At 37.4% G+C, this 54,134-nt stretch overlaps 2 protein-coding genes across 3 annotated transcripts; one reads left to right on the top strand and one right to left on the bottom strand.

Annotated features, from left to right (window-relative positions):
* Positions 1 to 12,766: 12,766 nt before the first annotated feature.
* tbx21 (T-box transcription factor 21) lies at positions 12,767 to 32,776 on the top strand. Its single transcript, XM_065262520.2, has 6 exons — positions 12,767 to 13,578; positions 27,681 to 27,835; positions 29,003 to 29,124; positions 29,438 to 29,596; positions 30,546 to 30,607; positions 30,829 to 32,776. Exons 1-6 carry the CDS (start codon positions 13,052 to 13,054, stop codon positions 31,622 to 31,624), a joined length of 1,821 nt encoding a protein of 606 aa, XP_065118592.1. The 5' UTR covers positions 12,767 to 13,051; the 3' UTR covers positions 31,625 to 32,776.
* A 133-nt stretch (positions 32,777 to 32,909) lies between these two features.
* On the bottom strand, positions 32,910 to 52,676 carry osbpl7 (oxysterol binding protein-like 7). Of its 2 annotated transcripts, none has more exons than XM_073815390.1 (22): positions 52,500 to 52,676; positions 50,336 to 50,564; positions 49,883 to 50,026; positions 49,581 to 49,634; positions 49,381 to 49,494; positions 48,853 to 48,995; positions 48,584 to 48,705; positions 48,375 to 48,493; positions 48,213 to 48,299; positions 45,216 to 45,360; positions 44,734 to 44,864; positions 44,459 to 44,551; positions 44,106 to 44,268; positions 43,629 to 43,915; positions 41,953 to 42,090; positions 41,816 to 41,879; positions 41,644 to 41,722; positions 41,417 to 41,561; positions 40,630 to 40,780; positions 40,394 to 40,520; positions 36,338 to 36,460; positions 32,910 to 36,256 (listed from the first exon to the last, which is right to left on the bottom strand). In XM_073815390.1, the coding sequence occupies exons 2-22, from the start codon at positions 50,465 to 50,467 to the stop codon at positions 36,148 to 36,150; spliced, it is 2,670 nt and encodes an 889-aa protein (XP_073671491.1). In that variant the 5' UTR covers positions 50,468 to 50,564; positions 52,500 to 52,676; the 3' UTR covers positions 32,910 to 36,147. The 2 variants fall into 2 exon arrangements, with proteins under 2 accessions (XP_073671491.1, XP_065118587.2); XM_065262515.2 differs by having other exon boundaries at positions 48,584 to 48,704; positions 48,843 to 48,995; positions 52,500 to 52,674.
* Between the last annotated feature and the right edge of the window lie 1,458 nt (positions 52,677 to 54,134).

Below are 54,134 nucleotides of genomic sequence, written 5' to 3'. Positions count from 1 at the left end.
TTTTTGTCTTACAAATGAACTAATATATAAAATAATATAGGTTTGAAACAATAAGAGGCTATTTCTATAGCTCAGAAGCATAATATTACAATTGCCAGGTTGAGGGTTGCATTTCCAGGAAACAGACATGCAAAATTTATCATTTACATGCATTGTGGGTCACTCTGGATTAAAACATTTGCAAAACTGTGATCCTGTAGCTCAACTGGTAGAGCATTGCATTAGCAGTGCAAAAGATCATAGGTTCGATCCCCAAAGATCATACATACTGATGTTTACCTTGTAATGCACTGGATGAAAGCGTCTGCTAAATGCATAAATGTAAAACATACAATACAAACATGAATATTCTTGACTCTCATAACAAATTGATTTGAATAAAAGCGACAATAAATTTATAAATTATTTAAGTAAATATTTTCATGCATTTTGTGTGCAATGCTTTAACGTTTTCTGTAATACACAAATTAGTATGTTATTTACAGAGAATATCAAACAATAAGACTTCCATGGAAAATTAGACATTACATTAGCACTACGACAACCCTAATTGAGCGTACAAGACGTGAAAGGAAAATGTGTGTGTGGGGGGGTATGTTGTAAAGGGAAAACAGGCAGGGAAACTGAAAGGAAACACCGTTGTGTTGATCTTTAGGAATGTAGCATGCCAGAGACCCGGCTTGGCTGGCACCAAACCCGAATACCTTGCCCACCCATCTTCCTGTGGCCGTTCCCTTTATTCCTTGTCTCTGCTACACCCCTGCGCTTAAATCCTTGTACCCCCACCCCCTGTGAAATGGGAGAGCCCTCGTCTCCACTTCCTCTGACAAGATCAGCAAGCACCCACCCCCAACAGAATTCTTGCCCTGGCATTGCTGTTGCTGGCCGGCTGTCACAACTGGCCTGCCAGAATAGCGCAGTGACGTCTGCTGAGTTACTAGAAAATTGAACTCTCCCAAGAACCAAGGGGACAAAGATACGCAAACGGACAAAATCTATCCGTGTGATCGTCAATGACACAGATAGAGCCGCCCAGGTGCAGTAGGGTTAAAATACACGTGGGGAGGCGTGCACAAATGCACTGTGTTAATTGATGGATTAGGGGAGATTCTAGTCCAGTTGTGCTTTTAGGGGGCAATGTGTCATTTTTGGAATATGATTGCTAAACCTGAGTAAAGAAATGTGACCCAGTCTGTGATCTAAAGTCATTTTTTGTAGTTGAAATCATAATTAGATTTCACAGATAGGGTCACATATACTGTACAAGTAGGCCAGACATGCACACCCACAGAAAAAAAACACACCAATCTGGGTGGTTCTCGCAAAATTAGACTTATTAGGTGTCATGAAACATTTTGATAAAAAAAGTAAATGCAAAGTAAGAGTATCAAAATAATAAGCATACAGTTATGAAAATTTCTTCATGTACTATTTTGCACATTATTTCAAATGACATCATACAAAACAATTTTGTTGTTTTTTTCACATTTAAGGGGAAAATGTTCATTACCGCAACGTGTCCATGATTGGATTTGGGTTCTTTTACATAGAAATATTTATAATAAAAAAATCAAAAATATAAAAAGCTTAAGTGCATGTTATACTATAAACATTTACAGTAAAGAAACATGTGGTGTTTAGTGATCATTGGTAAATGTACAGACAATAATAAAGAATATAAATGTGTCCAAGACAAATTTTCTCATCCTCCGCAACAATTTTCAATCATTGTTTAAGCCCTAAAGGAACTAATATTTAAAAAAAAAATTGTTGAAAGGGACATAATTGACTGTGACACTCAAGATGGCTACCAGGTAAGCAGTTCTTATTTTTTCTTTCCAGATAAAAGTTGAAATTTTGTTTGTCATGGTACATAGACAACTTTTTAGTTCTCATTAACGAAACATGAGTTTGTAAATGCATATATTTAATGTAATATCATGTTGCGGTAATGATAATTTTATAAATGATAATCTAAAAAATTTAAATATGTTTTAAATACTCTAAAAATAATGGTTATAGTAAGTTCAGACCTTAATCATATATATGCAAAAAAAAAAAAAAACATCTGATCTGGACACCTTCTAAGTCTGGATTTCGGGGGAATCACCCATCTAAGCTTATCTACATCTTAAATGTGTGCACCAACAGACATCTGCAATAAATACAATTGCCATCTTTATTTGAATATCACAGTTAAAGCACAGGGCCCTATGACCTAATGTCTGACTAGACAGTTTAATGTAGAATCGTGCTGCTTCCACAAACACCTTAACCATCAGATCTGTCTGATAAATGCATATTTTCACAGGTTCTTTGAAAGGAAAGTCTGACACAGAGAATCCAAAAGACGCTCTGACCTCAGAGCGCTTCACATAAACATCCTCACAACAAAAGTGAAACGCTTCCAAGATCGTGACACGGCGACTCGGCTCTGAGGAAATGATGCGTGTTGACTGTAGCCCTGCGTTTGTCAGACGAGGTGTCTGCCGAAAACTCGCCAGAGACAGCAGATTGACGCTCATTAGCAGGCCGCTGTTAGCCACAGCCTGGGGAAATGGCGCAGAGAGACCACATCCCACTAAAAATAAATGATTCAACTGATTGGTACTGATGAAAGCGGATAAATTAGAAATAGAGCTCAGGCAAGACCTCTGGTTGGCAGGCCGTTGTCACATGGAAGGCCGCTTAAAGCCTCCATGACACCCACCACCCCCAGCCTCTAAGCGTTGGTGTGTTGGTTACCCTAAAGCTGAGACCACTCTTTCCCCGCTCCTACACACAAATACAGTAAATGATGCAAACCCACACATCAATGTCTGCTTCATGCCACGGATTAAAAGCCTGAGTGACCAAGGCCAAATCCTACAGGGTGAATTGAGTAACGCACACCCACACATTTGCCGTCACACTCCAAGCGTTCGCCATCATGAAGGTCCTGCCCTGGTCTCCATGCCTAAGTCATTTGCACTTCATATGGCTTCGCGGGCAGAAAGGGCACCTGTCTATCACTGGGTTTGTTTTACCGTCCCTAAATTAAGTCATTTATCATTATGCATGACTTGGTCTGTCAATCATTCAATCAATTGAACATTTATTACAGTAATTTAAAAATCAGGCCCTCCAGCACACAAAACAAAGTGAAACAGGATGGAAGAAACTTTTAAACTTTGAAAGTAGGTAAGAAGTACCATTTTTCAGAAAAACTTAATTTTAAAAGATAATGTTATAGACAGAGATATATTTTTGCTGTGGTCAATTACTCACAAGTGTGGTTTATCAATACCAGGTGGAATTTTGTAAAAATGTAAAACGACTTCAGTATTATTTCACTTTAAACATAGTGAATTGTTACTTTCGACCTCACTGGCAGGGATGAAAGTAACAACAAAACAAGATAGATTTTTGTGTTACACGTGTTTTTATTAAATATACATGACTATGACCTCGTTAATATGTAACTGCAAACATATTTTGTAATTTATTTTTGTAAAAAATAATGAAATTACATTTTCATTTTAAATTTCAGTTTTATCGAATGTTTTAAAAGCAACCAACGGTACAAACTTAAATTGTTGAGAATAAAACATTTTTCAACAGTTTGAAAATGTAATTAAATCAAATTAGAATAATATAAATTTTCAACATATACAACAGTATTAGCAGCGGCACAAAAGAAACAAGTGTTACTTTCGACCCGACAGGATCTCCTCACATTTAAACCCGAGTTATTTTTATTTTGAAAAACTCAGAGAGGTCAAACTTCAGGATGTGTTGCAGCACTAAATAACCTGTAGATTGATCAGTATTGTAACACATGAAACCAGAAACACAACGAGTTATAAGAACAAAATGACCGCTTTAGGAATTTATTTTTCATGGTTGAAAACACCTTTCTGAAAACGCGGAAAACGGTGAGTAAATAATGCGATATTTGTCATCTCTGTAAAGGGTTTGTGTGCTAAAGATGCTGTAATAGTCTGTAATAGAACCCCATTCACACAGACCTTCCGTCCCAGAAAATACCCGTAAAATTGCCAGACAAGCGTCTGTGTGAACACAAACTCCCGTTAATCTTCTGGGATCATTTCCGGAAAGAGGACCTAGTCAGTTATACGGTGTGAACAAGAAACCGAAAAAATGCCGTAATGGGCGTGTCGTAGTGAGGACGCGCGCGTCATCACAACAAAAGTTATGGTTCAGCTCCTTAAATCAACACCAAAGTGTTTTTGCTCTTTGCTCCCCCTACAGGTTAGAAGCGTAATTGTCCATTACCACTGTCGTAAATACTGCAGCATAGCTGGCTCTGATTGGATTGTAGGTCTGCCGTAAAGCAAGTTTTTGTAGTTTTCACTCGAACTACAGGACCGCTACCCGACGGTTGGAAACTTCTTTAGTGCGGTTTTGGCCGATAGAGGGCTGCAAAGCGAAAGTGAAAGTGCCGTTCACCCTGTTTCGAGTGGATGAACGACTGAAACTTTTTTGGAAACGTTATTTTAAGGTAAAAAAAACTCTTTGGTGTTGCTTTAAAATGAGAGATAACATGCATATAAACATTCACCACGAGAAATGTTGCAAACTAGATTGAAGCAGTTAATCAGGAAATTATAAATGAGATGTATAAACAATGACGCATGTGCCGTAGTGAGGAAGCGCGTGTCATGGCAACATGAAGTTGGTTCAACTCTTAAAAATGAGGGATTTACAACATTCACGATGAGAAATGTCAGCAAACTGGACTGAAGCAGATATCAGGCAAGTTAGCTTGTCACTTATTGCGTTGAAACGGAGATCATTCAGCAGCATAAAAGAATATCGCGTCACATGCTCATTTGAGCTATAATAAACGAAAATACCCGTGTGTCATCCCAACAAGATATATTGTTCAGCTCCTTAAAATGCGGGTTTTAAATGCATATAAACAATCACGAGGAGAAATGTCTGAAAACTGGATTAAAGCAGAGATCAGGGAGCTCGTCAAATATACATTCTGAACCGGAGATCATTCACCAGCATAGAACTGTGCGTTCACGCGCTCCTTTATAGTCTTATCATAAACAAAAATCCATGCGAGTGGTTTCTGGAGAGAGAAATCATAAATAATTTGCAAACTTCATATGCTGCGTAGAAGAGAGGGCGGGACTTTCAACAGGTCACATGTCTTTCCGGGACCATCAGATGCCGGGTAATCATGGCAGTGTGAATGAACAAAAAATCTAACGATTCCGGAAAAATCCAGGATGCCTTTCCCGTGTATTTTACGGAATGTCTGTGTGAAAAGGGCTTAAATGTTATCAGGGCTCATAGAAAATCGCTTTGTTACTTTCGTCCCATGTTACTTTTGACCCAGTTCTCCACTACAACACAATTTTGTGGCTATGGTTCCATAAAGAACCTTTAACAGCCGAAGAACCTTTCTGTTTCACTTAACGTTTTTTGTATTGGTTTAGACTGATATTTATGTTTACCTGTATAAAAAGCAGAATAACCTCATAATATCATTATTAATATATTTAATGTGATAACAACATATGTGTCACTGCTATGCAACATAGCCCAAGAAAAAGCAGGTCAAGACTCAAGTTTTATTACCAGATCATCTCCCTCTAAATTCATCACTGTGCTCCCTGCAGATCCATTTTCCCACAATGATCTTTCCTGGACAGGGACTTATATCCAACACCCAACCAGCCAGTCTACCTAGCCCAAATGTAGCAGACTTCAAACCTGTGCCAAGTGTGTCACCAGGCAGGACCGAAGGGCCCATAATACTGAGCTACACTGAAAACAAAATCCAGGGACAGGAAAACATCAACCTGATCCTCAATGCTGTTCTCAAAATCTCAAATGATGTTAAACTTGAGAAATGTAAATAATTTATCCAAAGTGAGTCCCAGTGCATTCATTGTATACATTTATACTCACTGGTAGTCGAACCAATGACCTTGGCATTGCCTGTGCTTTGCGAGTTGAGCTACAGTAGCTATTTGTTGGCCTTATTCGAATATTTAAATTCTGACATGCAAAATGCAACAATATGGGGTAAACGGTATAGCAAAGTAAACAATGTAATATGTATGTGCCAGCTGATAGTAGTGAACAGTTTATATAGGTCAAACCACTCCTGAGAATGCTGTACCCAGTATTTCCAATACTGTGCATGACTGCTATAAACCTGTCAAAGCAGCGAGAGTAAGATGTTATTTACTGCGGCTTAGCATCTGCGCTAGCAGTGTAAACATTTCTATAATATTTACAATATGATGCAATGCAATATGATGCAATACAATACAATACAATGCATTATAATATACACCTTAAAAATGTAAAATCAGAGCTTTCCTTAACTTTTTTTATACTCCATATGCTTCTGACTACAGGAAATTCTACATCATTGCTTAGGAGCTTTGGTGTCCAATAATATTTGATAAATTCCCCTTCTTTAACCGTAAAGTGTGTTCAGTTTTATCCTTGCCAGTATTTCCTTAAGACATTACCCACAATCGTTTCTGAATTATATCCACTATTGTCTTTTTCTACACCTCACACATGTATTAAGATACAAAAAGCTCCTGCTCGTATTGCCCTACTATAGCCTATATTCAACAGTGGATTTAATAGGCTTTTGCAGTGATTTATGACTGTGACGCCTAACCAACGCAAATGAGACTTGACACTGGCCCACATACTTTTTCCAGGCTACCAGCCAAAAGATACAGACTGAGCTACACTTTTGCTCATTCATGATTTCAGTCACTGCAGATGTGGTGCGGCACATCAGATCCTCATTCAGTTTTTTAAGATCTTTTTGAATCAGCTTTCTCCATGCAGCACTGCTCCCAAGTCTGCTGATGTAACGTTACATGTGCTGACCCTTCTGTGACAGCAGTGATGATTTCTTAATGTTCGTAAAGCGGGGGACAGCGGGGGGCCCAAAGTGATTGAGGAGAAAAGGGATTGTACGATCCTTCACCCAAAAAGAGGAAAACCGTGCTATGGGGGTCGGATTGTTGGAGCATGCAGATCAAGCCGGAGGAATCCAAGTGAGCACAGCTGTCTTCTTGTGTCAAACGCAGACCAGGGACAGTCTGAAGAAAATCAGGCTTACCGTTTCGTATACCGGACCCCTACTCACCCTCCCACCCCAGACAGAGCACATGCTGCATGTCTACATCTTCGGAGTTTGATGATCATTTCCCATCATTCACTGGAGCAGTAATTTAGGTCACGTTTACATTAAAACATTTTCATCTGAATGCAAGAAACTTTCATGCATTTTGACCACCCTTTGACACGGCAGGAGTGTTTTCGGGTCCTAAAATGCTAACTTTTGAAAACGTTTTGAAAATGACACGGTTATTGTTTCTGTGTAAACAGCATAAACTGTAATTCGTGAAAACGGAACGGTGATACAATGGCATATATGCATTTACTCTACAGACATGCATGAATACATGGCACCCTGACTGTGTTTGTGCTACTCAAGTTATTAAGTTTATTTACACTTCTCCAACAAGTTTACAAAATTTTGCTGCTTTATAGTCCAGGGTCACTCACTTATAATAATAGACCAACCTCATCATCTATCCAAACAATCCAAATCGTTCAATGCTTTCGCCATAATAGTTGTTTTTATTTATCGATTTGTAGAAGAATGCGTATGTGTGCAGAAGCGTAGTGTTTCTTTACGGAGTAACATCGCCAACTACTGGCCTGGCATGCATAATACAGCGTCTTTAGACATTTTTGCTTTTAGAAAATTTACGCCCAAATATTTAAAAAACACAAAGGAAATCTTTTCAGTTTTAGTACAATTATTGTTGTGTAAACGTACACTTATAGGTTTACTAATTGAAACATTTTGTGGACATCTAAAATTACGTTTTTTGGTGCCATGTAAAAAAAGTATCAAGTTTATATGTAAGTCTTTAAGTCATTACGTTAAGTTTTGACTTCTGCTAAGTTGACATAACTTAGAAAAACAAGTTGAACATTTTGAACTTAATTTTAAACAAGTTAAAGTAATATAAAAGTATATGTTGAAATGATTCATCCTTTTACGAAAAGGGGTCATTTTTTACAGTCTTGAAAATGCAAAAGATGGAATAGTGGCTGGCTAGTAAAAGAGAAGAAATAAATTTGGTCTGCATGTCATAGCATACTTTTTAGGTTACCTCACTAAACACACTGTGAACGTTCATCTTTAGTATCTGTATCAGCATCAGATGAGGTTAAAAATGTCTCCCAAGTTCTGGAAATACACTTTCACAGACGCACAACCATCTACAAAAAGAAACACACACATGTTGTGTTAAGTCCACAGTCTCCAAGAACCTTTGCCGTAAAGGTCTAAATTGTTGGATACATTTTTGGAAGACCAACCTTGCACCTTAAGCTTGCACAGTTATTGCATTTAACAAGAGGATACAGGCTTCAGTTGCTGGTTGCAGAATGCAAAGCTCCCAGTGACTCACAGCAATGAACAACAGCAAATGCACAAAAAAAAAAAATTAATCTGCGTGTCAATGTGGAAAATCCCTCTTGAAAGATGTGACTGTCTTCATTGGTATCTTTTAAAAGTAGGTGTTAACACCCATGGTTAGCTGAATGATTTGTCAATTGGTGTCACAGTGTAGGGTAATACTTAGGGACATAAATCCCAAAATTGCTGATTGAAAGATCTCATGGACATAGACAGGTCTTCTCCTCTTTCCAAGATACTCGGCATCGTTTACCAGCTAATTATAAACTACGGAAGTGGCAGCTTGTTTGTATCTACAGTTGCAGTGGAATACATTTGCACATCTCCAGAGATCATGTGATGTTGGGTGAGAGATCCTTAGAGCTCAATGTGATACCTTCTCCACTCTCTTCTCCTGCTTTGTCTTCGTTTCACTTCCATAATATTCGCTCTCTCTCTCTACACCTTTTAATTCTACTGCGTTTCCTCGCCGTTCCAACAACCCCCCTCCCCGCCCCAATCCATGTTCACAGCCCCTGTAGGTGGTGCCTCCCAAAAGCCTTTTTTCACACCCAAAGCAGGGATTTAAATAAACATATGTGGCGTTAATTAGATCCCCGTGCCTGACAGGAAGACCTGGTGTAAGAGCCGAGTTGTGGAAACATATGCCGCTAAGTCTCTCTAATCAGAGCTATTCACACTGATTAATAGGCATGTTCTCCTCATGTCCTCTAATATCACCTTAACCACCATGTTCACCTGCATTGCCAAAAATACTCAAACATATACCACACAAAATGTATTATCTTTGTTCTGCTTCTGTTTTAATCATGTTCATTTTATGTGACGACACAGTAGCAGTGTACAGTATAATCCTAGAACATTGAAAATAGTTATAGGCTACTTTAAAAAATGACATCATCATTTGTATGTTACTTTTACTAAACAAATTAAGTTCAACAATTTACACTTGTTTTTACGTCAACATCACAAGTTTAAAGTTAAAATAGTAGGTTGAATTGACTTAGACAGGCTGCTTTTTTACAGTGCAGTTTATAAAAATAAAATTTAGATTTTAAGCTAAAATAACTACAAATTTGTGGGAAAGTTTTTTACAATGTGAATTTTTTTCATATAGTCTCTAATTTAATATGAACTGCATGCACAGTTATTGTAATACAACTTAAAAAAAAACATTGTTTAAAGTAATATTACAGTTTAGTTTGTCGCTTTTATTCAAGGTGACTTAAAGTGCATTTAATCAACATTTCTTATGTGTTTCCTAGTCTCAAAGCCATGACCTTTGCAATGCATTATTCATTACGCTAGCAAATACAAAAATGAGTAAAGCTTATTTCATGCTTACTATTACTGAAAACTTGCATTTCTATTATGTTAATATAAAAATGTAAAATGTTTCACATAAATGTAACACATGTAATTAATATTGGACATTTATTTTGAATTGCGGATTATCATTTTCAAAAAGATGTATAAGTCAGTCCACAATCCTATGTGGTACTCTAAAAAATGCTAGGTTATTTTTTACCCAGGTACATATATATATATATATATATATATATATATATATATATATATATATATATATATATATATATATATATATATATATATATATATAATTTTTTTTTTTACCCACATGTTTTGGAAAAATGTATGATCAGACAATTTATTTTACTTGCTATTTTTTTTACCTATTTCAACTACTTTCATTATGCCTTTTATTGGTTAGGTATTTTAGAATTACATTTTATTTTTTATCTTAAATCTAAAAACAAATTCAATAGGGAAGGAAGTGAGACTTGACATTTTGCAAGTGGTGATTTGACAACATGAGTACTGAATGCATAACTGTTAACATGACTGAATGGAGTGCAAGCATGATCTGATTCCACCAGAATATTAACTACACTCACGTTTCAATGGGGCCTATACCATTACACCCTTAAAAATAAAGGTGCTTTAAAGGTTCCTCACAGCAATGCTATAAGAGAACCAACATTGAAGAATGTTTTTACCACAAAGTACCTTTTGTGAAACAGAAAGTTTTTTGGATGTAAAGGTTCTTTATGGAACCACTCTTTTATGGCATCATAAAGCACCTTTATTTTAAAGAGTGTAGCCATTATGTCCGCAGATAAGAGCCACAGATTGTTGTAAAAAGAGAGTATTTATATTAAAATATGGCAAATACACACATAGCCATATAGATTTAGAGTTAGTAGTGATGGAAAATCTCAGGTGTAGAGAAACACCATGCAGAATGAGTCAGAGCATTTCACTTCACTACCCCACCACATGAAAACTGTCAACCCCGGATCTGCAGGAAGAAGTGTGATAAAGAAATCTAGCAATCTTTCAGATCATTCTATGACTGAAGTTTAACTGAAAAACCATGATTTTTTTTAACAAGCTACAAAATCAAAAAAACAAAGCGAAGATATCTCATAGATAGCATATCTTTATTACTTCCCTCTAAAAGAACTCCGATGCTGGTTCACAGATTCACTGACTACAGATATCAATGTGACATCTCATACAAATCTGTTATGTATGATAAAGACTAAAGTAATGCAGACATCCTAAAGAATGTGAATAATTAACAAAAATCTAAAAACAACGCCTAGGTTTTTGTGCTCACAACAAAGATGATTTACACTGATGAAATATTCACCAAAGAGCTAAATAATATGTCACATCCTGTCACGCTATTTTCTAAACTAATTTTTTACATATGACTAAATATATATAAATATGCACACGCACTTCATATTTAACTTCTCCATAAAGAAGAGTTCTCGCAACTCACATGCAACGAACAGAGAATTGCTGTAAACCTGACAACAAATGACCAAATGAGGCACTTAAAATGCAAATTTGAGTGGTTAAAGTGTAATATACTGTATATAATTGCCAATGCAGTTTATAAATGATGTGCGTATTATTTTTTTGTTGTGTAGCATTGTGACAAACTTGGCCTGCAGGAAAGCAGCTTAAGTAAATTCTTTCCAAAAACGAGCTGGTCACCAACTACAGCGCAGGTGTGGGGCTTGCCTTGCTGGCCTGCTAAAAGTGTCACTGGGGACAATACACTATCATCCAGGGTGTCAACATCAATGAGTTCAGCTGGCGACCTTGTGAGTTCACCTTGCTTGGAGAGACACAGAAAGAGGAATTAGAGAGAGTGCGGAGAGGCAACTGTGTCATACCTGTACTGGGGGGACATTGCCGCGAGTATGTGTGTGAAAGTAATGCTTGTTTGAGTACGTTGGTGGATTTTTTGTTATAATTCACACATATTCTACTTTTTAAAGTCACAGAATGTTGCAAACCTTAAGATATAATTATATATGTTTATCTGGTTTTTGCTTTTGAAATAATGATTTAGTTTTAAACATAACCTGATCATACTCTCTGAAAATCACCTTTAAAGGCTTAATTTATTACAATGTGACCAAGTTTGTGAAAACCCAGCTAAAGTGATGTTTTTTGTAAATCATCTTTAATAAACAAAAATGGGCCTAACTTAGATATCTTTAATATTTACTTAGGTCATTTTAAAAAATAATAATACAGTAAAATCAATGATTGTAATCAAACTTTGATGCTTTTAAACTCATATTTACATTATGACACTTTAGTCTGGATTTCACAGACAGGGAAACAAAATATTGGCTAGTTCAAGTATTATCCTAAGGTGATTTCTAATGTTGAATGCAGAGTTTCCACAAAACACAATTGAAAGGTTATATTTTTAATCTATATTAAAAATGTATTTTTTCATGATTTATTTACAAAAATAAAATAAGGATAGATACATTTTAATACAATAGCAAAAGAATGGAGTTGATAAATATTTACTCTCTGACATGTGTTCATGTACAATAGGTCTTTCCTTATATTATTCATTGACCGCATACAAACCCATCTTTGTGTAACATTCATTAAAATTCGATTAAAGTGAGTTTTTTGTTGTAATATTAAGATTCCTCATTTCCTAAATGACAGTGGGCTAAGTCTTATTATTATTAGTCAAAAAAAAAATGTTAACAATGTATTTATTCATTTTTGTATTAAAGTTTATGCTTTCTATATTATAGTGAATTAAAACGAAAACGATGATTTTGACTGACATTAATATAATGTAAATGTTGATCGGTTTTATTAAGGCAGAAGTAAAGTCCCTGTATCAGGGGAAGGCCCGTCCTCACGCAATAAACCTATCACGCCCAGTTTAAGTTTTAAAGCCCACCTCCGGACCAATAACGACTCGAGATATGGATATATCACACAGCCTTATCATGTGTTTGAATCTGTGATTCCTTTTCAAAACACATAGCAATAGCAATGTCTTCAACAAATTAAGATACATCAAAAGAGGAAAATAGCCATTAAAACGCGTATTGCAGACATGATCGAAAAGTCAAGCAGTTTATGAGGAAAAAGGCGCATACGTTTCCAAAGACCTAACTTCATTGAAGTCTTATAAAGTATCTTTTGATTTTAAATGTTATAAAATACGGACGGCAAACCTATGAAAGCGCTAGTAAACTCGGACCGGTGCTGCAGATGGGCGGCATAGGCAGGACTTTTTATCTCAATATGTTGAATGGAACCGACGCGCAAAGTTTCGCTAAAGACACAGATTTAAACAGCCACCTGCACCGCAACCGGGACCTACCGGACTTTAAAATGGGCATTCAAGACACGAGGTTTTATTATCAGGACTCGATTCAAAACGGGCAGGACAGTTTGTCTTTGCCCTTCCACGCCGAGCACCACCAAAGCGTCTCCGGCGGATTCGGGGCGCAGCCGGGGAGGTTTTACGCACCGGCTGCACTCAGCAGCTGTCACTTCAACACCCGCAGCGGCACGGGACACGTAGCGGATGCATATTCAACTAACGGCAAAGACGTTTTTCCAAGCAGCGCAGACGCGTACCCAGCTCCTTTTCAGCACGGATACCCGCGAACACCGATGTACTCCTTACCTGGTCTACAGGTGTCGGGGAAGACCCAAGTGCTTCTCAACAACTATCCACTATGGGCAAAGTTTCACAAATATCAGACAGAGATGATCATAACAAAGCAGGGACGGTAAGAAGTTTTAATTATTTGCCACACTCTTTAAAACACTGTAGGGATAAATTGAAACATGTCATTGAAAAGATCAAATGAGAAAGCTTACTGCACATGTTTATTTTACGCGCGGTGACAACAGTGGATCATAACTAGCCTTTATGCGATTTATATGCTATATGCACGTCGATTCTTCATACTCAGGATTAGTTCACGATGTGATTAGTATTTTTTATGTATTGTTTTAACTTCAAATGTAATTGAAGTGATGCACAGATGCACAAAGTACTGGCTGCAGCGCAGTGCCAGCCAAGGCAGGTGGGCATGCAATCCAACACTTGGCATGTATATTAAATTTAGAAGCTCAATTAAAGAGAGTTGTAAATATGGAAAGGGCTGCATTTGATCTGAAATCATTTATTTTTCCCTACAAACCGCGACCTGGTTTCAGTTATTGTCAAAAGGTAAACAAACACTTTGGCAATTATGTGAAATTCTCTCATTGTAGTCACCAGTCTGCACTTTGACACAAATCTGTCAAACTTCTATTTCTCATTGACTGGGACATATTGGATATTGGTTTAAAAGAACTACTGCTATTATTTCAGATATTTGAGGATTCTTCCAAAAATTTATGACAGTTTTTATTTAAAAAAAAAATTCTTGGAGGAACTTGGCCAGAATTAATAGTTAAGATTTGAGGAATTGAGGAAAACACTCAACTGGAAACAATTTCACTATAAAATGCTCGTGGTCCCTAGAGACCTCAGACAAAGACACTTGTGGGGATGTTTGATAACCCACCATTATAATATATCCTCATATGTGCTTAAGGTACAAATAAGCAACGCTTACACTACAGAGCTTGAGTCATACATTTTATACAGTCATTGCATGATGAAAACTTTAAATGGTAGATAATAAAACAAAATAGTTGTTTCTTGTCAAATTATATCTAAGCCGACCACATCACCAAAATAATTTTTTTTTAAATAAATGAGAATTAAGTTTTCATAACATTGTAAAAGCCCTTTAAACAATTCAAAATATATTCAGCATTGACCTTTGAGACGGTCAAGGAATTTAAGTCTACTAATATAAATATTTTAAGAAGTAGGACGTTTTAAACGTGTCTAGCTTATTAGTCTCTATTTTCACAATAAAGGTAAATGAAAGCAAGTCTGACCTTTAGAAATTGGGAAGATGCCAAAACACGTTTCTACAGCCTAAAATAAGATACTGCGTTAAAAACTTTGTTTCATTGTTGTTTTGTGTCCAACCAAATTAATTAGTAATTTTGTACACAATTAAATACACACAAAACTCCAGTATGGACTATATGCACAAAATAAATTGTAATATTTATTCGTTTTTGAATTCACGTTCTTGCTCCTTATACGCATGAAAACATGCATGTGTGTATCGTGAGTGTGTTGGCATGAAGGGCACACTGTTTAATGTAAACAGTGTCTTGAAACATTTTGTAAAGTTATTTTGGCGTAGATCAATGCAAAATTAATATATTCTGCAGACATTCACATAAACATCTGCACTCTTTGCATTGAACATTTCGGTTAAAAAATGGAATTCAGCATGAAATGCAAATAAAATAGAGAAAGATAATGGATAAAGAAATTGTCAGTTTATTGGTTATATGTGCAAATACCTTTAAAGTTATACTACATTTAAAATGTGTAAATTAATATACCAAAGACTTAATAAAGACTTGCTTGTACTGTTATTACTTATATTTGACCTTGTGTGTGAAAGTAACCAAGGAGCTATTTTGGGTTTGTCGCTTATAGATGTACTGAGACTATTATATTAGGTTCATATTGTTCTGCTTTGTCTAATATATTTTTTATGCTTTAAAGCAAAAAACTTTGCTTCTTTTGATTCAGCATTTTTTTTTTTTTTTTGCACCTCCATGCCTACCGCCAATGATTAATTGTTGCATCTGAATCTTTATTTCCTGTTTATATTTGATCCAGTGAAGTCATCTGTTTCGCATAGTTTATTTCAGAACAAACACAGGCTTATGTTATTAAAATGCTTTTTCAGTTTGCAATTTGATGCAAATTATTATTTCATGTCTTTGTATACAATGAATCACAACATTAGTTTTTTATTGGTTATTTGAGATTTCAAGGTGGTGGATCACTTTGCCAATAAGCTGCTCAGGTAATTCTGCCCAAGACAGGAAGTGGAAAAGTAAGGAGGAGGGGGGTGGTGTGCTTGGGGGTAAAGTTGGTTGAGCACCACTGAGACTGTGATGGCCAAACACATCAGTGGAGGTAGCTTTGATGTGCAGGAAATGAAGGAAGGCACTTTCTTCCTCTCTCTCGCTCTCTATTTCTCGCTTTTTCTTTGCTCTCTCTCTCTCTCTCTCTCTCTCTCTCTCTCTCTCTCTCTCTCTCTCTCTCTCTCTCTCTCTCTCTCTCTCTCTCTCTCTCTCCTCTGGTCTGGTACCCTGCGAGTGCAGTGAAGCACATTTCCTCAGAAGTTGAGGTGCAGTCCGAGTTATAGCTTTGAAATGCACTGTAAGGCCTACAACCTGAGAGGAGAGCAGAGGTCTTCGGCCCTTTTCAAGTCTAACTCCAAAACTGCCCCCTAAGCTTACCCCTGCACCGGTTTTCACAAACTTAAACATACATGGGGCCACCACATCTATACATAGACTGGCGTAGGTGTACGTTGTTTTGCTTTATCAGGGTAGTATCAGATCCAAATAAGGCAACGAGGTGAGCCAAAGAGACTAATAACTATACCAGAAAACATATATATTACCTCATAGAACATTTGTGGGAGGGAAATGAAACTACAGATGTTGTCTAACATCCATTGCACTATTCCACTGCCAGTGGTTCAGTGGTTTACTAGAGTGAAATAAAAATGTCAAACTGTAAAGGACTTTCTAAAGTCAAATGCATCATATAGGCCTGTAAAAAAGGGGAACTACTTTTCTCCCCATGTGACAAATGTCTTCAAGTGCTATTGGGGGGGGGGGTGATATTCTTTGTCAATTTTTGATAAAATAGCTTAGAAAGTATATATTGTTTGGCCTACAAAGTATTTGGGTGCTTGTTTGGAAGATATGACTCAATAGGTTGTTCGTAGGTTTATCGTAGGTGCATTTTTTGGTGAACGCCACGCTCAGAGGAGTCATGGGTCCCTGCTTTGGGTCTAAATAGATCTTGCTTACTGCTTGAGTGGATACATGTCTCATATAAAATGCCACAAAGAGGCTTACAACTTTCTAAGCATTTGTTTATGGCATTGAAGTTGACAACTGAATTGCAATGAACTTTAATATGACTTTTAAAATTTGGTAGACACTGTACGCACTCATTCAAGGTATTAAAGCATTTACTACACAGTAACTACAAACTACACTGTAAATAAAAAATGCTTGCTGCACTTACATTTTTAAGTTAACTTTTTTTAAGAATTAACAAGCAATTTTAACTTTCTTGACTAGTGGGTAGTTGATATAAATAAAATAATAAAGTTGAAAGCTCTTACAACTTAATTTTTATAATAGCAACTTCTAACTAATCAAAACAGTTGAAATTATTTATGAATTTTAATTATTTAAACTTAAACATTTAAGTGCAGCAAATTTTACAGTGTATTTATGGTGCAGCACAGCAAAAAAAGCATTGTGCCCTTCATTTTCCATCCCTTAAATTTTGGGGCCTAAGGTAAAACAATACAAATGACAGTTTCAAATGCATACGTTTGGATACGCATAGGATACAAAAAAATCCAAGCAAATACATCACCATCTGCAAACAAAAGGTGCAAGACACACAGGTGCCCTAGCAGGGTAACCACAGGTATAGATCATCACATCATCAACCATGGGAATGTTTCACTAAGTTTTAAAACCACAAAGTGTCTACAAACATTTTTTTTTTTTTTATTAAATTTTAGAATTTATTTTTTTATTTAAACCCACTTACACTTTAAAAGTAAAAGTTGGATAAAAAAAAATACTTTAATCGCTAACACCTAAACACATTGAAATAATGTACATTTTGTAGTGAAGTAATTATTAGTAAGTATTTTTTTAGTTGATCCAGCTTTTCACCTTTTACAGTGTAACATATATTTGTATAATGCTGTTGGAGCTGAAAATGTAAAGTTTGTTTGGAAAACTGTGCATGCTTCCTTCTTTAAAATAGATGACATTTATAGTAGCCTTTATTTAGTTATATAATGCAAAAGCAGTTTTAATTCAACAAACACTCAGTATCAGTGGCGGCTTGTGACTGCTCATCCGAGGGGCGCTACTACAAAATAAGTGTTTTGAGTGTCTCGTGTGTTGCTTGTATTTTAAAATATGAAAATGTTGTTGCGTCATGTAAACCATGTGCATCACTGTTTTATCACAATAAGTGCCTGCTTCACACTCGTCAAAACCATTTAAATGATAAAAGAGACGCTCACGTTCACAAAATAGTTTTTTTTTTTAGACTTATTATGGTAGGTTTTTGATATGTGTAAGCAGAGTAATATTCAAGTATAACAAATAATTTTGTGCAATCATCACTTGTTTTTTTATTTTGTGTATTCTTTGTGAACAGCTCAGTGTGTTTGGCTGTAATGAGATAATTAATCTTTAATAATTAATAATTAAAAAGTTTGACCTTAGGTCATGTGACCATTCCCATACCTCTCTACCTGGTAAATGCACTCACCTGTGTATGTCTGGCATGCCCTGATGAAAATTGTTTAGTTAAAACGCGTTGGCATGTAGCCATTTTTTTAATTAAAGGCTTTTTAACATTTATCAGGAGGGCCTCATGTTTTCTATTTTCTCATTGTCATTATAGTCCCTTTTTTGAGAGCACCCTGGATTGTTTGGAATATTTTTTCTGACCCGGAGAAGCGTTCCTTTTCCTTTTTTCTATACACTCCCTTAACACTAAACTCTGATTACGCATGAGATTATGTGAGTATCTGGCAAACGCGAGCGTCTCTTTTATCATAAACCCTTTAGACGCGTCTGCAGCATTATTATTATTTTGACAAGACACGTGATGCACACAGGATCTCTCGATGCGCAGAACACATATTTTGAAAAAAAGGAACCACACACGACGGGCTACATACATGTTGCGACGAACTTCGCATCAAGCGCCCTCGAAAAAAGAAGTAATAATAAAATAAGTTTTATTAGGTTAGGTCTCTTTCTCTCTCTCTCTCTCTTCTCTCTCTCTCTCTCTCTCTCTCTCTCTCTCACACTCTCTCTCTCTCTCACGCCACTCAATGCTCTCTGCTATAAAGGTGAGAATATTTTTGTCCGTTTTGGCCTTTGAGCAGTCTTTTTTTTAACTAACAAATCACTTCCTGTTCAGCTGTATATGGTAGTACGCTGTCTTGCTGCAAAGACCTCAGTTTCAACAAACTCTGTTGCTTGTTAAACTCTCACAGGTCACTGCAGAACAGATTGACTGTATCATATAAGTTCATGATTCGAGGAGTATCGCCACAGGCAGCTCTAACAGAAACAAACAAGCTGTGACGGTAGTCGAACAAAATGAAGATCAAAGGGTTTTTCTGTTGACATGAGGGATGTAACTGTGGTTACCGGCTGCTCCATTTCAAGCCACTGTTTATCAGCAGCTGTGTTTCAAGCTCATCTGTAGAGTTATGACAATTCTCCAACATCAGCAATTCTATAGTGGTTTCCAAATGTAACCACATTCACATAATAGCTTATGACAACCACGTACAAATGCCGTGATTACCATACATCCCAATTTGCCTACGTCATGGTGGATGGTTTGTTTTTACCTTTAAAAATCACAAAATGAGTGTTAATGCCAACGGTTTCAGAACACGTTTGCGTCTACAAGCAGCAGCAGACGCTCAAGAGTATACATTTGGTGACATAAACTGAACCTGAACTCCTGTCCTGGTGAATCAATGATTGCACTCAAACAGAAAAGTCCCTAGCTGATATCAGCCAGGTTTTTCTTACTTACACAGGAATTTGTACGTATTTTACAAGTTGGCTAATTCGTATGAATTTGGGGTGAATTGTACAAAAATTATTATTAGAAAAAAACAATAATGAAACCCCAACCCTAACCTCAACGTCACAAGGGCAAAAGCTAATCGTATAAAAACTAATTATTATTAAAGGGGCAATGGCATGAAAATCTGACTTTCCATGTTTAAGTACTATAATTGGGTTCCCAGTGCTTCTATCAACCTAGAAAATGTGAAAAAGATCAACCCAGTAACGTGAAAAAATAGGTCAATTTGGCTCTCCTTATGATGTCATAAGGAGCTCTTATTATAATTATACCACCCCTTAAATCTGCACTATCCAACCACAGCACTGCCATTTAGTGCAGAAGAGAGAGAGAGAGAGAAAAATTGAGTTTGAATTGCATCAAACCACCATCATTGTGATCAGTGTTTGCACTTCATCCGCTCCTTTGCATTTTAAAGGACACACCCAAAATGGCACATTTTTGCACACACCTACAAAGTGGCAATTTTAACATGCTATAATAAACTATTGATATGGTATTTTGAGCTCAAACTTTATATATGTGCTCTGGGGACACCAAAGATTTATTTGACATATTTAAAAATTATTGTGACATTTCCCCTTTAAGAATTATGTTAAATACATACAAATTGCCATGCGATTGTAGTTACCGGCCACAGCTGTATCAGCTTGAAGGGACAATTAAAGTGGCACGTAAAAGTACAATTCTCTCAACCCACTTGTGATTTACTGTTTTCTACATAAAATGATCCTACATTATGTAAACATTAAAATGTTTAAAGGAAAACACGACCGTGTTTCAATATTTTACTATGTTCTTACCTCAACTTAGACGAATTAATACATACATATCTTTTATCAATGCTTGCACTTAATCTTTGTACAGGGCGTTGTGAATGTGTTAGCATTTAGCCTAGCCCCATTCATTCCTTAGGCTCCAAACAGGGATGAATTTAGAAGCCACCAAACACTTCCATGTTTTCCTTATTTAAAGACAGTTACACGCATAAGTATGGTGGCACAAAATAAAACGAGGCGATTTTTTTAAGCAGATAAAAAATGAGAACTATATTGTATGGCGGAAGAGCACTTAGTTTGCAGCACTTTGACCGTGGCACGCAGTAACATCATCACTCCTGACTACTCCCCCTCTCGCTCAAACTTCCATCAATATTACTGCGCCCGAGGTCGAAGTGCTGCAAAGTCGCCACGCTTTATTTTTTTTATTTTTTTGTGCCACCATACTTACTCGTGTAACTACTCATGTAACAGTCTTTAAATAGGGAAAACATGGAAGTGTTTGTTGGCTTCTAAATTAATCCCTGTTTGGATCCTAAGGAATGAATGGGGCTAGGCTAAATGCTAACACATTCACAACGCGCTGTACAAAGATTAAGTGCATGCATTGAAAAAAGATAGGTTTGTGTTTATACATCTAAGTTGAGGTAAGAACATAATAAAATATTGAAAAACGGTGGTGTTTTCCTTTAATGCTGACTGAGTAAGGCCATGTCAAAGTTTGAATTTAAAATGAAATCAGTTATTGAAATCAAACTTCGATGCTCTTCGTCTTATAAAATATTATGTGGCGGTTTCCCAGACAGGGTTTAAGCCTAACTTTTCTTGATTGAAAACGACTTGCTTTGACATATCTTAAAATATGTGAGTGCGAGGGTTGTGTCTTTAGATGCACACCAGTAGTTTTTATGTATAAATGATGCTAATTTAAATAAGGCCTAGTGGTTTTAGCTAATCCCTGTCCGAGGAACCACCAATATGAGATTTTAGCTTGGTTTTCGCTGATAGGGTCACATTTGTTCAACTTCATGTCATTTAAAACCTGTATATGACTCTTTCTTCTGTGGAACATAGAAGGAGATATTTTGAGAAATGTATGAGTGGTTTGGTGCCCATACAATGTGCCCATAGTTTACCCCAAAATTAAATAATTTGGGGGTAAACTTTTCCTTTAAGCTGTTTAACTACTACTGTACCATGAACCAAAACACAGCTGCTAGCTTTAGCTGGGCAACCAGCATTACATGTGCAAAGGGGAAATACTGTACATAAACCTATGGAAAACTGTCTTCCCCATGAGCACTGCAGATAGTCCTAGATAGCAGAGGAGGTATTTGTGTTTGGCAACCACCTACTGCAATGTTCTGGCTCCATCGCTTAGTCGAGCGACAGCTAAGTTTCCAAAGGTTAACCTCTAACTTCTGTCGTAAACCTTAACCTCCCACTCATGCAAAACATTTTTTCAGTGGTAAACCCACTGGTTTCCCCCTCTCCAGGTACTGATTTCTTATAAATGTCTCATTTGAAATAAGTATGACAATTTTTGAAGCTCAGTCAGATGAGGAAAGTGACTGCCACAGACAGTACAGTTTTAAGTCAGAACGAGGAGGCAAGCGAGCGTAGAACGATACACAGACTATTCTGGTTTCTGCTTTCACTTATATTGACAACTGATGTGGAAGAAGAAACCCATCACCTGCTCGGTCTCTTCACCACCACAAGGCTTTACAATGCCAGGAGTCCATCTGAGAATGATGATTGATTACAGCTGCTTGCGGGTGGGCAGTCGGTCCTGCCCTTCTGTGCTTCTGATCCTCGACATACGTCCTTTACCCTACTTGAAAAGAAACACTGTGAAAGTGAAACCTTTTTCGCTTTGAAACATCAATTTTACAATTATATCAATGAGTTTATCCACTAGCCATTTTTACGCTGGAGCGAGTGGAACAGGCGAACATGGAGCATCATTATGGATGTGATGTTTCATGAATTATTACATGCAAACTTCTCTGATCCTGATTCTGTCATAATTTATTCAACTTCAGACTTTAGACTGTAATAAGGTTGGATTTTTGCAACGTATGCAACGCAAATAGCCTGCTTTTGTTCTTTCTACAGTACCCTAATGCACAACGTTAAAGTATCTTAGCCACAATTTGCCAGTATTTGCATATAAATACAGTTGCAATAACTGTGTATATTTTTCACCTGCACACACATCCAGAGATCAAAACAAACAATGTTAGCTTATATATAATACCTTTGCACCCTTGAGAAAATATGCAGAACTAATATGACCCCATATATTCTTCCCAATGGAAATAAAGTCTACAGTTTCTGTCAGCAAGCCCACCGGCACAGGGGGCGAGAGGAGAGAAACATTTTTAAAGACATACTCATAACCTAAATGAATTACAAACCATATATATACTATTTGGTGTGTATGCAGTTCACGACATTAATATGATACAGACACAGATATGAGCGGGCAAATGCAGTGTCACCTGACAGTCAGGCTGAGAGGAAATGTATAAGCTTGAGCAGTAGACTGCAACTGTGAAATCTATTGAATGACAGTCAGCCATGCGGTGCGAGTGTCACTGTGCTTACAGACATCTCTGAAATCTATTACTGAGAATGAAAGCATGCAGAATAGTATTGAGGTTGGACCGAAGCCAGCTGAACTGTTGTTTTTCTTAAAGGCACAGTTCATGGAAAAATTTAATTAGTCATTTTTAAATTTACGCATTTTGCTGATGCATTTGGTCAAAGCAACTTACAGTGCACTAAAGGGTATACATTTTATTTGTATGTGTGTTCCCTGGGGTCGAACACATGACCTTTTGATACAGGAAGTTTTACTGTACTGCATTCAAAGCTGTACTGTACTTTATTCTTTGCAACCAAAAAGGGTATGCAGGTTGTTCCCGAAAAAAATTGTATTCCTATGTGTAAGATGTGTTAGAAAATTATACTAAGGTGTTCCTTAAATAACAACTTACAGGTTTGAAACCGTTTTGGAATCCATTCAGCCGATCTCCGGCGGTACCACTTATAGCATAGCTTAGCATAATCCATTGAATCTAATTAGACCATTAGCATCACATCAAAAATTACCTAAGAGTTTCAATATTTTCCCATTTAAAACAGCTATTGAAAGTTACAGAGGGGACTATTTTCGGGTGCTGCTTAATATCATTGTGCCTGCTGCATCCATGTTACAGCAGCAAAGTACTTGATTATTACGCCAGAAAGAGAATATAGTTCCTAGCCATATCTGCATAGAAAATCGCAACTTTAAATTTTCCGTCTGTCTTTGTGCACGATATAACTACAGAAGAGTCAAGTTTTAAATAGGAAAAAAATCTGCTCTTTAGTCATTTTTGACGTGATGCTAATGGTCTAATCCAGGGCTAGTCAACTGGCGGCCCGCCAATCATCTTAATCCTGCCCGCCGGTCACCTTTGGCCGTTTCTCAATCGGAAGGCTGTAGACTGCATACGTCATCAATTTTAAAGCTCTACTGTGTACTTTATTGAGTTAATTCTTAACAAAAACCTATGTTTTCTTTCAAAAGTATGTGCTCATTCATGTGTAATTACTTCCCACCCACTAATGAAAGTATTCTCGTAAGTGTAGAATCTGCTATTTAAAATGCATACCGTCGAAGCGCTCTCTGGCTGAATCCATGTTGTGCCTCCATCTTTGAAATACATTCGCCGACGAGGGACATTCCTGAAATTCAAGCTCCACCTTTAGACTGTATAGATGTAAACGAATATGCTGAATTACGCGCTTTCACTCTACACTCACGCTGGCTGCTGGCTGAAGCCTTCGGAGGTTGCATGTGTAGGCGGTATACGTCATCAAGACAGTCTTATTTCAGAATATTAACAATTATAAAGCTGACAATTATTCTTAGTTAATTGTAAATTGATGTAATATGCGTATGACTTGCGAATGTAATGCTCAGTTGATTTAAATAAACCAGCTTGATGACGTATCGTATCCAGCCTGTGACCTGAAGCTGAATCCTTCGGATTTTACAACAAACGCACACCGTGATGAACCTGCGATCTAATGCTTTGATTTGAAAGCCTGTTGAAGACAAATTCTCGAGGACATTAAAACAAATCGCCAAGGATGCGAAACGGGGATTTTAAACGACAACGTGACAGTAAAAACATCAAGACCAAAGTCACTATTGGAGTTAGTTTTCCAAGATGGGGCTCAAGGCACACTGAAGTTGCACTTTCTATATTCTCCACAGGTAATTCAGCATATTCGTTTACATCAATACAGTCTATGTTGTAAACTTGAAGTTTTATAGTTCCTTGGCTAACTTTAGCATGATTATGCATAACACTTGTTAGTGTAAACATGCATGTGGTTTAATGTGTTCGAACAGACACACGCCGTCTCTCCGCCCATTTATGTAATCTGAGGTACTGAGATAAATGTTTTTCATCTTTTCTGACCTCTAAGTTAGCACAAACACACGGTGACAGCGCTATTTTTAGCCTTTCATTGATAAAAGCGTCTGATCTGCGCGTCTTTCGTTTCATTTTACAAGCGTGTGAAAGTTGCGCGATCTTTTTTCACCAATATGAGAGAAAGCTCTTACATATACACGGACATGTAACGTTTACTTAAAACATAAGCATTGTACTTTGACATAATATTAGTTCGTGTCCATTTAAACCCGTCATGGTTGCTTTTTGTATGTGATTTTAAGCGGACATATCATGACAATCAGACTTTTTTCATGTTAAACATAAATTCAATTCAATTCAATTCAATTTTATTTATATAGCGCTTTTCACAAAAGTCAATTGTTTCAAAGCAGCTTTACATAAATAGAAGCAGTGAAAAGCACAGAAAACGACAGATAGCACAACAAAATACATGATAGCATGAGCAGTTAAATTTGCTGCGGCTATGACTCAATATTATAATTGCACGTATTACTAAAGCAACGTATAGAAGAGGAAGCTAGGTAAAGCCCAAAAAGGCTGCCTCCCCGGGGTGAAAAACCCCCTAGGAGAAAAAAATCTGTGTGCTTTGATGGATCACAGGCAAAGGACATTGCAAATTGTTCATTTTTTTCTCATTGCTTTTGCTTTGTAGCTACTGGAAGCCATGTTAACCTTGGCATGACACGGCCGGGCCACCGTACGAGTTAAAACGCGTTCCGAATGGGGGGGGCTAGAAAGTATTATTCAGTTGCTTGTCATATAGACTTTCACCGCTAGATGGGAGTAGATCTTACACAGTGGAGCTTTAAGTAAACTGAGCATTACACTCACAAATCATAAGCATATTACAACAATTTACTATTAACTTAGAATAATAGTCAACTTTATAATTGTTAAAATTCTGGAAATGCGACCTCCCGAGGCTGCAGCCTTATTGAGAAACGACCATAGTCTGATTTAAATTCAGCGTGGTTACTTTTACCTTTCCCCTGTACAAGACCACACAGAAAGGGGCTGTGTGGGGTGCCAACCATCTGCGGGTGCGTAATTATCTGATCCAATTCGAGCTTTGGATGCATTAAAGAAAATAAACTTATGCGACTACACCGCATGTGACGCGGCGACCGGAAGTGATGTATTTCATTGTGTTCCAATCAAAACTGTGTGCAAAGTTAAAATTATTCATTATGTTTTGTTTTACTTTATCAGTAACACTTGAATACTTTAATGACTGGTAAGTAAATTATTAACTATACATATATTCGTAGATTAAAGGTTGTCTCCCATGACAGATTTACGATTAAACTACATTTTCATTACGACTGCCACTAGAGGGCGAACTCCCGACAGTTATATCTGTATATAATGTACAATGGAAAGGCTGTTTAGCCTATATATCTATAAAATATTAAAAAAGAAAACATGTAGTGCAATTTTAGTAATTAGGAGAAGACTGGCTATATGTTGTGAATACTTGACATGTAACAATGAAAGTTAAACAGTTATAAACAAAATATTTGTTTTGTCCCTATTAGGAGTGTTGATCTTTTACACTTTTTCTATTAACATTTGGCTCTTACATGTTAAACTGCAATTGTTTTTAAATATTAATAAAGAAAATATAAGTTTTCAGTAATTAAAAGGCTTTTAAATGTCTTTTTTAAAAATGCATGTTTTTAATATGTTTTTTTTTTTTTCAAATATACTACAACAAAAGTAACAAAAACGACAACAACACACACGTATATGGTAAAAGTAAAAATATATCAAAAGTAAAAATAGGGGTAAAAGTTTGGCCTGCGTCATATTTACAATTTTAAAATCTGTCCCTCGAAGAAAAGTAGTTGAAGACCCCTGGTCTAATCAGATTCAATAGATTATGCTAAGATATGCTAAAAGTGGTACCGCCAGACCCAGAGATCAGTTGAATGGATTCCAAAATGGTAAAAATCAAATGTTCAACTCTAAGGGAGCTGGAAAATGAACATATTTTCATAAAAAGTTGAGTGTCCCTTTAAGCTAATCCCAGACCAAAATGATTTTTGAGATGTCTTTTTTTATGTATCAAGATTCACACCAGTAATGATTTTTGTATGGTATGTTTGTAAAAAACGACTTAAATGTCCTAATATACCTAAGGCTTAATTCAATTTAGAAGTTTAAGATCGTCATGAATTGTCATGAATTTTCTTTAGGGGAACCGCAAAGAGATGCACCCTACACAAGTAGGGCCGCACCCCAAAAAGTTGAAGAACCAATGTTGTCGTCTGTAAACCAATACTGTTGACCGCAAACGAATGTTACATCATAGGTGGACCCAAGGTCCGAAGACAACCAAAGCAGTAAAACGGCAAATACTGAGTTTGTTTACCATCACATCCCTTGCAGGAAAATGTGTGTTTCCTATGTTTGTTACTCTATCTTGGGACACACTGACCTCCCAGTTACCTTCTCCCTCATTGCCCAGGGATTGAAATCTGTCTTGCAAATAAATCTGCTGGCAGATGCATCTTCAGACATGTTTATTAAGAGGCATATTAAAGATTTATGTACAGACTGCTACCTATTGTCCATCTGTGGCAAACTATTACTTCCCTATAATCACCCACATCTCAATCACATTAATGCATTTGGCACGCTTTTATCCAAAGTGACTTACAATCCATTCAATCAATGCATTTTTGTAAGTATGGGTGGAATCAAACCCACAACGTTTTGCATTGCTAATGCAACCAGGAACACAATGCATTTATACCAGTAACTTCACAGAAAGTATGACAATAACAACATAATCTCAATGCATTTTATCTCTCTGTTAACAGGAGGATGTTCCCTTTCCTCAGCTTCAACATCAGCTCTCTGGACCCAACGGCTCATTATAACATATATGTCGACGTGGTTCTCTCTGACCAGCACCACTGGAGGTACCAAGGAGGCAAATGGGTTCAGTGTGGAAAAGCAGAAGGCAACATGCCAGGTACAGAACAGACACACGACAGCTTCTGGCCACTATCTGCTTTTAAACCCTACAAACAAGATAAATGTCTTTATCTGTCTTGCGGTTTTCACAGTGTGAGTGTTTTCTGAGCAATGCAGAAAACTTCACGTCCCCGGATCTCTTTCTTTTTGTGGCTAGAAGTGCATGAGTGTTTCTGATACCACTGTATGCCACAATCAGAGGAACTTAAGCATGTGGCCCACCACAACAGCTCTGCACTGCAACTGCTGTTCATGAGGGATCGCATGTTGCTGTGCCTGTCGTATGCATGACATGACAGCTCATTCCAGTGCATTTCCAAGACATATTTATTTTCTGTTGGAAATGCATTCATTGTTAAGCATATTCACAGCTTTTTATGTAATTATGAGATTTAAAAATACTATTGATTCCAGTGAAATATGGATGTTTAAAGCTTATATACAGTATATTTTCTTCATCTCCAGTTGGCATGGCAAAAATAATTGTATTAAATAATAATAGTAATAATAATTTTAAAAAAAAATTAATTACACTTCCTGAACATTTCCCCATCTGCCATTTTTTGATGAAAAGTTATAATAATAATAATGCCAGTTTAGCCAGTGTTGTCATGTTTGCTTGGTCAAAGACATTGTGGAAATTTTTAAACAGCACTACAGAGCCACAGAGATACACGTAATATGTATGGATAAAAATATAGACAGATGAAAATAATTACCCTAAAGAAACGTAAAGATACATTTTTTAATGAACAGATTACGTACATGAATATTTACAGTACTGTGCAAAAGGCCATCATACCACCATTAGATTTGTTGTTCTTGCAATGATATGTTTTTTTCTTAGTATCTTTATTAGAATACAACCAGAAAATACAGGAAATTTGTATACAGTATTAAATACTGAATATTATAAGATAAAGTGACCATTGTTTATTGTGGCCTCTCCTTACACTTGAGCAATAGCCGGAACCTACAGACTTTATTGAACCTAAATTAAATTAAATTAAATCCTAATTTCTAATTTTCTGTTTGTGTCTTAAAAAAGAGAGAAAAATAAACATGGATGGTCATTTAAACTTGGCTATAACAACAAAGCTGGTGGTGGTGGTAATGGTGGTAGTATAAATTCTTGTAATTTGCATTATTGTGCATTATTTTACAGGAAACAGAATGTATATGCACCCAGACTCTCCCAATACTGGAAATCACTGGATGAGACAAGAAGTTTCCTTTGGCAAACTGAAACTCACCAACAACAAAGGCAGCTCAAACAATGTTGGACAGGTAACCATCTTACTCATATAGACCAAGTATGTATTCATATAGTCATCTATGTGCTGTAGTTATCTATCTATGTATTCATTACAAGATGCAACAAAAATACATTAAAAAGCAAACAATTGATTTTACTTTTTAATGAACTTTTACACCTTATATTTTGATATATAAATATGAGAAAGGACTAAATTTGTCGAGCAAAATAATTACATAGGCTGAGATATCTGAAGCAAAGCAGTCAATTATTTTACAAAGTGTATCAGTAGCACCACAGCATATCTTTACATCTTCTCTAATGCTTGCCTTGTCTGATATACAGATGATAGTGCTCCAGTCACTTCATAAGTACCAACCGCGTCTACACATTGTGGAGGTTAAGGAGGATGGAACGGAAGATCCCTTTTTGACCGCAAAAACCCAGACGTTTGTGTTTCCAGAGACCCAGTTCATCGCCGTCACTGCTTATCAGAATGCAGACGTGAGTAATGTTAGTAATGCGACAAGCTGTGGGCTTATTTTCATATTAATCAGCCACATAACCACAGTTTACAGCTAACACAGTGTAGGATGAACTAGACCAGGGGTCTTCAACCCTACTCCTGATGAGCAACCATCCTGCAGATTTTAGCTTCAATCCCAATCAAACACAGCTTAAGCGCTAATCAAAGTGTTGAGGGTTTGTTGAAAATTACAGAAAGGTGTGTTGGAACTGAAGTCTGCAGGATGGTTGATCAGGGTTGAAGACACCTGAACTAGAAAAATGTCTCTCTATAACTTTTATTTTGCAATAGACTTTAGTCAGTGGCGGCCAGTGACTTCTTTTTTCGAGGGCGCTCGATGTGAAGTTCGTCACAACATCTATGAAGCCCGTCATGTGTGTGGTTCCTTTTTTCATAATATGTGTTCTGCGCGTCGAGAGATCCCGTGTGCAAAATAAGTGCCTGCTGCAAGACGTTTTAAAGGGTTTATGATAAAAGAGACGCTCGCGTTTGCCAGATACTCGCATAATCTCATGCGTAATCAGAGTTTACTGTTAAGGTACTGTCTTTCGTGTATTTTGTGAACGTGAGCGTCTCTTTTATCATAAACGGTTTTGACGCGTGTGCAGCAGGCACTTATTTTGACAAAACACGTGATGCACATGGTTTACATGACTCAACAAACACATATTTCAAAAACGCAAGCAACACACATGACACTTTTTGAATTAGCACCCCTCGGATGAGCAGTCACGAGCCGCCACTGACTTTAGTATACTACTGTATTTTTATTGTCGGATGAATTAATAAATTATTTCTAATTGACAGTGATTACTGTTTGTTTTCTTGACCTTGCTTCTTGATCTCATCTCTCTTTCTTTTTCTCTTTCTTCTTTCTCTCTCCCCTTGTCCTTTTTTCAACCTCTTCCACTTCCATTTGTTTTACAGATCACTCAGCTGAAAATAGATCACAACCCTTTTGCTAAAGGTTTCCGAGACAATTATGACACGTAAGTAAGGCCGTAGCGAAATAAATAAAGCAAAATGTGGTCTGTGTGGACAACTGCTGTTGATTTAAATTGTTCACATAAAGAACATTTTGGCAATGTTGTTCATTATACATGCAAAAAATCACTTTGGTATAAGTAACGAGGTAAAAATTATACTCCTGAGCTGTACTTTTTATTAAGAGTCATCACTTGACTATTAACGCTCGGTTTTCCATACACAGGCTGTACGCACCACCTGAATCTGACCGCCTTACGCCTTCCCCAACGGAGGGTCAGCAGCTCCTCCCGGGTAGCTGTTACCCTCATCAGCCCTACTTGTCTGACCAGTACATGAGCCCTCTCCCTCAGAGTCGGTTTTATGGTCGTGAGCCTGTCAGCATGGCCCAGGAGTGTCCCAAAGACCCTACGGCAAGCCCTCACAGCCGCTGGTACCTACCCAGCCAGCAGGGGGTTCCTCCCAACCGCCTCGACTTTAATGCGTACGATGGCGAATACCCTTCAAACAATCTCTACAAACCCTTTCCGATTCAGTCCTCCCCCCACCACCCACTGGGCTACTACACCGATAGCCCCTTCGCCTCCGGTCCGGTGTGTGGTGCCAGCCCAGGTGCGTGGACCTCAGGCAGGCCCTCATCACAGTACCTTAACCATCCCCACCACGGTAAACCCGGGTCCAGCCTCAGCTGGCTTCGAACCATCTCCTCCCCAACTACGTCGTCTTCTCCTTCGGCTACAAACTCCCGGTTCCATCCATCCCCGTCGCTTCTGGAGCCCCAACGTCAGCCGCTACTCCAAGACAAGTCCAAAGAGTCTGGGGATGACCCCTGGATTGAAGCCCCCTCTGTAAAATCAGTGGACTCTGGAGACTCGGGTCTGTTTGAAGGAGCGGAGAACAAGAAGAGGCGTGTATCACCTTACACATCCAGCACTGAGAATTCCCCTCCAAACCGCAGCGCAGAGCCTTGCGAAAAGGATAACTGCAGTGATGCGGGCTACTACGGCTTCTACGCTCACTGAAGACCACAAATGGGTTTGAAATAAAGGAATACAGCCAACTGTTTTTTTTTTAAAAGCACAGGTATCTGAAATCACTCTAGAAGAGTGCAAAGATGAACTGATCTCAAGTTGTGCTTGCAGAACATTAACAAGCCCATCCGTTTTTCCCAACAACGCACCATCGTTTAACCCAACAGATTCACAGCGTACCCAAACAAGTTTTCTCTACCGTGCCAGACAGCACAATAATCTCAGACTGCTTCGTGTTAGGTGGTCCCTTTGTCCTTTATGTTTCCTGTGTTCGTTGTCTGGGGGTAAGGTCATTTGGAGGTGTACCGAAGGTCACGGTGAGATGAAGCGACAGCTTAAGAGCCGAGATGATGTGACTGCATTGAGACACTGGCCTGGAGACACAGACAGACAGACCTGTGCAACTTCAGACGCTTCAGCAGCTGAAGATTTCACAGCGCACCTGCTGACACTCCCCCAAAGGAACTGTCTCGTCCCCCTCATCAAACGAACGAAAAACACCTTGCTAAACCCACGCAACGTTCTTTCACACGTACAAACGTACGATCAAATAGTTTGTCACATTCTCGTCTGTCCTCAAAGCGACCATTCGCCCTAAAAATGAAAACTCTTATTTAGTCAATGTCATGTCCAAAACTGTTTTATTGACTTATGAAGGGATATTTTAGCAGAAAGACCAAACTGCTTCTGTGAAATCCAAAAAGGAGATGGGCACCTGGGAAAGCAGTGGTCACCATTCACTTCCATTGTGTTTGGAATGACATGAGGGAGTACAAATCATTTTAAGATCCATATAAAAATTATTTCAGTGATTTCATATGATCATTTACTATAAACCACACAAGTACAGACAATTACTTACAGGTACTGTATCCTATCTTTGCAATCCTAAAAAATGCACTCCCAATAAGCACAAAGCCATGGCCACCCAGACAACACATGCTGAAATAAAATAGCCAGTGTCTAAAAGAGCATGGCTCTGTGTACCACAACTGTGGTTCCAACTATTATTAGACAAGACATAATTTGGTTGATAGAGTGCATACGTTAAAGTATAAATACTTTATGTAGTCTAGAGTTCATGATAAAATACCAGGCCTTTTGCATCAGTCCACTTCGTATATGTTCAAATGAGAAATTGCACAATACCTCATATGAGCGACAGAAACAAAAACCGAAGTACAAACTGAAAGAATGTTAAAGGTTAATAAGTGAGAGAGGACAGCGTGCAGACTCAGGTGCACATTCTGCTTGCTTTGTTTTTTTTACAAATGTAACAAATGTAACAAATTTTTAACAGTTTAACAAATCCCACCATATACAAATGATTTTTATACCATGACTCCAATTTATCTACAGTAGATTAAAAGGACTTAAAATGCAAAAAAAGCGATTTATTCTTCAATCTCCAGAGTAATTTCAAAAAAGTTAAACTGGCTACTTTTCAGGTGTTAGGCAAATCTTTTAACCCTTGTGAGTTTGATTTATCTGATCAATCTGAATCTCGATCTGACCTGTAACAAGGACATACTTAAAGCAACAGCGTCACACCTCGAGGCGTTGCGTATGACAGCATGCAGACAGACAGGGTGGAAAAATGGACACCTGGCAGGGGCTTCAAACTGACTATACATCATCTTTATTCAATCAACAGAATAACATGCAGACAGCCCACACATAGACGTCAAAAACACGATGTAAGAATAATCCTTCAGTCTGAGCCTATCAGGCACGCCTGGCATTCAGAGGTGAGAACGACCCCAGATAGATAAGTGGGTGACAACAGCACTGCAGAGGTTATGCCAAACATCACAATCGTACATTTACTTTTCTGTGTCTTCCACATCACATTCAAATTATATTAAAGCTAAACCCATTGATATCCTTCATTCAGAAAAAAATGCGGTCACTGGGGCAGTACCCTTCCAAAAAGTACACCTTGGTAACTAAAGAGTTCATATTAGTAACTAAAAAGTACATATTTTTAACTTTTTTGTTGACAGTGTATTAAAACCTTACATTTTCTCCATAAGTGTTTTTATTGAAATGATGAATTTGCTAAAGTGCATTATGTTACTTTTGTCAAAAACGTGTGTTGCTAGAAGTTTCCGAGAAACTGTAACGTACTGCGAAAACCAACATGGCATTGATATTCTGTGGTCACAACTTTAAAAAGTCAGCAAACGGACTCTAACTGCCTCTGTCCTTTATGTATGTATTGGGATGCTTACCAAATGAAACAAAGCAATTCGATGTAAAGCCAATTACTGTATTATTTTACAATGTCATTGCTGAATTTAAAGGCCATGGCCAGTTATCGGATATTGGTGTGCCAAAAAATATTTAAGCCCACAAACATGTTAAAAGGCATCAGTCAATTTAGACACTGGGATTTTTGGTATTCTGTGTATTGTAATAATTTATAAGAAATATTTTGTTAATGGGTTTTAAGTATTCAGATTTTAAATAAATAAATGTAAACAATGTGACTAAAAGACAAAAAACTCTCTTATTTAACAAACATTGAAGTACAATTTGACTTTTAAAGTGCAATTAAACAGTGTTTCTATATGTTAACTTAAAAAGGTGTTTAATTCATGTTCCTGTACGTTTTCTTTATTTTTTACACTTGCACTGAAACCTTTATTACTGTTGGTGTGTACTTAAAATACTCGAACGAATTGTTGTCATTAGTAATCAATCTCTGTTTTGGCTGACCCCTGGTGGACATTATGCTCATCATATCTTCAAAGAGTGTCAATATCAGGTCTTTTATGAAAACTATTTATAGTATGTTCTCTATGGCACCATCTGATATTAGATTTGTGTATTTCTGATTGAGCAACAAATGTTATTAAAGAGGTGCTCTTAATGAGCCAAAGATGCATTTCCTCAAAAAGCAAACTGAGCCTCAGACACAGCAAATGCTGTCATACTGTATATATTAATAAATGATGTTTTTGATTCATTCTAAATGTAATAAAGAAACTATACGAAATTCTCTTTTCCTTCGTATATTTAATTGCTCTTTTATTACATGGCTCGTTGGAATGCTTGATTCTGATTGGCTAGTTGCGACATTTGCAGGTTTGTTATTCCTAACAACCGCTCAAAACTAATAACACACGGTAACGTTAATTCTGCAAATCATTTTAACAGGTACAGTTTAATATCACACAAAAATGTAAATTAAATATGCATTTTAATAACACATATGACACAATAATATTTACAAATGATTAAACCATCACGACATTTTATCGTCTTGTCTTATGTTAAAACGAAAGTAAACAGGTTTTCCTCGCGGAAGGTCTGCATTCATTAAAAATAAATAAACTATTTTAAATCAATATTTAATTTTCCTTACCTTACTTCTGAGGTAAATAGCCGTGTAAGCGGATAATGCAGAGGCAGCCGGTTGTTATCACGAAATAACCCCTTCAGTGTGATAAAATCGAACATATTTTACGAGTTGGCTAATTCATACGAATTTAATTGTGCAAAATCGTACGATTCTCATGAAAAAACAACGACGAAACCTAACCCCGCCCCTAACACCAACGTCACAGAGGCAAATCGTACCAAAACTTACGAATGTGGTCGAATGAATTGATACGAATTAGCCACCTCGTAAAATATGTACGTTATGAATTCTCGCGAGATAGCGTTGCAGCTGTCGGGGATTATTTCTCCGATAACAACCGACTGCCTATACATTATTCCTATACGCAATGATTTAAATGTTTGTGCACTAGGAGTTTTGTAAAGTTTTGGCCAAGAGTACAGAAGCGTTGTTTGAAATTGACACTGTTAACTAAATAATTTAATGCCGATAAACAATGTGGCAGCCTAAAAAAAGTAAACATGTCACTTGCTGTATGAAACAAAATAGATGTGCAACCAGAGCAAAGGACACATTTCACCTCTCCTTCAGTGTAAGTCATTGAGGACTCAAATTAGAATTAATCCATTTACAACTAAATCCTGCTCAGGTTGAGCCATGTCTCTAACAGAAGAAATAATAGTCCTTTAGAAAGTTAACCAAACCTAAATCATGTTTTAAAAATGAGTTAAAAACACCTCTGAATAAATAATTAATATCCATTTTCTGAATCCAGACTCCATTGTGAAAATTCCCGAGGATTTTATCCAGTGTCACACAACTCATTATCTGAATGGAAAAGCAATTTAGTGTGGTCCATAGAAATGACCTACACAACAGTTGGTTAAAACTAAAGATATCCACATACATCTGTCATTCATCTTATAGTTTGTTGTCCTGGCTTATATCCAAAACGGAAGACAAGGTCAAAGTGTTTGTGTCCTCAACCATGAGACACAAAATCATAAAAAGTCTTAAAATGCATTCATCCTGTTGCTGTCGGCAAAAGCACCATCCTTGCTTGGTGGAATTAGTTTTGTATGAAAATTCCTGGGCAATTCATCTGTGCTGTCAATGGGTTTTCTTTAATCATGTGCAAGCATGGATGTCCACGGTATGCAGTAATCTACCTTCACCACAATTCCAGGTTCTTTACGCGGGAAAATCCTGGATTCTTCCTGGTCGTCCAATACGTTCCATTGTATAGCCATACTTCCCTTCCAGCATCATCCAAGGTTTTCCTGCAAGACAGAGGGCATTGAAATATTTGTGTCTGTTTGTTAAATACAGCTCTGCTTTGCATGGTGTTGATGTTAACTTACCTGAAGAAGCGAGGAATGTGGTCCTCTCCTTTTTTGGCCAGAATTTTCCTCCTTTCTCTTTGCTTCTCTTCCAACTCATCCTTCTTTTTATCTGTTTCATCTACTTTCCCTTCTTCAAGTAACCTAAGATTACCAAACACAGTAAATATTTAATGACCTCATCTTTTATATATAAAAGAAAAATATTGGGAATTCATAATCCCCATTCATTAATCTCTTGCCAGCAGACTCGAAGGTTAAAAAGTGAGTTAACCAACAACCGCCCATAGATATGAAGTGACATCTGTGAAGTGATCAGTCACAGTTCATCTTTATGTTGCTTAGGGGCAGGTTTATCAGGAGTAGGGGAGAGCGGGACACAAAGTAACCTTTTTTGGCTTTGGCTCTATCATCCAAAAATACTTAAGTTAGATTAAAAAATGTTTTAACATAATCAACACACATTTCTGCTACAATTGAACATTAAAAGTTTGTTTGTGGGACCTACCATTATCGTACAATTACACCGAAAGTGACAGGAGTGCAAACGTTACAACTTGGGTGGGGTTCATTTCAACAAACAGAGGGTAACATCTGCTAGAAAAATTTGTTTAAACACAAATAATTCAATAAAATTCTGTCTATATTCTAAAGATGGATTTTGTTTCTATATTAGCCTATAATAGCTAGATATTCACACATTTATCCATCCATGATCCTTCATCTAACCAACCCTATTATGCATCAATGAATATAAATAGATTAAAATGGGTTAAACAAGTATGACAAAAAATCATAATTGTCAGTTATTTTCCCTGATATTATATTAATAGTTTTCATTTTGATTCAAAATGTTTTCATTTCATTATCATCGTATAATTAATTGTAACACTATGTTTCAAAATGTTTTCAATCCCAGCTATCAGTTACTAGGAGTTGGTGACATGTTTGAAAATGACACTGATTAAAATAATATAACGTTGGACTTGGTGACTTCCAAACCAATGTCAGAAATCTAGTACTTACAGTGGGGAAAATAAATATTTGACACATCAGCATTTTTATCAGTAAGGGGATTTCTAAGTGGGCTATTGACACACAATTTCCTATAGATGTAGCCATCAAGCCAAATATTGGATTCATAAAAAGAAATCAGAACATTTAATTACACGAGTTGAGTCATAATAAATAAAGTGAAATGACACAGGGAATAAGTATTGAAAACATGAAGAGAACAAAAAGGCATAAAAAGACAGATCATCACCTAAAATCTGGACTGTAAAAAATACTTTGCTGACTTACATTTTTTTTTTAAAACAACTCAGATTTACAAGTCATGTCAACAGAGATGAGTTGTGACAACTTATAAAATATAGTTGAGAAAAGTCAACTTAATTTTATAAGTTATAACAACTCACCTGTAGTTATAACAACTCATCTCTAGTTAAGATAAATAACAGAGTAAAAGTATTTCTTACAGTGTGTCAGTATTGAGAGAGAAACCCTGCCCTATCAGTACCAATTGATATCAGCTGCTATAGTCCTAATTGATAGCCTATAGGAGGCACACAGGAAAGACTTAATGATGGGTAAAAGCAAAGAATCTCTCTTAAGATTTTTGTAATCTTATCGTTGAATGGGGGAATCAAAGAAAACTATAAGCAAAGACTCTGTTGCTGTTTAAGTTTGCGAAAGAGCATTTGGAGAAGCCTGTGGATTATTGGGAGACTGTAGTATGGTCAGATGAAAGCAAAATTTAACTTTTTGGCAGTCATTCTACACACCATGTTTGGAGAAGAAATGACACTGCCCACCAAGAACACCATACCAACAGTTAAGTTTGGGGGTGGAAGCATCATGGTTTGGGGCTGCTTTTCAGCAAGGGGTACTGGCAGACTTCATATTATTGAGGGCAGGATGAATGGGGAAATGTACTGGGACATTCTGGATAAAAAATTGCTGCCATCTACCAGAAAGCTGAAAATGAAAGGGAAAGAACAAACACAAGGCCAAGGAAACAATGAAGTGGTTTCAAAGAAGGAAAATCAAGTTGCTTGAATGGTCCAGTCAATCACCTAGAAAATCCCATAGAAAATCAATGGGGAGAACTGAAGATCAAAGTTCATAAAAGAGGCACAAGGAACCTTCAAGATTTAAAGACCATTTTTGTGGAAAAATGGGCCAGAATCCTTCTTGAGCAATGCAGACGACTGGTCTCTCCACAAGAGGCATCTAGAAGCTGTAATCACCAACAAAGGCTTTTCTTCAAAGTATTAAATAAAGTGTGTTCAATACTTATTCCTTGTGTGATTTCACTTTATTTATTATGACTCAACTTGTACACTTAAATGTTCTGATTTTTTTCTATGAATATTTGGCTTGATGGCTAGCCTGGTTAGCCAGACCTACATCAAGATGTAAGGTCTGGCAACTCTTCACACAAACGGCTCAATGCAAGGGGCGGGATATAAGGTTGTCCCTCAAAATGCCTCTGCACGCAATAGGATAGCGCTATGACCAATCAGAGCAACGAAGAAGGTGACGTAGTTACCGTAACCAGTCGGCAAAACTCCAAACACATCTTTCTTGCTTAAAAAGGACTTCAGTAGGGTTTATTTGCTCTTCTCTCAAAGAAAAACATAAGTCTAAGTCCTCCAGAGTCGCGGCCAAAGCCGCTTCAAAAGATAGCTGTTCGCCAGCAGCAGCAGCCATTCTCTGTTTTCAAGTAGGAACCGTTGCAGCTCTGTCGTCATCATGTTAAGCCCGCCCCACAGACGCTACACACGATGTGATTGGCCTGACCAAATTTTGGTTTTTGGACCGGTTAAGTGTATTGTGAGTGCCTAGACTAAACCCTGGCAGCAAATATATTTTGCGGCCGCTAGGGTGCGTCTAGATTTCTAGGCTACTTGATGGCTACATCTGATGGAAATTTTGTATCACTAGCCCACTTAGAAATCCCCTTACTGATAAAAATGCTGATGTGTCAAATACTTATTTTCCCCACTGTACATGACTCCAAAACACTCTTTGTTCAAAATCTTAACAAAAACACATCAAAACTTTTCACAAATTCACAGGATTCACATTCGAGACCAAAAGCACAGATTGCTTATCCCTGTATAAATATATAAAGTAGCCGTGTTACCATTAACCCCATGTTAGTTTGTGCCCCGCTCACCCCTATATTATATTACAATAATATACTGCAGTAGAAATATTAATTCATGGTGCTTTACTTGCCAGAAATATAAAAATACATAAAATAAGCAAAAAAATTGCAAAAAATATTTAGCGACTCCAACCATAGCACATTAAAAGCCTGCATGCGCTTTAAACCGTGTAAAGATAGCCAATCAGATTAGCACTAAACTGAGCAAAGTCATATCTAGTTTTTTAACAGTTTGCATCAAACAGTTATACAAACTTTTGATGACCATATCATCTGAGGCTAAGACTTAAAGCAACACTATGTAGTTTCCATGTAAAAATGACTTACAGCTCCCCCATGTGGTTGAAAAGCGCAACAGTGCCTGGTATCAGACACTCTTCTGCAGGCAGGGGGAGGGGCAGGGCTGTGTTTCCTACCCTCCACCGCCACTTTCAGAGTGTGCTTGTAGCAGCTAGGAGGTTGCTCAGGTTGCAGCAACAGTACAATTTGTCACGTTAAAAGTTGTTCTATCACTGAAATAATTTTAGAGACATTATTTAAAGTTAAAAAAAACTACATAGTGTTGCTTTAAGTTAATGTGACAATGTCACTTTACCATATAGGCGATAATTTACTTGGCTCTTATTCACAAGTGCATAGCGATGCAATGCATACAGTATATTTGTCATTATCCAGCACTCCCCCCACCCTGCAGAGTTTAAAGAATGGTAAGCGAATAATACTAAATTTGTTTAAAAAAATAGTACAACATGTTTCTGCATGCTCTCTCCACACAATTTTTTGTAATTCTCTTGAAAAATGCCACAGAATATTTATTTTGGAAGGATTTACATCAATGACTGTAATTCGCTTCGGACTCCAAACTAAATCTTCCTTAAGACCACTTGCCACTAGGAAGTTCTTACCTTTGGTCAGGGCGCAAGCGTGTATCTGTAGGGGGCAGCAGGGGCTTTAGCTCAGGGGTCAGCTCATTCATCTCCATAGCAAAGCTAGAGAAGCCATAGTAAAGGAGGTAGTCCTTAGGCTGTGGATCTGCAAGAAAGCACAGAGATTCTGACAATATCTGGCAATACAAAACAAGACTTTTTTATTCTCTTATATGTGCCCAACAAAAAGGATGTTTTAGCTATTTTGTACTCACTTGGCTTCCAGATACACTGTGGGTTGGGCAGGGTGTCACAGAAGATTCCTTCATGCCAAAATCCACCAAATCGATGGACAACATTACCAGTCTCATTAAGAACTTCACCCTGGACTTGGTTTTTGGACCCATCTGAACCCCAATAGCGAGACTGGGAGGACAAAGATTTCATGCATTTATGAACACCTGTGCTTAACTGGTAAAGCAACACTGCCATTCACTGTCATTCACATTTACATATGTGACCACACAATTGATGGTGTATGTTTTTTTACGATAGGAAAATATTTGGCTGAGATACAACTATTTGGAAATCTACAATCTATGCAAATGATGTCCTTAGCAACACATATTAGTAATAATAAATACATTTTTATATATATTTGCAGTAGGAAGTTTACAAAATATCTTCATGGAACATGATCTTCATTTAATATCCTAATGATTTGCATGAAAAACAACAATTATTTTGACCCATACAATGTATTGTTGGCTATTGCTACAAATATACCCGTGCAACTTATGTTGTTTTGTGGTTCAGGGTCACATATATGCATTTGGCAGATGCATTTATTCAAAGCAACTTACAGTGTCTAATGTTTACATTTCTTTCATCAGTATTTGTGTTCAAACCCATGAATTACACTGCTAATACAATGCTTTATCAATTAGGCCCAAGGGCAACCACACAAGCAATGCCAAGGTTCTTGGTTCATTTCCTTGGAAACACATGAATTATACTTAGACTGCATCAGTATGCTTTAGGTACCGGTAAATCAAAACCTACCTTGACAAATGTGATCTTACAGGTGCACACTGAACTATTCAGGTTGCGGATGATGACCTCGCCATAGTGCTCAAGGTATCGCTGCTGACTAAGGACATTATGGATGCAAGTCACCACTTTGTTCCATTCATAATGATCCCCATACCTAAGGTATATCAGAGGACAGTCAGTATTCCTAGCCCAGCATTCCAAATAACAGCGGAACGCTATTGACACGAGATACTTGCTTTTTTAGAGTCACATTCACCATCCCAGTTGGCATGATCTCCAAAGACTTGCCCCAAAACTTGTTCTTCCATCTCTGGTCTGTCCACAACATACAAGTCAACACAATGGAATGTGATTGTTCAATTCAACTGTTTACATTACTCATGACTGTAACTAGGGCAAAAATCTTACCCTGCCAGAAGTTGAAATTGCTCGATTCTGCGTGACAAGCAGATATAGGTGGATGATGTGAAACCTGTGGAAACAAACAGCGTCAATCACCACTCCATAACAGACATCTCTGAGAATCAATGGAGACGATCTCTTACCTGTTCACTAATGTAGCGGAAACCTCTGTCCTCTCTAATACACTCAAATGTCTCTCCAAGGACGGGATTAAAGGGTTTGTAGCGATTGCGGTATTGGGCTGATGCGTAGCCAGATATGGCAAAAGCAGCAATATAAACCTACAAAGACAAAACATTTTTATAAACTATAACATTTATTTCTGAAAATGCCAAAGCCAATTGAGATTTTTACAGTTTTTGGAATCCATTCAGCTGATATCTGGATCTGGCGCTTCCACTTTTAGCATAGCTTAGCACAATCCATTGAATCTGATTAGACCATTAGCATCGTGCTAAAAAATAACCAAATGATTTAAGACTTGACTCTTCTGTAGTTACTAACCGACAGATGGAAAATTAAAAGTTGTGATTTTCTAGGCAGGTATGGCTAGGAACTATACTCTCATTCTGGTGTAATAATCAAGGACTTTGCTGCTGTAACATGGCTGCAGCAGGCGTAGTGATATTACCCACTGCCCGAAAATAGTCCCCTGCCATTGAAAGTTACTAAGGGGACTATTTTCAGCTGCTGCGTAATATCATTGTGCCAAGTCTATCCAAACTCGTGATGCTAATGGTATAGCCATATCTGCATAGAAAAGCACAACTTTTAATTTTCTGTCTGTCTTAGTACATGCTGTAACTACAGAAGAGTCAAGTTTTAAATAGAAAAAGTTTTAAATCTTTGGTAATTTTTTTTGTGCAATGCTAACGGTCTAATCAGATTCAAAGGATTGTGCTAAGCTATGCTAAAAGTGGTAGCGCCAGACCCGGAGATCAGCTGAATAGATTCCAAAAAGGTAAAAATCAAATGTTTAACTCTAGGGGAGCTGGAAAATTTGCATATTTTCAAAGTGTCACTTTAACTTACACATATAAACAGTTACAGTTACACATACAGTTTCATCAGGCACACACGCGTTGTCACATTAACGCGCCTGGCCCGAAGTTGACTTCCGGTCAGTGCTTGTTTATTGGTTTGGCTAATGAGTAAACTTACATCTGGAACAAATATATCTTGTGGAAAACAAAAAGGTTTCCGTTTCCAAAAGACGACTGGAGACTGCGAGCATAGATCACCACTGTGCAGATTTGGCAGTCAGGCAAGAATTTAAGAATCTGTAGCTCATATTGTATACATTAATTTTACACAGTGACGAAAGCTGGTTGTAATGGTCGATACGCTTTAGCTATGGCTTAAACTAAAGTTACTAGTTATTTATTTTGCTTGTTATCTGAAATAATCTACTTTAGAGAGATTGTATTTTTATTGATTCTAAAAACAAACGGTGCTAAATAGCACTAAAAGTGGTTCTTGGCTCGTAATCATAGAGGAACCATTTTAACTGCTATATAGCACTGATGAAGTACCTGTGTAGCACCGGGGTAGAACCATATGTGGTGCTATAGTGGGGCTATATGACCCCGTATGGTTCTTCATAGGTGCTATATAGCACTAAAAATGGTTCCTCTATGATTACGAGCCAAGAACCACTTTTAGTGCTATAGCACTGTTTGTTTTCTGAGCTTCCGGGAAGTTAAGATTGGGACACAAAAGCTGTTTGTTTATGTTGTTGCCACTGAAATGTCTATACTTCCAATTTAATCATTAATTATCATTAATTATATCTGTCAAAGCATATATAAGCCGTTATTACCATCCTGTGATAGGGATCATCAGTATGGTTGGCTGTGTCCAGAAGCTCTGAGTATTCCAGTTCCTCACAAAGTCTCTGCAGTAGGCACACAGGTTCATTCAGAGCTGCTGGCATAGAGACGCGGGACAGGTCCTTCCCAATGTTGTTGTACAGGATGGTCATTAAGCCAACGTGACTGTTATCAGGGCAAACGGCAGGCAGCGTAGTGCGATGTCCGGTGCCCTTAACAATATTCAGTTTATGTGGCGCCCTCGAGAGACTTGCACGATACTTCCGTGAAGCTATTGCTGTGGAATTTATTAAAAAAATAAAAATGTTAATGAATTTCACTATATGGCCAATATTAGGCAGATATCCATAGCCAAACTAGTGAACTATTCTTCTATTTATTCATTTAAACTGAAAGTGCAGTGAACCACTAACTTTTGGCCATCTCTTAATTTTTACTATAGTAACAAAAAGCAGGTGTTCACTAACCCTGAGCCTCATCGGGCTCTGAATTACTGGACCCATCACTCAGACCCGATTCGTCTGACATTTCCGAAGAGGTTGCGTCCACAAGCTCATCACATGCATCGAAATACTCCGCTGTGGAGTCAGCCACTGAAGGTGCATGTAAAGAACTGCGGCCTGAACCGAACTGAGTAAAGTAAAGAAAGAGATTAAGATAATATGACAGAGAGTATGACAGTACAGAGAAGCCAGTTTGGCATATAAAGTAAGTGAAACTGTCCTCCTATAAACAGGAATGCAGGCATAATGGGAGGAGATGGAGAGATAAATAAATACATTGAACAGGGTGACTAGGTTTAGGGTGGGAGGAGACACACCTTCCTTTGTAGCACAGTGCGGTAGGAGTCTTCAGAGGATTCGGAGGACACGGACAATTTGTGGATTTTGGTGTGGCGGGCTTTAACATCTAACTGAAGATACACACACACAAATCTATGCAGTAAACATCTAAAGCACAACACAGTATGTATAACTAGGAGTGTTTATTGAGTACTACCTAACAGATACAATATAAGCTGTACTACTAAATCTATGTAGTGCATGCATGCTATCGACATTACAGGTAGAAAGTGCCGCATTATGGGCATTTTACCTCAGCCAGGCTACAGAGGTTGTTAATCTGGGCAGATGTGGTCTGGTGGAGCTCTCTGCTGGACCAGGCATCCTGCAGCCGCAGGCGCTCTTGAGCGAGAGACTCATGTGCGGAACACAGAGACCCATGAACTGTGAGGGAAACAAACATTGACGGTTAATGTATTTCAGAATCACACATTACAGGGCAGTCGTAGCCTAGTAGTTAGAGAGTCGGGCTTGTAACCCAAGAGTTGTTGGTTTGAGTCTCACGCTGCCTTAACCCAAATAGCTGCCAACTGCTCCGTCTGTGTTTACGACTTGTAGTGCGTGTGTGTTTACCACGCACTGGGATGGGTTAAATGCAGAGGTCACATTTCGAGTATGCGTTGCATACTTGGCAAGCATGCCACTTTCACTTCACTTTACAAATCAGTGGTAAACCTTGCATTTATCAAGTGTGAACAATTAAATAACTTATGCATTACTTGTATTGCTTCTGACCTTTCAAGGACATAAAGCAGATGTCCTGATGGAGCTTCTTGACATCTGGTGAGTTTTTTGGGGTCAGCTGGGTGCTGACGTAATCTGGGATAGACGGCACTGAGGCTCCCAGGTGGGAAGAGCTGTTTAGTTGGCTTGACGATAGCTGCATTGAAAGGAAGGGCAGAGAAGAGAGAAGAGACATTGGTTTAGTAAGATCAAGGTAGAAATGACCCAAACTTCCACTAAATATCTACAACATGTAACAAGCTATCATGTGCATACATACATACACACACACACACACACACACACACACACACACACACACACACACACACACACACACACACACACACACACACACACACACACACACACACACACACACACACGCACACGCATAAACTGCCAGAAAAAAAGATAAAAAATGGTCCCTATCTGTCACTTAGGATAGGACATATTTGTATCTAAAGAGTTCAGAGGTGCATAAATTGGTACCAAAGAGTGCATATTGGTACAAAATGTATACATTATGTTCCTACATATTAGGACCTTTTCAAAGAGTACCGCTCCAATGACAGCTTGGGACTATTTTTCTGACAGTGTACATGCATTATCAAAGTGCCATGGTAGAAGCCATTCTGTACTATTATGCTTTTTTGCAGTATGTGTAATTGTAAATAGAAATAAGGATGTCAGCAGCAGTACGTTAACTTACCGATTTAGTAATCCCACGAAATGGCTTAATATAAAAAAAGAAGTTAACTAAATAACTATAGGTTTAAATCCTCTACACAAATAACTACACAATGCATGTAAACTGAAATGGAAAAAGATAATTGAGATGGCATGAATATTGTATCAAGTCCATGTTCATTAGATTTCCAAACCTTTGAGGAAACATGGAATAATCTGAATAGGAGCGCAATCCATGAAGGCAAAGTTAAAAAATACAGTGCTTTACCTGTATTAATATCATCTTACAGTTTTTCTCAGTCGCTTTGAAGCATTTCTCAGATCCAAAATTAATTTTTCAAACATTTTTCAGCCTCCACATCTTCAAGTTAGTTGTGCACAACATACAGTAGGGAAAATAAGTATTTGACACATCAGCATTTTTATCAGTAAGGGGATTTCTAAGTGGGCTATTAACACAAAATTTCCACCAGATGTAGCCATCAAGCCAAATATGTTGAATTCATACAAAGAAATCAGAACATTTAAGTATATAAGTTGAGTCATAATAAATAAAGTGAAATGACACAGGGAATAAGTATTGAACACATATTTAATACTATTTAAAAAGCCGTTGGTGGTGATTACAGCTTCTAGACACCTTTTGTATGGAGAGACCAGTCGTCTGCATTGCTCAGGAGTGATTCTGGACCATTTTTCCACACAAATGGTTTTAAATTCCTTGGGCCTCTTTTATGAACTTTGATCTTTAGTTCTCTCACTGGGCCATTCAAGCAACTTGATTTTCTTTCTTTGAAACCCCTTCATTGTTTCCTTGGCCTTGTGTTTGGGATCATTGTCTTGCTGAAATGTCCACCCTCTTTTCATTTTCAGCTTTCTGGTAGATGGCAGCAGATTTTTATCCAGAATGTCCCGGTACATTTCTACATTCATCCTGCCTTCAATAATATGAAGCCTGCCAGTACCCCTTGTTGAAAAGCAGCCCCAAACCAAGATACTTCCACCCCCAAACTTAACTGTTGGTATGGTGTTCTTGGGGTGGTGGGCAGTGCCATTTCTTCTCCAAACATGGTGTGTATAAAAAGTTCTATTTTGCTTTCATCTGACCATACTATAGTCTCCCAATAATCCACAGGCTTCTCCAAATGCTTTTTCGCAAAATTTAACTGAGCCTCAACATGCTTTTTGTTCAGCAATGGAGTCTTGTGTGGTGAGAGTGCATGGATGCCATGGCGATTCAGTACATTGCTTATAGTTCTCATTGAAACAACAGTACCTGCTGATGCAAGGTCTTCCTGAAGTTCTGCCCGAGTGGTTCTTGGCTCTTGGAGAACTCTCCTGATTATTGTTTGGACTCCTCGGACAGGAATCTTACATGGAGCACCTGATCGTGGATAGTTTATGGTGAAGTGATGCTCTTTCCATTTCCGAATAATGGCCTCCACAGTGCTCACAGGAACATTCAGCATTCTGGAAATGCACCTATAACCATTCCCCCATTCAATGATAGTTTATGAAGATCTTGAGGGAGTTCTATGCTTATACCCATCATGAAGTCTTTCCTGTGTGCCTCCTAGGTAATGAGATGCCTTTATAGGCTATCAATTAGGACTAAAGCAGCTGATTTCAATTAGTACTGATGGGGGCAAGGTTTCTCTCTCAATACTGACAGATTTCAGGTGATCTCCTGGTTTTCTATGCCATTTTGCACCTTACTCTCTTCATGTGTTCAGTACTTATTCCCTGTGTCATTTCACTTTATTTATTATGACTCAACTTGTATACTTAAATGTTCTGATTTCTTTGTATGAATTCAATATTTGGCTTGATGGCTACATCTGGTGGAAATTTTGTGTCAATAGCCCACTTAGAAATCCCCTTACTGATAAAAATGCTGATGTGTCAAATACTTATTTTCCCCACTGTAAAAGCATGTAAATGTAAACTGAATTGATAAATTGCTGTCAAGTGAATCTTCAAATTTTGAGTTACAGAAAATGTGACTTTTTCTACAGTGTAAAGTGAACCTTTCTAATTTTGAAATTTTTATTTATACTTTAAAATATAATTTAAAAAGGTGAAGGTGACAACTTGGCTAAACATTTGCCATTTTGAAGGGACTGACATGTTCACTGTTAAAAATTACTTTTGAGAGATGAACTAAGGATTTTGAAGTTACAAGCTTTTGCAGGATGTTGTTTATACGAATTGTTCTGAGAAATGCACTTATTATGCAATTTTAGGAATGATTTGAGAAATGCTCTAAAGCGACTAAGAAAAACTGTAATATCAAATAAAGCTTTAACTGAGCATCCTCACCGTTCCAAAAGCTTCAAATCGAGACAGTGTGCGAGAGTGACCCCAGATCTTGCCAGGCTTTTTCTTGGTTTTGTCAAGAGATAGATTCTGTAATTCAAACATGTATTTTAATATTGATTCACAAATCATTACGGCAATGCTTATCATAAGCAGACCCATTACCTGCATGCTTATAATCCTTTGCAGGTCTCCGTTATTGACTGTTTTGACAGACTCATAAGCGAGCAGCTTCTGAACCAGCCGATGAAGCTCATTCATTTCCAGCTGACAGCGGTTAAGCTCTAAAACATATTACATGGGCTGACTACATATTCATTTGTGTCCTTTTGAAATGCATCACTTGTGCTGAAACAAAAGAAATACTACACTACCTTGGCTGCAGATGTCAGGCTCTTGGGTCTGTAGCCAGGCTGCCACCTTTCCATTAACCGCAGGATTGACATTTGGCAGATTTGATTTTTGAGTTTCACCCAAGTAAGATGAAGACGTGCTCTGGCATTAAGAAGCACATATAAAGCATCAATTGATTGATTATTAAAAATAGTTCATTTAGAAGCTATAATATCAACAATATTTACTCTAAACAGAAGTCAGCATGGCACACGAGTGATTTGTAAATGATCTACTCACCATGGCCATCATGGCACTAGTTTTTTGGGATAAATGGCTTTGGGTCAGGGCCTGTAGGTAGCCATTGTGAACATGTGCGGCCTCATTCTTCTTATACATCCTGTGGGCACTTAGCTTGGTGACCCATATATGATATAATTCCTGACTTTTGGCCTAGTGAAATGTTTAATTAAATTAGCATTAGTTACCAGTCATTTGAATAAATAATTGCATAATAATTTATAAAGGAAAACAGAAAAAAATGTTAAAATGTGGTCTCTAGCTCTCTTACCATATAAAAAGGTCCTGATATATATTATTTAAGTACAGATATGTACATTTTGTAACAATGAGGTACTAATTTGCACTATTTAGTACCAATATGTGCCTCTGAGAAACTAATATTATCTCTTTAGGTGCAGTGCAAAGGAGTACCGCACCAGTTATGGCTAGGGACCAATTTTGGACCATTTTTTTCTGACAGTGTCGATAAATTGGTAAATAATTAAATCTTACATTATGAATAAAAATGCGAAGCAATAACATTTTAGAAACATACTTTCATGTGATAAAGATTGTCTCCAGCATCCAGATCTATTCGTCCTGCTTTCTTGTTTACCGACATCACAGCCAGACTGACATCCAGTGAACCATGCATCTTTCCTTTGGAAAACTGTTGAAAAAAATATCCATGTGTGTTGAAAGTGTCTGGATTCAAAATGCTGTTGTTATGGATAGACAAAGGATTAGCAAACTTACATCATGTTGGGTTTTTGAATATCGAAGGATCCCTTTATCCAAGACAAAGTATCTCTGCAAGAAGGAAGGACTTGTTGGTATGGCAAATTAAGTAAAAAAAGACTACTCTATATTACTATTTTAAATTAAAAAAAAACAAATTGCTCTTCTCTACTTCTTTCTCTATCAATAGTTGAAACACTACAGTATATAGCACTTCTCAAATAGCCTCTTACAATTAATCACTTCATTGTTTTCCTTACTTTTGTAAGTCACTTTAGATAAAAGTCTTAGATCCACTTGTTCCTCCCTATTCCTCATACCTTATGCCAACCTTTCAGAGGCCACTTTCTCCTCTTCATCAGATAGCCTTCACATATTCCTGGAGGATTTGAATCCTTTTGGCTCTCTGCGATGAGATTCATATCTGCCGGAAAGTCGTCCATTACTTCCCAATGTTTGATGTTCTGTAAAGTACCAAAGGGGCAGAAAAAACAGAAATATGTAAAACAGGGTGTTTCCCATTCACAACGTGTGCACTTGATACATCCCCATTGAACAAAACGTTACTGTTAAGCTTCTTAGAACAAATGAACTTGTTGGATTGGCTTTTACACAACCAAGATGTGGAGCAACTGGTTTTAGATGCCCCAGGAAATAACATCCAGTGCTAACTTCTCACCAACCAACTTCAAGGAAAATATTTAGGTGTGCCAAAAATCTGTTGCCGTTTTAAAGGGTAGTAAGTATTTTGTTTACATTAAGAGGTTACAAACCAGACGCGAGTGACGTGATGATCCCGTGCTGCTGCTTCTGGAGTGAGTCGGCTTATACCAACCGCCAGGAGTTTTCTCCACACCGCTCATCTGTGGTTGGTTGTGGTCCGCTGAATATCCATGGGAATCCATCTTCACAATCTCCTATTGTGCACTTATTAATTGAGCTCTATGTTTTGAAAAGCTCGGCTAGAGGCTTGTTCTCATTGTTTATTAGAGCACAGTATGTCTAGAAAGCAGAAATACATTATTAGTGATCACAAAATTGCAAAGTCTTTTAGTAAGACAAGTATAAACACCATCTAGAAACTTAAAGGGATTTTTACCATTTTGGAATCCATTCAGACGATCTCTGGGTCTGGTGGTACCACTTTTAGCATAGCTTAGCATAATCTATTAAATCTAATTAGACCATTAGCATTGCGCTAAAAAATGATCAAAGAGTTTCAATATTAGTCCTATTTAAAACTAATGATATCAAGCAGCGTCTGAAAATAGTCCCTTGATTACTTTCAAAAGCACAGGACTATTTTTGTGCACTGCGTAATATTATTGTGCCTGTAGCCATGGTACTATACAATGAGAGTATTGTTCCTATCCATATTGGCCTAGAAAATCGCAACTTTTAATTTTCCATTGGTCTTAGTAAACAAAGTAACTACAGAATAGTCAAGTTTTAAATCGGAAAAATAGAAATTCTTTGGTCATTTTTTAGCGCAATGCTAATGGTCTAATTAGATTCAATAGATTATGCTAAGCTATGCTAAAAGTTGTAGCCTACCACCAGACCCGGAGATCGGCTGAATGGATTTCAAAATGGTAAAAATCAAATGTTTCACTCTAGGGGAGCTGAAAAATGAGCATATTTTCAAAAAAAGTGGAGTGTCCCTTTAAGAGAAGGGTTGATATGCTTTTTAAGGGTTATGTTAGGACTTAAAAAACTTAATTGTACATCATTTGAAGGCATTGCAACAACAATTAAATACATTTTAACCATATGTGACCCTGTCTATATAATCTATTCATTTATTTCTTTGTTATGAACACTAACACAAATAAAAGAACCACATAATGGACAACAGTCTTTAAATACAGTACTGCATCCCACGCTCCTAAAAACCTAAATAATATAGTTCACTCCCAAAGATCATATTAAAACTATGATGTGTTGATCAAGGAAACACCTGTACATCCTGAATTACTCACTAATTACATTTTTGGCAGATTGTAGTAATCATTTTTTAAAGATATAAATTGAATGGAATGCCACCGCAGGGTGTGATAGAAACCAGACAACTGTTGTCTTGATGCTGACAAGCCTAAACCTGCCCATTCTTCTTAAGTAAGTCAAGGCAAACGAGAACAAAATATTATAATAACAGTAAAATTCTCATTTAAGTAAAAAACTACCTTAAGTTTCTATAAGCAGAAACGCAACCCGTCAAGCATTGTGCTTGCATCACCAAAGTTGTGGGTTTAAATTCAGTGAACACATGTATCGACACGTACGACACTGTGGATGAAAGCATCGGCCAAAGGCATAATTTAAGATTACATTTAAGCAGGAGTTTTAGGAAATTAATAAATTAGTAGATAAGTTCTGAATTGTTTAACATGACTTCATAACCTAACACAGGTAACCGTCTCTGCTGCTAAGTCTAAATGTCATTATGATAATTGGCTTTGAATGTCCCTTTTTTTAGCAGCACTGGGTTTCGAATAGCTCTTCAGTATAGCCTAGACAGGTAAAAAAAAACATATATAATGTTTTTGGTAGATTGATTACCATTTCTATTACTACAGTTCAATGACAAATATCTTGGTGCAGATGCTTTTACTACAAAGTTTATCATGTAAAAATCACACAATGTCTGTTTATCGCAGTCACTACATGGTTAAATATTAGTGGTAGGCGCAAATTATTAGTTTCAATCAACTACGTCAAATCGCAAAAAAATCATAACATTTCTGGGAAATATTTCTGAATGATGTAAAACTCACTGTCATAAAACTACTGTCACAAATAAGTTCTCTATTAAACTGCATTTACTGCTAAAAGCCAACGTCTTCCTCACTTCATAAATCATATACAAAAACATCTTGGTCATATTCAGACATACTTATCTATTAAAAACTAAATAATTTGTCTATTTCATGCACTCACCTGCGACTTCTTGTGAATGGTGTATAATGCGTTTCATCTTCTCCAAGTGTCTGAGTTTCACCCTCTGCCATTGAGACATCTGTGCGTCACAATACTCGACAACAACAACCAGTTCCTCCACTTTACTTCAAAATACAAGTATGAAGTCTGTATGTGTATACCAACAGTGAATATTATGAAGAGCTCCACAACAGTCCTTCACTGGTGACTTCACATCTTCCAAATCCATCAAAGGCTCTACGCCAAATCATTATCCGCATTAGTGCCTTAAAGACTGTAGGATTACAGGCAACCAATTGAATTCTTAGTAACACCCAGTCATTGAGACACAATAAAAGCTATAACTTCAATAAAAAGATGAAGAATCTAATGAGCTTTATTACGAATTAAAATGTGCGTAGCCACCCCTATGGTCTTAAAATCAGCTTGTGTAAGTTTTACAAATGCACATGTTTGTTTTCCAGAAAGGGGACGATATATAGTTGCAAAGGCTAAAATCAAACAGCTGCCAAAATATGATTCACAGAAAGGTTTCTACTACAGCCAATCTGGAAGTTCAGCCTTAACTGAACTAGATTAACATGAAGTAATCCAGAGATTAGCACTAATCAGGACTCATGACCACAAGCTAATGTTTACTTTTGCAGTATAAGTGCATGTTCCACTTGGTTTTATAGTTATATACTTTGGGGTAGACGGTTTCCCAAACAGGGTTTAGATTAAGACAGGACTATGCCTTAGTTATTTCAGGACATTTCAGTTGTTTTTGCAAACATATCTTACAAAAAGCATTACTGATTGGAAAGCTTGAGACAAAACAAAGGCAATGATGTATTTTAAGTTAAGTTATGTCAGTCCAAGCTGTTTTCAGTTAAAGTGCCAGTCAGGTCCAATTTCTAAGATTCCTAATATTGTTAAGGAGTCCCCAACAACAGGTTTAAATGCATGCAAGGTCAAAAAACACTGTAATTTTCTCAAAATATAAATGTAATATTATCCCATTTCCTGAAGATCCCCAAACGATTCGTGTGAAGCCGATCAACGACTCAGTCTGCCTAAGCCCCACCTTTCGGTAGCCTGCTCTGCTCTGATTGGTCAACTGACAGTTTCCTCACAGTCCAACAATATGCATTGACCTAGTGCTAACATGACTTTCTGAGAAGACTTAACCGACATCAATACACATTATTCATCATTTATCCAAGCAATAAAAACGACGACAGACACTAACATTTTTAGCCTCTTTTAAGCAAGTATGCAAGCTAACCGGGGCACAGCTAGTTTAACTACAACATGCATCGCTAGCACGGCTTACTGATAAGACATTACAGTAAACTAGACATTTTACACTCGGGGGAAACTAAACACATAATATAATAATCATACTTAGAGGTTGTGGTAAGGAGATGCATGCTGTTCCAAAAAAGTTGGTACTGAACCATCTTTCATTGCCAAACGTTTAGTAAATCCCTCCTTGAAAAAAGTAATTTTAACCACTAATTCTTCACATCTTCATCCTTTGGTAGTGTAAACAAGACAAAGTTGCCTTCGCGCATTAAGACAACTCAAATATGCATTTTAGTCTGGTTGCTAGACTTAAACCCCGTCCGGGAAACCGCCCCTTTGAGTTTAAAT

This window comes from Paramisgurnus dabryanus, chromosome 1, assembly GCF_030506205.2.
Source record: "Paramisgurnus dabryanus chromosome 1, PD_genome_1.1, whole genome shotgun sequence".
Classification (NCBI taxonomy): domain Eukaryota; kingdom Metazoa; phylum Chordata; class Actinopteri; order Cypriniformes; family Cobitidae; genus Paramisgurnus; species Paramisgurnus dabryanus.
This window is presented reverse-complemented; position numbering and strand designations above follow the sequence as displayed.

What these genes read in the sequence shown, in the direction of transcription:
- tbx21 (XM_065262520.2), top strand. Translation starts at nt 13,052, where the DNA reads ATGGGCGGCATAGGCAGGACTTTTTATCTCAATATGTTGAATGGAACC. An exon ending in GCTCAAACAATGTTGGACAG is followed by an intron (nt 29,125 to 29,437) that starts GTAACCATCTTA and finishes TCTGATATACAG; the next exon opens with ATGATAGTGCTCCAGTCACT. An exon ending in TTCCGAGACAATTATGACAC is followed by an intron (nt 30,608 to 30,828) that starts GTAAGTAAGGCC and finishes TTCCATACACAG; the next exon opens with GCTGTACGCACCACCTGAAT.
- osbpl7 (XM_065262515.2), bottom strand. Translation starts at nt 50,467, where the DNA reads ATGGATTCCCATGGATATTCAGCGGACCACAACCAACCACAGATGAGC. An exon ending in GATTTGAAGCTTTTGGAACG is followed by an intron (nt 45,361 to 48,212) that starts GTGAGGATGCTC and finishes CTTTCAATGCAG; the next exon opens with CTATCGTCAAGCCAACTAAA. An exon ending in ACAGTGTATCTGGAAGCCAA is followed by an intron (nt 40,521 to 40,629) that starts GTGAGTACAAAA and finishes GCTTTCTTGCAG; the next exon opens with ATCCACAGCCTAAGGACTAC.